Raw genomic sequence first — 72,089 nt, forward strand, 5'->3', positions numbered from 1 at the left:
ACAGATTTATTTTCGCAGGCTCCTGCTGTGTCCTCTGCCCACTTATGATGATTGTACTTAATTCCCATGGCTTCCTTCAAGAGACCACGGAGGATGTGTTTGTTGGGAATTGCAAAGCCACTGGAAGAAGTTGTAGGTCCGAAATCTATTTTCAAGTCTAAACACCTGGAACCTTGAGTTTCCCTCTGGCTCCATGTCATTTGATCCCTTGACAAGGGGCCAGGGCTAACAGGGGTTTTAAAAACCAGCTCCAAAGCTACCAGAGGAGCTTGCAAACAGGAGCAGCAAACAGAAGGTTTGCAAGGGAGTTCTTCGGGTAAGGAAGAAGAGACTTATGTGACCCTTGGGGGTGAGTTTGTCTCTTTGTTTGTTGTGGTCTTCCTGTGGGCTTGCTTGATGGAAGATTATAGTGTGATCAGTTTGGGGGGCTGTGTGCTGAACCAAGCAGCTTGCTAGGCCAGGCTGAGAGCTTACTAATGAAGCTCTAGCCTTCTATTTGATATTTGGGGTCTGGAAGATATTTTCCCCAAGTCACATTGTCAGAGACTGTTTGCTTGTTTTGCTTTCCTCTGCAGCATGGGGCATGGGTCACGTGCAGGTTTAAACTAGTGTAAATGGTGGATTCTCTGTAACTTGCAGTCTTTAATTGATCTGAAGACTTCAGTAACTCAGCCAGAGGTTAGGGGGCTATTACAGGAGTGGGTGGGTGGGTTCTGTGGCCTGCAATGTGCAGACTAAATTATCTGATGGTCCCTTTTGACTTTAAAGTCTATGAGTCTATTTTTGATCCTTAACCCCTTAAGGTTCACTTGACGAGGAGGTGGGGCTAATTCAGGGAGATCAGGTGGTTAAAAAGGCAGCTCCTAAGCAAGCAGAGGAGCTAGCAAACAAGGTAGTTTTTGCAGAGGAAGTTAGAGAGGGGGTGTGAGAAGCAGATTCACCTAACAAACACACTCTAAACTTAGGCCAATAACTCCCACTCCCAAACAAAAACAAAACAAATAATCATACAAACAAACCCCCTTCAAGAGTAAAAACAATGCAGGCAGAAGTCCAGCAGCAGAGTGGGGGTTATCCCACTGAATGCAGCATGTATCCTGGGCAGGTGGTGTATGTGTGCATATGGTGCAAGCAGGTCATGGCCCTCAGAGACCCAGTACTGGCTCTTGAGGCCAGAATGGCTAAGCTGGAGGAGCTAAGGGAGATGGAGGAGTACATAAATGTGACTTTCAGGGACACATTATAGAGGTCCCATGCCCAATCTGACAGCCTCTGTGCTGTTGAGGGGGATGAAAGTCTTGGGGAAAGAGAACATCAAGCTGGAGCAGAAGAAAATGATCTCATAGTTGTGACCCTCCTTCCAGATGATGTCATGGTATTCTCTCACACTGAGGATATCTCTCCTGGAGAGGGAACACTAATTACTAGGAAGAACAAGAGTATAACATTAGGAATATACTACTGACCACCTGACCAAGATGGTGATGGTGATTGTGAAATGCTCAGGGACATCAGAGGGGCTATAAAAGCAGAAAAAGAAATAATGAGGATTTCAACAATCCTCATATGAATTGGGTATATGTAACCTCAGCAAGGGATGCAGAGATAAAATTTCTAGACACCATTAACAACTGCTTCTTGGGGCAGCTAGTCCTGGAAACCACAAGGAGAGAAGCAATTTGTAAGGTGATGAGTCACTCTTGTGTTGGGAGCCAGTCAATCCACAAGCCAGGAACTGGTCTGGAGACTCCAGGGCAGGTATATAAGCTCTATAGGAGGAACAGTAGCTCAGGGCATGTCTACACTTACCTCCGGAGTGATCCATCCAGCGGGGGTCGATTTATCGCGTCTAGTGAAGACGCAATAAATGGACCACCGAGTGCTCTCCCGTCAGCTCCGGTACTCCACTGGAGTGAGAAGCGTAGGCGGAGTCGACGGGGGAGCGTCAGCAGTTGACCTACCGCAGTGAAGACACCGCAGCAAGTAGATCTAAATATGTCGACTTCAGCTATGCTATTTTGTAGCTGAAGCTGCATAACTTAGACCAACTTAGCTCACCCCCCCCCCCAAGTGTAGATCAGGCCTTAGTCTGCTCAGCATCACGCCAGGGCTTGGAACTCTCTCCTGCCTGACAGTGACAACAGACTCCCCAAGCCTTAATCTTCCCCAGCCTTGCTCTCACTCCAGCCCTGTTCCTAGTCCTGTTCCAGCCTTGCTCTCACTGCAGCCTTGTTCCAACCTTGGTCTGGACTCCTGATTCTGGCTCTGACCCCCTGCTTCCCATCATTAGACATGACTGCCATGTCTCCAACCACTAGGCCTGACCATCCCCATCATGGTTTCTGACACAATTGTCAATTTATTCCCAAGTGGATCTGGTCCAAGAGGTGAATATAGCTGAATCAGTCGGTAATATTGAACCACTTAACAGCCTTGTAGGAGGAAACATGCCAATCAAATCCACCACCATAGCATTTAACTTCAAAAAGGGGAATTACACAAAACGAAGAAGATAGTTAAATGAATGTTAAGAGGAACAGTCACAAGGGTAAAATGCCTGTAAACTGCATGGGGACTATTTGAAAATACCACAATACAGGCTTGACCTAAATGTGTATCCCACATCAAAAAAAAAAACCAAAACAAAACAAAAACAGTAAGAGAACCAGAAAAATGCCACCATGGCTAAACAGCAAGGTGGAAGAGGTGGGTAGAGGCAAAAAGGCATCCTTTAAAATTGGAAGTTAAATTCTAGTGAGAAAAACAGAATGGAGCATAAACTTTGGCAAGTCAAGTGTAGAAGTAGAATAAGGAAGGGCAAGAAAGAACTAGAAAACCTGCTAGCTAAGAACACAAAAACCAACAGCAAATAAATAAATACATCAGAAGCAGGAAGCCTATCAAACAGTCAGCAGGCCACTGGATGATTGAGGTACTAAAGGAGCACTCAAGGTAGACAAGTCTATTGTGGAGAAGCTAAATAAAGTCTTTCCATTGGTCTTCACTGCAGAGGATATGTGGTAAATCTCCACACCTAAGCGATTCTTTTTAGGTGACAAATCTGAGGAACTGTCCCAGATTGAGATGTGAGTAGAGGAGATTTTGGAACAAATTGGTATATTAAACTGTGATAAGTCACCAGGACCAGATGGTATTCACCCAGGAGTTCAGATATGAAATTGCAGAACTACTAACTGAGGTATGTAACCTATTGCTTAAATCAGCCTCTATACCAGATGACTGGAGGGTAGCTAATGTGATGCCTATTTTTTTAAAAAGGCTCCAAAGGTGATCCTGGCTATTGCAGACCAGTAAACCTAATTTCAGTACCAAGAAAATTAATGGAAACTATAATAAAGAACAAAATTATCAGACATATAAAAGAAACACAATGTGTTGGGGAAAAGTTAACATGACTATTGTAAAGGGAAATCATGCCTCACTAATCTATTAGAATTCTTTGAGCATGTCAACAAACATGTAGACAAGGGTAATCCAGTGGATATAGTGTTCTTGGACTTTCAGAAAGCCTTTGACAAGGTCCCTCACGAAAGGCTCTTAAGCAAAGTGAGCAGTCATGGGATAAGAGGGAAGAACCTCTCATTGATCAGTAACTGGGTAAAAGGCAGGAAACAAAGGGTAGGAATAAATGGTCAGTTTTCAGAATGGAGACAGATAAATATCAGTGTCCTCCAGGGATCTGTACTGAGACCAGTGCTGTTCAACATATTCATAAATGAGCTGGAAAAAAGGGGTAAACAATGGGGTGGCAACATTTGCAGATGATACGTATTTATACATGCTCCTGTATTTTCCACTCCATGCGTCTGATGAAGTGGGTTCTAGCCCATGAAAGCTTATGCACAAATAAATTTGTTAGTCTCTAAGTTGCCACGAGGACTCCTTGTTGAAATTACTCTTGATAGTTAATTCCAACACTGATTGCAAAGAGTCATGAAGGGATCTCACAAAACTGGGTAACAAAATGGCAGATGACATTTAATGTTGATAAATGCAAAGTAATGCACATCTCAGAAAAGATATATTATAATTGGAAAAGGTACAAAGAAGGGCAACAAAAATTATAAAGGGATTGGAACAGCTTCCATATGAGGAGAGATTAAAAAGACTGGGATGGTTCAGTTTAGGAAAAAAGATGAGTAAGGGGGAATATGATAGAGGTCTATAAAATCATGAATGGTGTGGAGAAAGTGTTGAACTTGTTGCCAGGGGATGTTGTGAAGGCCAAAAGTATTACTGGGTTCAAGAAGTTCATGAAGGAGAGGTCCATTGATGACTATAGCTATTAGCCAAGTGATCAGGGATGTGTAACCCCATGCTCTGCGTTACTCTAAACCTCCAACTGCCAAAAGCTAGGACTGGACAACAAGGGATGGATCACTTGAAATTGCCCTGTTCTGTTCATTCCCTCTGAAACCTCTGGCATTGGCCACTGTCTGACATAGGATACTGGGCTAGATGGACCATTGATATGAACCAGTATAACCATTTTTATGTATTTATTATCCTTCAGATTCGTTGACAGGCTGGGGCTGGAGGTAGGGTGACCAGACAGCAAACGTGAAAAACCGGGACAGGTGGTGGGGGGGTAATAGGAGCCTATATAAGAAAAAGACCCAAACATTGGGACTATCCCTATAAAATCGGGACATCTGGTCACCCTAGCTGGAAGGGAAGAAGTTGCAGCATCAACAGTTACATCCCTTTTCTTTGCTGGCCAGTCATATGACCAGGGAGGGCCATGCTGGGCCAGAAGAAGATAGAGTTCCAAGCTGTGTAAGCATTAGAAGCACAGATAGGAAATATCAGAACTAGTTGGTGTCAGCTGCATGGCACTGCATAGGTAGTGCAAAGGGTGACAGGAGTAGCAGAAAGGAGGCTTGAGGTAGTTCTAAGTCAAAGAAATTAATTTCAAGGTCTTCAATCAATCATTTTATAGTAGACTTTGGCTCAGAACATAATCAAACTTCATTTTCTTCCTATTTCTTCAGAAAAGCTTTGGGGCCAAGATATAGCAATGAGCCAAACTTTGTAGCTGGTGTGGCATATTACACTATCTTTTCTGGGCTGTGAATCAAGGAAGAAATCTACTAACACCCAGGGGCATAAGGTGGCATTGTTCTCCTATCATTTGTATGATTTAGTCTTGCTGCTGTGATTCCCACTGAAGTCAAAAGAAGAATAACAGGTAAAAAGACTTCAGGATTGAGCATGTAACAAGCTTTTGATCCCTTTCTCCCCCCTTGTTAAAACACTCGAATGCACCATCCAATCTACATGACACCCAAACTTTGGCTAATGGATTAACAGAATGAAATGTGTGTTGGCCTGTGTTGTAGATAACATATTATACCCTATTTTTCACTCATTTGCTTTTCTGGGCATCACTTGAATTTCTGATGGACAGTATAAGAACACTTTAGTCTTCTATTCATACTCTGTCCATGCATGAGTTAGAACAAATGATTCACATCACCCAAGGCTTTTGCTGATTCTGTATATCTGGAGAGCAAGCATTAGCACAGTAAGGAAGAGTAATAGCTTGCTTAGGTGTTTGACGATCTCAGGCAAGAAGTGGGCTGATTAGGCAATGAGTTGAAAATGTTTGGAATGATAATGATAATGAGAATTCAATCTTTAATTGTTCTTCTCATTTTGACTGCATTACAGAGGGGAAAATACATTAAATTCTTATAATTGTAGGCATTAGAGATGGAAAAAACATCCCTCTGCCAATGTAAGTGCAGTCCCTACAGTTGGTCATATTCTGATCTCAAGGACATTGGGTGAATACAAAGTTACTCCACTGAGCTCAATGGAGTCATTCGGCATTTGCACAGGTATAACTAAGACCATGAAGTGGGTATTCACCCATGAAAGCTCATGCTCCAATACGTCTGTTAGTCTATAAGGTGCCACAGGACTCTTTGCTGCTTTTACAGATCCAGACTAACACAGCTACCCCTCTGATACTAAGACCACAATCTGATTCTTAGGGATAATTTTTACCCCGCTCATTCCCGATGTAACCCTATTGTCTACAGTTGGCCTGCATAGGATCTAAGTTTAGTTTGGTCTCTTTATGTTGTTTTTATCTTTCTGTGGAAATGTGACAGACAGCACTGAGTATTTATACCCACTGAAAGGCAATCCAGGAATAAGAAAACACTCCAACTCCCACCTGGAGGCATTCCAAGTTCCTATATTGGACTTCACTGGCACCCAGCCCTCCTGTGGGTCCTGCACTTCCTCTATTTTTGTTCATTTGGTCCCCTGGGGCTTCTACATCCTCCACAATGTTGGAACTAGGAGTCAACAAATGAAATTAATAGACAGCAGGTTTAAAACACACAACGCACAGTCAACCTGTGGAACTCCTTGCCTGAGGATGTTGTGAAGCCCAAGACTATAAAAGGATTAAAAAAGAACTAGATAAGTTCATGGAGGATAGGTCCATCAGTGGCTATTAGCCAGAATGGGAAGGGATGCTGTCCCTAGCTTCTGTTTGCCAGAAGCTGGGAATGGGCGACAGGGGATGGATCACTTGATGATTACCTATTCTATTCATTCCCTATGGGGCACTTGGCATTGGCCACTGTCAGAAGACAGGATACTGGGCTAGATGGACCTTTGCTCTAACTCAGTATGGCCATTCTTATGTTCTTAATATGACCTGCATTTTACTCCTATCAACGGGTTCTCTCCATTCCTTCCTGAAGCTTCCTCAACAACTGTTTGTGCCTCCCTAATGAGATAGTGTCGGGCTCATTTCCCACTACTTCCAGGTGTATAACAGAGATCTGTTTCCTAAAAGAACAATACATTTATTTAGGGAGCAGAATAGTCACTGTCAAATACCCTCCACTACCATCATCTGGGGTTCCAATAAGCCACTACCCTTATGGTATGTTACCTCAAAGGAAGCTTTTCTATGCAGAGAACAGAGATGGATATATGGGTCCCTTAAATGATTATTGAGGAGTTTAAGGTTTGCGTTTTCAAAAGGGCTCAGCATTGGCCTAACTTTACTCCCGTTGAATTGGTTATGATCAACTTCACTGGAGCAGAATTAGGCAACTCTGAATTATTTTGAAAATCCCACACTAAGAGTTCATTTGGGGTGGGATTTTCATAAGGGCCTACGGTCCTGATCGTCAAACGTATTTAGGGGCCTAACGCTTATTGAAATCAGTGGGAATTAGAAACCTAAATACCTTTGAAGATCTGGGCCTAAGTGACTTAGGAGCAAAAGTCCCAGTGAAAATCCATTGGACTTGTGCACCAAGTCCTGAGTCACTAGGGCTATGTCTACACAGCAAGCTAGGGGTGTGATTGCCCCTTCTTGTTTACACATGCTTATGCTAGTTCTCATTGGGCAAGCACAAGTATAAATAACAATGTAGCCACAGTAGCAGGCCAGAGGCCCAGCTGAGCCATGCCAAGTACATACCCACCTGAAACTGGTCAGCGGTGCTTCCACTGCCATTACCAGTGCTAACATGGCAACTGTGCTATTTCTACTCACGCAGCTTGATGAGAGCTAGAGTGAGTATTTGTACGTGACCAGGGGAATCACACCCCTCACTTGCAGTGTAGACGCAGAGGTATGTCTACCCTAGAAACCCTCCAGTGGCAAAGTGTCCCGCTGTAAAGTAGACACTACAGCAATGACAGGGATTCTTCTGTCACTGTAACAAATCCACCTCTCAGAGAGGCCAAAGCCAGGCTGATGGAAGAATTCTTCTGTCAACCTATCAATATCTACACTGGGGCTTAGATTGGCTTTATTACATCACACAGGGAGTGACATTTTTCACAGCCATGATAAATGTAATTAAGCCTTCCTAACTCTGTAGTGAAGACCTCGAGGTATATCTACACCGAAGGTAAAAGGTGAGTTCTTAACTCCGGTTAGCTAACCTGCATTAGCTAACTTGGGTTAAAATAGCAGTGAAGACATGATAACTTGGTTTTTAGCTTGGGTTAGCAGCTCGAGTTAAAATCTATAGGGCAACTGGGGGGTTGAATATGAGCTACTAATCTAATTTGCAGCCAGGTTAGCTAATGCAGATTAGGTAGCCTGAGTTAAGAACACACCTTTTACTTGCACTGTAGACATAATGTTCAATGGTTTTGAAAACCTTACCCCCAGTTACCCAAGTGTATAATTACCATGCTCTCTTTTTTATTATTTTAATTATTTTTCATATAGCAAAAAATGAGAACCATAATTCTTTCATTTACATAGAACATTTTATGTATCTTGTAATACCATATCAAATATCCCATCAGCTCCACAGGTAGAGGGTATACATTGCCGATATGTCAAACCAGTCATAACACATTAGCATTTACAGTCACACTAATTTAGTTCCCCTTTGCTTTTACTTTATATTATTTAAATCACATTGTCTGTTCAATTCCAGTTCTCCAGTTTTGTTAATAAAACAAGTGCCCTCTTTCACCTTAGGAAAAAAATAACAAAAAGGGGAGGGAATGATCACACGGTAATATAATTTTGGGGGTCTGGCTGTTCAAAGGGTGATCCTAATCCTCCAATTGTACTTGTGAAGTGAATTCTTGTGCCCTTGAAGTGAATAGGGATTCCATGCACACTTAAGTGTCTAGCTTCATGAAGCCAAGCGCAGTTATCAGGGACTTATATGTGTGTGCAGTGTATCAATGGTCTTAGGTGGGAGCTTGTTTTAGACTATTTTAAAATTTTGAATAAATACATACATAAATGCTGGGAGTTCAAGGTCGTATCATATGTAACTTGAAAAGTAGATATTCCCTTGAGCTGCAATAAGATCTCCTATACTATGGTCTCTTTAATATGATGTCCAATTTACCCAATTTGACTTAAAAAGTTGTCATTTGGGGGGCATTCTGACTGGTAATGTACCTGATATGTGAATCAGTGTTTCTGCCAGCACAAAATGCTTCTAGTTATGTTTGACTGGGATGCCATCAATGACAATGGAACTATTATAAACACATCTCTTACTGTGCAATCTCTCGCTGAAAGATATGGCATAATGCATGCTTTCTAAGCAGGGCATATACTATGGTGCATAGAGCTTGTACTTTAAGGACTCAATCCTGCAAGCCCTTGTCACTTTAACAGACCTTTTGACTGCACATAAAACATGTAACCGCTTTAGAAGAGTAAATATTTGTAGGGTCAGGCCTTTAGTTTGCAAGTTCTTCAAGGCAGGGTCTTCCCTTTATCTCTGGATCTGGACAATTCCATGGAAGTTAGGCACCTAAATACCTTTGACAATTTGGGCCCTAGTGTTCTCTCCATCCTAAATGTTCAGTGAATCCTCTACCCAAGGTATGTACCATGTAAGATGTGGCTTTTAGTCTACATTGATGAAAAAATACATATTACCAGAAGATTTTGTGGCAAGAAACTCATCAATTTTGTATATTTCCTAATTTATTTGGGCCCTTACAAAGTTTCATCTGATAGACATAAAACTGTAAGATGATAACATTGAAATGCAAGTCACAAGCTTCAATTAGGTACAATCAGAAATCATGCGGTGACTTCATTAAGTATCATTAAGAATGATCAAAATATTGCTCTTAGGAAAAAATACATCAAAAGCATGCATTTACACATTGATTAAACAGGATCTGCAATTTCTAAAATCTGGTACGAGAAAAAAGAATGTAGTAAATTAAGTGCTCATACCCTACTTAGCAACAAGGGACTGCTTAGCAACCGACAAAGTGAAAAATAATGGAGATGGCAGAGCACAAACTCTCACCCCTTTTAGAAATGGAGAAATTAGGAAGCAGTAGCCAGAAAGAAGAAAGAAAGAAAGAAAGAAAGAAAGAAAGAAAGAAAGAAAGAAAGAAAGAAAGAAAGAAAGAAAAAGTTTCTTCTCTTCAGTAAGAGTTATTCATATTTCAAAGATGGCTGAGCAGATCCAGTAGAGAAGGCATCTGGGTATCTTGCTGCCAGAAGACACTGGGAGTTTACTAGAAGATACAGCTGTGAACATACATTACTAAGGTTTACGTCCACACTCGGGATGGGGGAAGAAATTGCTTCCTCACCCATAACCCAGCTCTAAAACTGAAATCAACCCAAGGCTTGTTAATGCTTCATGCTTGTAAAGAATTAACATCTTCAGAACAGGCTTAAAACATTATGGGCTCACTTGCATCACTAAGCCCTGCTCTGCAGAAAGTGGCAATGCACCTAACAGAAGCTTCCATTGGCACTGTGCTTCAAGCACTACACCTGGCCCACTTTGTCGTCTGATTGGGATCAAGAAGCAGGACCATGTCCCGGCTTCCTGCCAGGAACTCATGCAAGGAGCAGGGCCTGCATTCCCCAATCTGCACTGTTTACAAGGGCTCCTTGCTCTTGCTATAGGGATGTAAGTGAGCACAGAATATGACCAAATTTAACTCAGACTCTCTCTGGTTTTTCTGTAAGGTTTCCGCTAGAATATCTAAGGCCTGGTCTACACTGGGGTGGGGGGGAATCGATCTAAGTTACACAACTTCAGCTACAAAAATAGCGTAGCTGAAGTCGACGTACTTAGATCTACTTACTACTGCAGTAAGTCGACAGCTGATGCTCCCCCATCGACTCCACCTGTGCCTCTCACGCCGGTGGAGTACCGGAGTTGACAGGAGAGCGTTCGGTGATTGATTTATCGTGTCTAGACTAGATGCGATAAATCGACCCCCGCTGGATCAATTGTTACCTGTCGATCCAGCGGGTAACGTAGACAAGCCCAAAGTGAATATTCACCCTCACCCGTGCTTCCTGTGAACATCACTGACTTATTGACATGGAAGCTGGGGATGGTGAGCTGCTGTTTGTTAGTTGTTTTTTGGGGTTTGGCTCAGTGCTTCTTCATGGAAGTCCCGACACTTGTTCCATGGGATTTGTGTCATTGGGCTTCAATGGAGCTTGGATTTTGATCCATCCTGAGGCCTTGTCTACATGATGGGGGTAAGTCGACCTAAGTTATGCAACTCCAGTAATGTGAATAACTTAGTTTAGGTAAACTTACTGTGGGGTCTGCACTGCACTGGGTTGACAGGAGACACTCTCCCATCGACTTACCTTATGCTTCTCGTTCCGGTGGAGTACCACAGTTGACAGGAAACCGATCTGCGGTCGATTTAGCAAATCTTCCCTAGACCCACTAAATCGACCCTTGGTGCATCGATCGCTGCGGCATCGATCCCCGCTAAGTGTAGACATGCCCTGAATCATCTCAAGTTCAGTCTTGTTCTTTTGTACAAGGGTAAATGGCATAAATGCACTTGGATTCCAATTACAGAAGTACAGTTACTTAGATACCAATAATTTCACATGATGTCGATGTGATGGTCCTCAGGGTATCCAGTACTGTTAGTCACCTTGTTACCCCTTGTCTCCAGAATGTGCCTATGCCTGGCTGGGTGTCAGCTCCTTACACCACCAGCTTTTCAGCACTCAAGCACTTTCCTCTTGGCTATACCAGCCCTGTCTTTGCCTTGCAGGTTAACAGGAGATGCATCCCAGTCCTTAAGTCCCACTGAAGCATCCCCTGACCTGCGATATCCAGACCCTGACACTAGCTAGTCACAGAAATTCCAGATCTGCTGCACCCAAAGGTGAAGTATACCCCAGTTTGGCAGTTTTACCTTCAACCAACGCTCTGGTGACTAGCACACAGTACTTGTGAGCACTTGCGATCAAACAAAAGTAGTGTTTTTTTGTAAAGGATAAAGATTTAACTAGAAAGGAAAGGGATGGAAACAAATGGTTACAACACAAAACAAAATCATAAAATATAAACCTGGAGCTACACATTAATAGTTACCTTTCCTATGTAATAAAGTAGGTTTCTGCACAAAGTTAAATCTGTTACAGAGCTGGATGGTTTCCCAAGAATCAAGATCCAAATGTTCATGAAAACACTTGCGCTCCACAAGGGGTTTCTTTCTTCCGAAAATGGATCCAGAGTGCTTCTCCTTCCTCTGTGTTATACTGAAAACAGCCTTTGGTTTCTATTCACGGACAGGATGAACCCCTATCTTGTTGGAAACTTCCTGTTTTACCTTCAAGTGGTTCTGATTGTTTGCAGTTGCTTCTGGTGGTTTTCTGTTGAAAGTCTTAGTATTGTACAGGGCTAAACAGTTGAGCGTGGCATTGCATCACTACCTAAACTGGGCGGTGACAACTCCACCTTGTCCATATAGGCCAATGCCAACACACAATATTCCCTGCTTACTAATTTTCACTCGAAGTGAAGCATGAAGCATACTTTAAAAATAAATACATTATTCCTTCAATATTACCCATCCATACCTCTTAATATGATTATGAAACTTGACTAGTCACAAGCTTTCTGAAGTACCTTATATTCTACTCTTTGTGGATAAATATCCTGTAAGAAATATGTTTGGTGTGCTGAGTTTGTCAGGTCTCAGGTAAAGGTTGTGTACAAAGAACAAGGGACCCTTTGCCAAGGTAGTCTGTGTGTCACACCTCCTCCCTGAAAATAATGCAGTAAGGCTTGCCTCTGGCTATTCCTTAGGTGTCAGTTCTGGGTTCTCTTTTGTGGACAGGGCATTTGCTGCCACATTTCCTTTCCCTTTTATGTGCACAATCTCCATCTCGTATTCCTGCAGCACTATGCTCCAGCACAACAGCTTTGAGGTGGTACCTTTGGTCCTGTGCAACCATGTCAGTGGAGAGTGATCTGTTAACACCTGTAATGTTCTGTTGAACAGGTAATGAAAGTGTTTGACCATCCACCCAATCACATAGTTCTGTCTCTCTCTCTGTGACTGATTAGTTTTGTTCAATTGGGGGGGGGGGTCAGTTTTTTACTTAAGAATGCAATGCAATGGTGCTCTCCCCTGTTTGCATTCAAATGACCCCTGCACACAGCTTGAACACTTTATTAAAATAGGACTTCCTACAACTGGCTTTTCGGACACAATCTTTTTTTACTTTATCAACGCCCTTTTGACAAGTATCAGTCCAGATCACTTTTGTCTGGTTTGTTCTTTTTTGGAGAGGTCTGATAGCTGACACAATATCACTAAAACCCTCTATAAATCTGTTATAATAATTTCCTACGCCTATGAAGCATTGTGCTTGTATTTTAGTTTGGGTATGGGCCAATTGAAATAGTTTCCACCTTTAGGGAATGAATTTTATCTCGACCCATGCAATGACTGCTCCTGTTTGACACCGTACTCATCAAACCTGCATCTTGAGTCTTTGCAACACAATCCCTACATGATTTTTTTGTGATCTTGCCAAGCGCTGCTAAAAATGGCAATATCATCTATATAAGCAAGAGCAAAGTCTTGTAGTCCATGTAACACTTGGTTAACAAGCCTCTGAAATGTGGTTCCTGCATTGATTAGTCCATAAAGGCCTGAAACAGTTATGAAGGTAGATTTTTTCTATGCCTCATTATCTAAAGGGATTTGCTAGTATCGCTTGGTAAGATCTAAAGTGCTCATGAATTATGCACTGCCTAGCACGTCCATTATGTCATCAGTCTTGGGCATAGGGTAGGGATCGGGTACTATGACAGCATTAAGTTTTCTATAGTCAACGCAGAATCTTATAGAGCTATCCTTTTGGGGTACAACTGGGGGTGCACAGGGGCTATGGGACTCTGTAATATCCTCTCAAGCATTGTTCTATAGGCTCCACTGGATGGTTGTGCTGGACCTGCATGTGTTGATTTTATGGATCGTTTTGTTAATCCAACCTGGTGTATTAAAAATCACCTACTGATAGCCTTCCAACAGAGCCACAATTTCTAATCTTTCCTCTGGGGTTAACCTTTTACATATAGCAAGGCTTTCCAGTGACGTTTCCCCATGGCTCTCAGGCACCAAATTTATTAGGGAGGCTGTGATGCAGTCCTCACCTGTACACCATATATTTACAACAGCCTCACTGTTGTGAGAAGCATTTAGTCTCTTTATATATCCAGTCGGTGGGTCGCCCGCAGTGAGGGGTTTCTGTACATTGCAAGTAACTTCTTTAACCCTTTTCCCAAACCTAAGAATTTTGCATTTTGTGCTTCTTTCCTGGGAATAGCATTAATACCAAGTCTTCCACATGAAATGATCTTTCACAGGTATTTCTCTTGTACCACTCTTCCTGGCTCTTCTGAAGATTTTGCTACACAAAATCCATCATGGATTTTAAATCCTCTCTAAATTTGGTTACATATTCAGTTACGGGCTCCTCACTGGGTTCAGAGCTCTCCACCCAGGTGTCCCTAATAAGATCTAGAGGGCCTCTGACCTTTCTTCCATAAAGGAGGGTTCTTGCCTCTAAGCAAAATCTCCAGCTTTTCTGTGCACATACATCATTAGCATTGAACCGTCCTACTAGACTCTTTGTCTCTGGGTGGTAAGTGGCAGACTTTAACTGTTTTACCCCACACTTTTCCCACAGTTCAGGGACATACAATATGACGCTCTTGCTGAATATAGCGAACTGTGCAGCTGCAACTGTCTCAGCTTCCACATTTGACAGCGTGAAATGCATTTTCCCATTTTCTGGATGGCCTGGGAAATGGTTCCATGATATCCATGGTAACCCTGTGGAACGCTTCTTTAATTACAAGTAAAGGCTGAAAAATGGAGCCTTGCAGAGAATGGTAGGTTTCCTCCATGTCCGACATAAGTCACATGTCCTACAATGCTCCTTTACCTCATCTTGAATATTGGGCAAATAGAATTTTTTTCAAGCCTCTTGAAAGTGGTTTCCCTCCCCAAGTAACTGGCAAAAGAGCAGTTGTGTGATAACCTTAATAGTGCTGAATGGTGCCTTTGGGGTATGTGATGGGGTATACAAATCCCACACTGGACCACAAGAGTTAAGGAGAAGCTCTGGGCCCAGCTGACCCCACCCTGCCAGCCCTTCAAAGCCTGCACAAGCTGGAGGTGGTGTTTTAAAAAGGGAAGCAGAGCAGCTCAGAGGGGGCAGGCACTGGACAGGAGCTGACCTCTGCTCTAAGGTTTGGGGAGGGGCTGCCCAGGAACTCTCATTGCTGGCAACACGGGCCTGATACAGCCTGCAAAGGAGAGACTGGTGACTGATTGTGAAGGTCAGAAACTTTATTTGCAGTTCTTTCATTTACCATGGGATAAAAGGGGACTTAGGTAGGAAGTGATCCAGGGAGGCAGCTGCTTAGTTCCCCAAGTTGTAGAGCCCAGTGGTGAGGGTGGGCCTGGGCTCCCCAAAAGACATGATAACAATAGAAGCCTTTACCCCAATGGAGAAACCTGCTGGGGAAGACCCTGAATATTCAAGGGCTCAGACCCCAAGTCCCCAAACCAAGCTGAAAGCCCTGAAATCTGTGCAGCCACTGAAAGACTTCTCTGTGGTTGCATTTCCTTCTGATATACCCCAAAAGGGGTGGACTGGAAAGTGTGACCTGGCTGGAGGGCTGAGCCACAGAAGAAGAGAAAGACTCCACAAGACAGGACTATAACTGAGAAGGGGAGGGATGTCACAGAGGAGGGCAACCTGCTGCACCCTTGCCTAACCACTAGGCAGCACTGGTGGTGAGTGTCCCTCTTTACAGGGTACCACAAGCTGTCTATAGGGCTCTCCAGGGTACCTCAGCTTCCACAACCATGTCTTTCCTGACTGGTGAAATCTGGGTTGCCAGTCTTCTTGGTATCTTTAATAAACTCTTTATAAACCTCCAATAAATCAGACTTTACAAAATTCACTAGAGCCCTCTCAGGAACATCTGAGGGTCCCGAGTCTAAGGTAGCCGCATTACCTTGGGATGACTGGAGTTTGTATTTGGATTCCCCTTGCTTAGAGCAGTCTCTTTTCATGTGCTCAGTGGAGCTGCCTGAGACGCACTTTCATGGGCCATCCTCCTGTGCTAGAGACCTGTAATTATGATTACCAGGAAGGGATCAGGGCATGTTGGGAATCACTGCCACCCTCCCTTTTCCTGGTAATAAAACCTTAAACGATACAGCTTGGGGGGTGATCTGAAAACTTTCCCACAAGCATGTTTTAAACTCCTCATAATGCAATGCCATCCCCATGTCCATCTCATTAAACACCTGCAGTGGATTTACCAGATAGCTTGGAGATCAGCAATGATTATGAATCTTGACAAGTTGTGAGTTTTCTATACTCATCTTACATATTACACTTTATCGATAAATATCCAGTAAGCAGTGTGTTTGTCATAGTGTGTTTGTCAGATCTGAGGTGAGAGATGTTTACATGAAACGGGGGGGGGGGGGTCTTTTTTACAGTAGATTACACATTCAATCCATAGTTATTTCTGGTCACACAGACAGGGTCAAACTCATCATCAGGTTTGGTGTCTAGGAGAATTTTTTACCCACTAAATAATGGCAGGGATGGTTTCTTTTCTCTGGAGAATGATGCAGGAATCTATCCTCACACTCAGCTGGGCATATCCCACATAATCAATTACCTGGAATTTCAGAGGGTGCAAGTGTCACCCATGCCTGCTTGGTGTGGCGCTCTGTCCCCGTCTAGTGGCAGCTAGGCCAGCTAGAGATTGATAAACTTGCTACAGCCTTGGCTAAAACATGGGTGTCTTTTAGCTTATGCAGTAGAGGTTCATGTATGAAGCTCCAGAGGTCCCAGGTTAGATCGCCACTGACCGGGGTCTGTCGGCATTACACGAGGGGCATTTATGGACTTCAATCTTTCCAGTCATCAATTTCTAGAAAGTTGCCTGGGGAAGAGGGGGATCCAAAACCAACGGCTGCTGGATATCAATAATAGGAACATAGCAATTGCCGGACTGATTCAGATCCAAGGTCAAACTAATCCAGTATCCTGACTCTGACAGAGGCCAGTATCAGATGCTTCAGAGGAAGGTGCAGGAACCCCTCAGAAGGCAGATGTGGGATAATCTGCCCTTATATAGGTCTTATCCTGATCTCTACGAGTTACAGATCAGTTGAAACCCTGAAGCACAAAGTTTAATATCCTTTCCACAATTTTTTGTTATAATTAATTATAATTTCAGATATTCTTGATATCCATATAAATATCAAATCCCTTTTTGAATTTTGTTAAGTTCTTGGCCTTGACCACTGCTGGTGGCAACCAGTTCCTCAATTTAATAACACACTGTGTGGACAAGTATTTTGTTTTATTAGTGTTTAATGTCCCATCTTTTAATTTCATAGAATCATAGAATCATAGAATATCAGGGTTGGAAGGGACCTCAGGAGGTCATCTAGTCCAATCCCCTGCTCAAAGCAGGACCAATTCCCAACTAAATCATACTAGCCAGGGCTTTGTCAAGCCTGACCTTAAAAACCTCTATGCCTCATCAAATGCCCCCTTGTTCTTGCACTATGAGATGGGGAGAACTGAAATCCCTGATCTAACTTTTCAGTTCCAAATGTAACTTTGCATAAAATCTCAACGCACTTTACAGACGTTAAAGACAACATTTTCTGAAGTGGCCTCAGATTTTTGCATGTCTCTAAGTGTACCCCCAAAAATGGATAACTTAGGCCTAATCACCTAAAGCTCATCAGACCTCTGGGAGGTCCCCCACTTATATCTGGGTAAACTCAGGCACAGAGAGGTTAAGTGACTTTCTCAAGGTCATACACCAAGACAATGACAAAGCCATGAATAGACCCCCCAGAGTCCTAACTCTCAATCCCCTGCTGTAACCACTGCACAGATTCCCCCTATACACCCACACCAATGTGTTAATAGGCTGTGAAGCTCATTGAACTTGAAAGCTTAAGATGTTTATTTATGGGGACTGGCTGACCACTGAATTCTACTGGGGAAAGAAAGAAAGAAAGAAAGAAAGAAAGAAAGAAAGAAAGAAAGAAAGAAAGAAAAGTCAGCACTGATTGATTAAGGGTATAGGTAGGTACCTGAGATATGACTGGTCTGGTGCCAGTACTGGTTCAGGTCAGCCAGGGCTATTTTTAAATTATTTGCTATGTTCAGAAATTGATTACTTGGCTAACACATTAAGAAGTAGCTTTACACATTCATTTAATGGGCCAATGCCTCTTGTACAGGTCTGGAATAGTCACATTCAATCTCATCTACTCCTCGTTAAGTAGTGGTTTCTTCTTGAGCGTGTTTATTTACTGCCAGTGCTGTAAGCATAAAATATATAACAAAATAATAAATAATGCCTTAAATAGTCTTTCAGCCATATGGGTCTGCCGAACAAGTGACTTCACTTCAGGGCATGTGAGTTTCATTAGGCCTCAGACTTTCATTCTCATTCTTGGCTATACCTGCAATTGGAGCGCTCCTTTCTTTTCATTCTGTTTGCTTTTTTAATATACAGCCACCTCAGCCTAAAGCCTTCAAAAATTCAACAAGGTTCTTACACCCAAAGAAGTAAAGTAAATAAGTGATTTTCACGTTGATGACACTTGTCCTTTATGTGCTGATAAAGGCATAGAAATTGAATATTTTAGGTGAGACCGCTAAGTAATCTAGCATAATGAAGAGTCCTCTGGTGTCAAAATTGTCTAATGGTCTTCAGACAGGATCGGGACCTTGAAATTCTATACTTTAATCACAGCTTTGTCAGTGATTGTCTCTGAAAGCTGAAGGCAAGTGAGATAGGCTGACATTTTCAAGCATGGAATAATATGGGGGGGGGGTTCCATTTTGGATGCCAAGGTGGCTTTAAACTGTGTGCCCAAAAGCCCTGGCAACCAATATTAATGGGCACTTTTGAAAGACGGGCCACAAGTGGCTAACTTTGGGCTCCTACCATTGGAAATTTTTACTCACATTTTCAATGTGCTGAGCGTAGTATGAAATGGCACCGGAGAAAGAGGGCCAGGATTCAGGACATCTAGTCTGGGCTGATACCAGGGGCTCAAGAATGTAAACTGGAGTCAGGCTGGTAGCAGACAAATAGGTATTGAGCCAAAGAGCAGGTGTGAGAGATTCTATAGACCAGTTGCTAGGGCATGCCCCTGTCAGAGGGAAGACCCAGGTTCAAATCCCTTCTCCACGTCAGGCAGAGAGGGATATTGAACATGGGTGTCACACATCCTAAGTGAGGGCTTAACCACTGGATTAAAAGTTATAAGGGAGCACCACCACCACCACTATCTCCTCCTCTGGTGGTTTTGTTTGGGTCTAGGCATACCCTGAGAACACCTACCAGATTGGGTACCGTAGGTGGAATGGAATGGGCAGGGGAACATCTAGTTTAAGGATCCCACTGTGGCTGAAGGGTGAAATAGGCATCCAGGTGTCTAGATTGAGGCAGCTGTGTGTATACTCACTGGCAGAAGCTTAAGAGCCTAGGGGACTTCAATGATGGAAAGGTATAGGTACCTACATTCCCCAGGCACCTAGAGTTAGGCAGCAGGTGAACAGGGGTTTTGAGGATCTCACAGGTGCCTAAATGTTGGTCGTAGGCACCTAAAGTGATAGCTGGGCACCAGGGCCGGCTTTAGGAACTGCGGGGCCCGATTCGAATACCTGGCGGCGGTCCGGGTCTTCGGTGGCACTTCGGCGGCAGGGGGTCCTTCACTCGGCTCCTGGTCTTCCGCGGCACTGAAGGACCCCCCGCCGCTGAAATGCAGCCGAAGACCCGGAGCGGACCCCCCGCCGCCGAAGTGCCGCCGAAGATCTGGAGCGGGGCCCTCTTAGGCGTGGGGCCCAATTCTGGGGAATCGGGGGAATCGGTCTAAAGCCAGCCATGCTGGGCACCTAAGTCCTTTTGTGGATCTAGCCCATAGAAAGGGGCAACACGGTCCTGTGTCACTTCACAGTATACCAGGTAGCCGTGCTTCCCTCCCGGCTAAACCCTTGCCCCCGTGGGTAGTAACTTGCTGCTGGTCTCTACCATTTATGACAGCTGCCCCACCAAGAGACTGCCAACACCTTGCCCACCTGCACAGAAGAGAATGGAGCATTCCTGTTTCCTGCCCAGATCCAAAGCCCAGCTTCAGATGGTGTTATAGGGGCCTGTGTGAGAATGCCATCATGCTCTTTCCCTGGTCCAGTGATTATTCATTATCATAAATGACCATGACTTGCCACTCTGAATGACAATGAAAGGTGGCCTTCTCTGCTTCCTACATTTTTGAGGCAAAAAGCATTGTGTTGAAGTCACAAATAATTTGAGGTCAACGGAAACAACATCTTTCAGCGGATAAATTATTCATTAAAAATTAAAAGATTTGTATTTAAATGGTAGGGGTTGTTTGTTTGTTTGTTCTTAATTTTTCCAGTAGCTCCGTAAGTTCTCCTGAAGCTCACAGATATTTTAAGTAAAGTAAGAGCTGACTTGATAAACTCCCCCTGTTCCAGTCATTTCCTATCTGTGTGATGTGTCCTTAATACATTCATACCTCAATCCAAAGGGCAGAGATTTGTACCTTTCACTCAGCGTATCGCAAGTCGGGTCACTGAGAGAAGAGTCTGACCTCATCTATTCCCTTAGAGTGAACTCTTGCCAGGTGCCTGAATGATAATTTCTCCAGAACTAGTGTTGCTCCCATAACTGAGAGTCACAAGACCAAAACCGTACGCCTTGTGCCAAACTGGAGTCAATGGGCCATGTGTCTGGAATGATGCAAGGGCCAGGGTGATCAAAGCCCTCCCTCAACCCAGAAGAAGGGGACAAAGCACTGGTGTAGCCTTGCAGAGTTCATCACCCAGCTTGTGGTTACTCCCTAAGTGGCTGTATTGTAGCCCACTCCTCCCTCGATACGGGGTTATGTCCCAGTGGATCTGCTTAGTTTGCACACCCATTGGCCAGGCCTCTGTTACTTCCCTAAGCCTCTCGCAATGCTCCCAATGTTTTCATGCAGGCTGCTGCCACCGAGCTTGGCTCTGCAATGTGCACAGGGGGCAGGATACCGTAATGTGGCCTCCTCGCTTTCCAACAGCAGAAACACAACATTTTTGGTCTCCCATCAGCACAGAGACAGTGGAGATGAAGAGGTGGAAAATCCCTACTAGGTCGTATTGTCCATTTCCCATGCTCCCATCCCAGCAGAGGTCAGATTCTTTCCTGCATTATGGTCCTGAGGGCTTTGTCCACTCCAGTATTAAAAATTTACAGGCTACTAGGCCTCATGTTTTTTTTTTTTTATATATATTTTTGTTTCCTCAATTCATTCCCTTACTTCTTCTAATTACAACCCCATGAGTCTCTCACTAAGTAATTCCTCTTAATTGGCACAATTGTATATTTTCTTTCAAGTCAGACAAATGATACATGCACCACTCAGCTCATCAGGCTTTTCATTTTCTCCTATATGCAAGTATTAAAGAACTAGGGTTGCTTCCTACCCTGTAGGATGTTCCCTGAGGACAGGAGTTTACTGTAAATAATTGGCATTTCCCTAGAGGAAGCTTGAGGATTGAGGCAACTAGCTAACACGCAGTGTAATACAACTTACCCTGTCTACACTAGGATTCTAAATAAGGTTAAATATATTAGTTAGCATCTTAAACAACAAGCCACATTTTCCCCCAGTCTAGAAATATCTCTTATTTATGCTATGTGTTTGTTCACATTATAATAATACCTAGCTCTTGTCTAGCTCTTTGGATCAGTAGATCTCATAGCCTTTTACAAAGGAAGTTAATATCATTAGCTCCATTTTACAGCTGAGGAAACGGAGGCACAGAACAGTGAAGTGACTTGCTCAGGGTCACCCAGCAAATCAGTAGCAGAGCTGGGACTAGAGCCCAAGTTCCCATCCAGGGCTCTGTCCACCAGGTCACAACTAAATCACATGGTACTGTTTGTGTTCCTTGATTGGATAACTAAATTGTTTTTTAAAGGAGAATAAAATGAAAAAAAGGTGTCATGTGTAAGACATTTTCTGATATAAATTGTCTAATGCAGACCCATCTATGCTTAATTCATGATTCCTTGAGAGACCCCAGTCTTTTTTATGGATACCTAATGGTTGTCCAAGGGCTCTGGAATAACAAACAATATAACCACAAAGGAACCCGATTTAGCCCTCTGATTTATGAAATATTCCTGAATTGAAGTTTTATTTTACTATTCAACCAGTTTTAATTATAAGCATAAGCAAAGAACAAAGGAAGGTTTAAAACCATCGTCAAACAAACATGCCTTTGGTAATATGAAAACGCAGAAAAAAGTTATGGAAAGAAAAATTTAAATAGTTTTTAAATTTTAGGTTTTTTTTAACTTTAACGTTTCAAACTTCATGTTAACGGGGCACTGTTGGGTGAAATAATACATTTAAAATGAATTTTCTTATCTTTGTTATTCAAAACACTTTGAGATTATTAGCAGTAGAACTTTTTAATACAAATGTCAGGGCTTGTCTAGCCGAACACTTAGTTCACAGGAAGCTGGGGTGTAAATCTACCCCCCTATCCTCTCGCACTGTAACTGTATGATGTGGATTCTGCTTCTGTGAACTAACAGTTCCCTAGTGCACCTTGATTTGAAACTAGAGTTGATTAAAGCACACTGTGGAATATCTAGTCTGAGGCAGCAAGGTCCATATGGACACTTAATGCACAGCAAGCTTATGTGGGGTAGATTGCCACAAACGGTTTCTTCTCAACACACCCTAAGCTTACTATTTCTGTCTTCTATTTCACACAGCTTAAACCAGGAAAACAGAGGGATTCATTATTATTTATGGTTTGTTTATGACTAGCATGTACCAGCTCGGCTGGGTTTGGGGCCCCATTGTACACAACATATAGGGTGAAATCCTGGCTCCACTGAAATCAATGGCAAAAATCCCATTGGCTTCAGTTGGGCCAGCATTGTATCTATAGTGAGAGATAGTCCCTGCCCTGAACAGTTAACAGTTTTAGCTCCCAATCCTGAAAAAAATGCAATGTGCATAACTGTACTCAAATGAATAACAATGTTCTTTTCTGTTGGCCACCTCAGCACCTGAACAAGTTACAGAGATAAAAAGATGTGTAGGGGTTGGAGTGAAATTGGATTAGTCACCCTGAAATGCCTTTATTACCTGTGATAACTTCACTCAAAGTTACACATGTGCTTAACAGCAGGATCGGGGGCTAAGTTAAGACAAAGTGTAACAGGTGGGTGTAAGAACAGGTGAGGGAAGAAGTTGGTAACTGTAATATGTTGACATAGGTCAGCTGAGAATACTGCTAGATGCTTGCTTGGGTTTAGTTTTTCTTTCTTTCTTTCTCTTTCTTTCTTTTGCTAAATTTTGAGATATAAATAAAACAATGAATAGAACTCTCAATGGCCCTATACATAGAGCCTTGTCAATTGCCAGTTATGCCTTTTTTTTCAGTCTGTTTCTAGTCAGTTTCATTTTCTGTCTCTCCCAGTGCTAAAAGAATATGGGGATGTTTGTGTTGTGCAGTGCTGGGGAATGTTGAAATCCAAATGCTCTGTTGAATGGCATTTATTGTTCTTTTCATTCATGGAAACATTTCTAGTGATCTGAATTCTATGCAAAATTTCTCCCTCTCTCTCTTTTAAAAATGCTGGGCCTGAATCAATGCAATGGTTTGTCCATAAGTCAGGCGTTCCCCCATATGAAAGTGTCCTTCTTAAAACAAATATCATTGCTAGGTGGTTACTAGGCTTTCCAAAGTGTCAGGCTGAATCCAGGTGCTTGCACTGTCTGCCAGCACTGGCAGACAGGTTCATTTGGTCTGTCTGGAAAGCTTTTGTCTCTGCAATTTGTTCAGGTGCTGAGATGGCCAAGAAAAAAAACCACAGTATTTTCCAGTACTCTGCATTTGTTTAGCCCTACAGAAAGCCCAATGTCATTCTCTGCTTCAGTCTGCCGCTGAACTGAATGTACAGAATATCCAATGTGTCTTTTAGGCCCTGATTCAGCGAGGCACTTTTAGCACGTGCTTAACTTTAAGCATCCGAGTAGTCCCATAGAAATCAATGGAATTATCTGCATACTCAGAATTATGTGCTTAAGTAATTTGATGAATAGGAGTCTTGAGGAGCAGCTTTATAAAAACTCGCTCCTGTGCAAAGGGGCAGCTCAAGAGCTAGACACCACTTTAATATGATATAGATCCTCAAAATATATTTAAGTGGGACTGAAGTGGTGCCTAGGACTTGTGACCCACTGCATGGGGGTCTCGCTGCATGGGACCCATTTCATGATCATGATCTTAAATAGGGGAAGAACATATCACTCATCACCTTTGGGAGATAAAAATACGTCCATCAACCAAAATCCCATTCAGGTTAAATACGGTCTCGCTACAATTATTCTTAGTTATTTTTCTTTTCTTTTTTTTTTCTTCTGTTTTTCACTGCAAAAACAAACAACTCAAAAACCCAAAGATGGCATCTAATTTCTCCAAGTACTTGTAATTGATTTATTCTCTGTATGCACTTTTTAATGCGCTACAGCAGTGCCTGTGATTTCTACTTTTCATCTGACTATTAAAATAAATCTTCAGTGCAACATGAGGAAGGGGGGAACAGAATGAGAAGCACAATTGTTCAAAGTTAGTCTTTTCCATTCCACTTAGTTCTGCTTTGTATCATTCATCTAGGCTTTGGAAATTGAAACGATGGAAAGCTTGTATGGGAGGGAGAAAAGAAAAACCGACCAATGACAAGTGCATCTCAAATCTCCATTCTTAAGCGCTAGGGAAAAAAACAAACAAGCAAACAAACTAAAAACATATTTTTTCATCCAGTTCCCTTTTTGGTTACAACAATAGGGCAGAGAAGTGGCACATAAAGCTGGATTGATCGCCGGGTAGATGATATATTGTCGCTATGAATGGGGAAAAGAAACTGATAAATGTTTTCTTTTTTTCCCCCCTTCACAACCTTTTTCTAAAGCTGCGGAAAATGTGTCATGCATAAAAAGTATGCAATTTTCATGTAATTAGAGGAACAGGAGATGAAAATGAGTTCTATCAGAGCAATCAAGGATGGTAATGTGGCATGGATTTGTCAGAGCCACTTTGTCATGAAAGCAAAACCCAACAAGTGTTCTATATTTTATTTTATTATTTTTTTTAACTTGAGGAAAAACAAAATGTCATTTTCCCACCAGTGGAAAAAAAATCTATACATTTTAAATCTCCTCCTCTGCAAAACTTGTTTTGTTGGTGTTGTTTTTTAATAGTGGAGATTAGATTACTTTGTCCTGTGAAATAATGGGCTTGATTCAGTCCTGTGTTACTGCAGTTTTACACTAGTGTGAATCCACGAGACCAGATCTTGAAGTGATATTAATTCACATTACACTGTTTGCTCTAATAAAGTCAATTGGACAAGATCCACAGCTGGGGTAAATTGTCATAGATCCATGTTACACAAGTATAACTTAACTGGGCCAGGTCCTTAGATGTTGTATATAGGAATAGCTCCAATGATCGTTTGGTCAGATCCTCAGCTGGTGTTATATCTACCTATGTTCTCTAGATTGATACATAGCTTTTAAGATCTTTGGTCTCTTTGCTATATGTTTGCACAGTGCCTGGCAGCAAGGACAGAGGTGTGCAAGTGCTACTACAAGACAAACATTAAAAAAATTACTATTGTATAAAATTCGTGTTGCTCCATTGCTTTCAGTGGAATTACACCAGCATCAAACTGAAGTAAGTAATGAGTCATGCCATGATACACACAGTTAATATGGGTCAGATTTATTCCTAAGGAAGGTGTGGGGGAAGGGATACAGATTGAAAGCAGTTTGTGATGACTTTAAATGTTGCTGCTCTGGGAATATCCCATCATTTCTTTTCTATCAATATTTTTGTAGCCATCCCCTGAGGTGTGGCTCAAATCTCCTGCCTGGTGCTTGGAGTGACTTCTCTTCTCTCCTCACATGGGTTGGGTCCTGGGTTCTTTTTTGTGATGCTTGGTGTCTCCACCCAAGGTGACTCCTCACTAAGGCAAGCCACAAGGGATTCTATCCCTTGAGAAAATGAATAATGCTTCCACTGGTGGAAAGGAGTAGAAAACCCAGCACACAAAAACAAAGTACATCGACACAACCCCCAGCTACAGAATGTCACATCCCAAAATAACAGTATAACAAAGGAGAACTTTATTGGGAGCAGGAAAATAGGATCCAGGGAAGGAAAGGGTTAAATTTAACTAATAAATACTAAAAAAATCAACACATTTCCCACCTCCCAACACTCAAATCACTTCCCAACCCCCAGCTCCTGGCACCTTCTGAGGCAGGGAGGGAGCAGAGGTTTTGTCCAGAGATGAGTGCTGCAGCATTGTGAACATTTGCTGGCTTCAATGAGGAAAAAAAAAAAAGTTCTTCTTATAGTGTCTTTGCCCCAGGTTGGGCAGGATCCTCTCCTGGCTCCCTGGTCTGGATTGGAGTGGAGGTCTCAGCTGGTTCTCAGTAGCCAGCACCAGGTTGGATCTCTGCCACTCTGGACACTAGTCTCTGCAGGGCTGGGACTACTTGACCCATGCACTAAATCCCACAGCCGTTCAAAGACTCCGTTCGTGGGGAATTAATCAGAGACTCCCGTGAGCTGTTCTGCTTCTCCGGCAGGTCTCAGACTCAAAGCTGAAACTAAAATTAGTTTAGTTGTCTCTGAGTCAGGCTATCCTCTGCCTGCAGTTGTGGCTGGGCACTTGGTGGTGGTGACCTTGGGGCGACGGGTCCTCCACTTGCATGCTGCAATTTGATCCTACACTGGATGGAATTCACTACTGCCCCAGAGGACCAGCACCAGAGCTTTGCATAACTTAGGTCCTGCTTAAGTCTGGTGCTTTTCCTCTGAGGCAGGAGTGAATTTCATCCATCTCAAGCTTTCAGTCAACGTACATGTCACAGAAGTGTGCACAAGTTCTCAGTTGTTCTCCATAAAATAAAATTACTAACATGTATCACTAACTACTAACAATATAATTATCCATTACTGGAGGAAAAAAAAAAAAACATGAGTCTGAAAAATGTCTAGGGAAGAATTACTCAATTTAGTAAACTTTTTTTTTTACTCAAGAAATTATTCTCCTAAAATTTAGGATTTGGTGAAAAACTTAAAAGAATTGTTTCCTCTCTCAGCACTGGATTGCCCGAGTATTAATTAATTCATTAGATGATCAGCTGACCTTTGACTTTATAACAAGAACATCTTTGTTTCCAAGAGATAAAGAGTGAGCTGGCCTGTTTGACCTTTGTAGAGACATGGAGGCCCTACAAAGTTCCCAAACTCCCTGCAAGATTTGACAGAGGCCTATATCTCAGAAGGAGAGGGGAGGTGCTACAAAAGGAATCAAGAAGAGGAATGGACTATTTCACCTGCAGCAGACAGGGCTCCTGAAAGAAGTTCCCCTCCACTTCCCCCAAGGACACAATGGGCTAAACCCTACTAGTTAGAGAGAAGAGTTCAAAAAGAAAATGGGGTCAATGGAACATGGGGGTCACCTAACAAATTGCAGACTAGCTTCAGATGGATAAGAAAGAGGACACTGAGCAGAAAATCTCGGACAAACATTTCTGGTCTGAGAAGATGTCTAGGGACTAAGTAGTTGGTGCCTAGTGGAACAAACAAGGGCAAGGAAAATAGGTCCGCAGTCACAGCCAAGATAGATGCTGACTTAGAGGATAACAGATTGGTGAGCACCAAGGCAAAGGAGGGTCACTCAGGTGAGGGGAGAGGCCACAGAATTCAGAAATCAAGAGATCAAGGGGGACAAAAATCCTGGGGGGGAACAAGGACAGGTTTCCAGGTCACAGGATCACAATGAGGGCTCTAGAGGGGGAGAGGGAGTGGAGGATCCCAGACAACCTCCACTGCTCCATAAAAGAGTCCAGGGAGCCAATGGGCAGTGCCCTGGAGAATGCTGTATGTCTGCACAAACAAAGGCATGAATAAATCCTCACAGCTGCGCACATGAGAGATGCTAGATTGAAAGCTATGGGAAATGAAGACAGAGCAGACTAAGGCCAGCAGCTCATCTCACATAGGTGGCCGCACAACATCAGATCATGACAGGCCATTTATTACCATACAGAGCCAGTGCCCCAGGGTAGATTTTCTTTATAATGAGCAGAACTTTAGAAATTAGAGGTATGGATGTGAACCTTTTCTAAGAACCACCACCTTCTCCCCATCCAGTTAGTGTCCTGGAGGCTTATATGTGAAGGCAAATCAGCCCTGTTGGCATGGAAGAAAGACTGTTCTGGAAGAAGCAGCCATTGCAGTTTATTATGGCATTTATTATTTGTATTATAGTGGCACCTAGAGGCCCTAAACAAGATTCAGATCCCTATTGTGCTAGGTGCTGTACAAATTAATAAATAAAAATGCATTTACCACTCGTGGTTTAGGATGTGGAAGAAGGAGACAGAAGGTCAGGATGGGTGGCAGGGTGGGAAGACACAAACATGGTAAAAAGCATGTATTGCATAATGATTGGTAGTCTCAGATCATCACCTGCTTAGCTATTGACACATTATGACTCACTCTCTCTTGGCACCCGTGGTCTCTAGTAAGGGTCTGATGAAGTGTAAGCAAGCTTCATGCCATCCTATTAGAGCGACTTGTTGAGAACGCCTACCTGCTTGTGCCTGTGGAGCAGGTGCTCAGAATGCAAAACATCTCAGCTCTACAGAGCTCTAAGGGGTAGACCTCTAAGGTGGGACTCAGTAAGTGGCCTAGTGGCTGCACAGTGCACAGGATCCAAGTCCAGGTACCTTCAGTGGTGGTTCTATCAACACAGCCCACCTGAGTCAGAAAAATCAAAGTACGGGAAGCACTCCTTCATTCAGAATATATATAACTGCACCCCCATTAAATGATGCTAACAGTGTAGCATCCAGGGGTGCAGCAGCTCCAGGGTCCCAGAATATGTAAGGCACATCCTACCAAGGGAGTTCCCTATCAGCTGTAGCTCGGCTTCCGGGAATCCATTGGCACTTTAATTAACAGCTAGGGAGGTAACTCCAATAGGGGACCGAGGGTCATTCAGAAGCAGCTGCAGTTGATGAGCACCGCTGCAGAACAAAGAGACTTTTCTGCCCCACTCAGCGTTGGGAACCTGGGGCACGGCTGACCCTTACCCAGGGTATCGAGCATTCGGTCTGCAAGGCTGTGGGTGCAGAGGAGAAAAGAGAGAACTTAGGCTCACTCTTTAACAATCCCCTCCAGCCAAGTGAAGAAGCAGCTGATGGGCCTGGGCAGAGGCTGCATTCAGCCCTGTCTCGGAGAAGGTGTGCTCATGCAGTTTAAGGCTTTTGAGGGAGGAAGGGAAGAGCAGAGTGGAGAGGAAAATCCAAGGGGATTCCTTCTACTAACCCCTGTCCCCAGTCAACAAGAGAAATAGGCCATCAGGAGTGAATTCTAAACTTTAGCAGAGATGTTACCTTCATGACTCTGGTTTGCTATAGTGGACGCCACACAGCTAACTCTCTGATCACCACAGTGTACATTTAGGGGGAAATTATTATCCATGTTAAGGCAGATTTGGCCATCCTGTGTTATGCAGCCCTTACTTACATCCGTGGGGGTCGAGTATGCATGGAAAAAGGCAAAATAGAGTCATGAAATGGCCAGAGTACTCACTTGCTGCCTTAAAATATTATCCGTCCTTATCTTTCTATATGACTGTGGCATCGGTTCCTTTCTTGTTAAGGGAAATAATAGAAAACGGACATAGCACTGGGCAAAAAGATCACACAATCATGTTTTCTGCCCCGGCATGTTTGTGTGTGTGTGTGTGTGTGTGTGTGTGTGTGTCATGCTCATTGTTTGATTTGCCCTCCCACCCCCAACACATACACACTTCCCCTCTTCCCTCCCCTTCCCCAGCCCCCGGCCGCTTCCCAGAGACTAGAAACTTTGCCATCCTTCTTGGTAAATAAATAAAGAATTTTCCCAGAGACAGCTTGGAAGAATGTTTGATAATCTGAACCATTACGGAGGTGAAATTTCATTACACAGATGGTGACATCCCAATGTCTATCATCAAAACACAGCAGGTAGAAACGATCAGCTAGGCCCATTCACCACTATAAAATTACACTTATATTAATGTCACTCTAGATTTCATTATGCGGAAAATGATATTGCACAGGTCTTTGGCACTAGGGAAACTGGGGGTGGGGGGGAGAAAAAAGGGGGAGGTTGAGAGAATGGGTAAAGGGGAAGGAGGTGTGGGCAGGGAAGGGACAGGAGAAATGGAACACAGCACAGGAGCTCTCAGTGCTGCTAAATACATAAATATATAAATAAATCAAAACCTTATAGGCTTTGTTGCAGGTTCATGCTGCTTCCTGATCGCCTCCAATCCAGGCTCCCTCTTCAGGCCCTGATGGAGTGTTTAAAATGCCCTCCTGTGGGAATGAGGGAGATTTACAGTTAATTTTTACTAATGAAGCCTGACAGTCTTCTTCGTTTAGCCAACAAGATGCTACACCATTCCAAGAAGCCTTTTCTGTGCTCTGAATGCACAAAGGGGGAGCACATGCACACACCCAAGGGCACAGTGGGAGTAAGGGGAAGGGGAGAGAGAAAAAGAACATTAAAGCATAAGCAGAAGGAGAGCCGTCTCTGTTCCCTAAATAATTAGAATTTTTGCTTTCACATCCACGTATGCATCTAGCTGGAGGGCATAAACTGCCTGCCTGCAGGGGCCAGAATACATATCTCTTTCTCTCTCCCCCACACTCGCACCCATGTGCTGAATTGAACAGTTAACCCACTGAATTAAGTGGCGGGAAGGAGGAGAGATGGCCTTCCTTTGAACTAATCGGGTATTGGCTGGTGCCAGAGGCAGGATACAAGGTCTTAGTGACCCCAACCATCTTATCCAATATGGCAGACAAATCCAAGGTGTCTCCTATATGGCTGACTTTGCTGCTTGGCTGGGAGGCGTATCTTTCATAACAATAATAATTAGATATCAAACAGCATGGGATCTGTCAATTGAACTATTGGAGGTGTCCTCAAGGTCATATTTCTTTTATAGGGTTGCTCAAGCTTATCACTTAATACCAGAGTGTCTTGTAGATGTGTTTTCACAGCAAAAAATTTTCCAAGATTTTCTTTCCCAAATTCACTTGTTTGGCTAAAGATCCCAGTAAGAATCACATACAATAAAATGAACATCCATCCATCTGTCTATCATCAGAGCTGCTCAGGAACATTCTGCCAACATGTTTTTTTTGTTTTGTTTTTTGTTCCAGTGGAAAATGCAGTTTCCACAAAAATGTTATTTTTCTGCCAAAACTGTTAGATTTTCCCAATGGAAAATCTAAACGAAAACTTTCATTTCTGGTTAGGTTGAACATAATCAAAATATTTCAATTTTGTTAAACTGAATTCAAACATTTCATTTTAGGTCATCTTCACATTGTCTGTGTCTGATTTAGCTGACACAGTGCCACAAGGGAATCATAGAATATCATAGAATCATAGAATATCAGGGTTGGAAGAGACCTCAGGAGGTCATCTAGTCCAATCCCCTGCCCAAAGCAGGACCAACACCAACTAAATCATCCCAGCCAGGGCTTTGTCAAGCCAGGCCTTAAAAACCTCTAAGGATGGAGATTCCACCACCTCCCTAGGTAACCCATTCCAGTGCTTCACCACCCGCCTAGTGAAAAAGGTTTTCCTAATATCCAACCTAAAGCTCCCCCACTGCAACTTGAAACCATTGCTTCTTTTTCTGTCATCTGGTACCACTAAGAACAGTCTAGATCCATCCTCTTTGGAACCTCCTTTCAGGGAGTTGTAGTCCAATGTCACTTGTCCCCATTCTCTTCTCAGGAGCTGGGTTTCCTGGCTGGACTACATCTCCCATGATGCACTATAATTTTACCTCTGGTTGAACTGCCATAATGTATCACGGGAGTCAAATGATCATTGTGTATTATGGGAGATATAATTCAGCAAGGAAGCCTGGCCTATAGAGGAAAATGGGGGCAGAAAGCACTTGAACTACAACCACCATAAAACAACTCTGCAATCCAGGGGAGACACAAATTAATGTTGAACCAAACTGATACAAAACATTTTGATTCGGTGATAAATCAAAACAAAACAATATGATTCAGGAAAGGCAGAAATGTTTCATTTCCATTCAAAATGTTTAAACAAATCCTTTCAACATTTCTGAATTTCAATTTTTAGGACACTTTGTCCTAAGTTGGGGCAAAAAAAAATAAACTAACTAACAAAAGAGTTGGGGACTGGAATGAATCTCTCAGTAATTGCCTTGTTCTGTTCATTCCCTCTGAAGCATCTGGCCCTGGCCACTGTTGGAAGACAGGATCCTGGATTAGATGGACCATTGGTCTGACTCCATATGGCCATTTTTATGAAGAACCAGCAATCCTATCATAAAGTCTATTCTTATGAGATTTCCAGCCCGATTTGCAGGCCAAGAGGTATAGATAGTTTGGACAAAAGTCTGAGTGCTGATCAAAACAGAGACCTGAGGTTTCAACTATCACTATATTACACCCGTTGAGTGCTACTTTATGAAGCAACAGTAGCTAGGATACAAATAATGGATCTTCTTTGCATTTCAGTTAACAAATATAAACGTGCCCTAAATAACTTTAGAGCTGATGTGATGCCTGATCATGCCCTGCCATCTACTTTGTGCAGTCATAGACACCCATACAAAGTGAGTGCAAAGCAGGATGGACGGTGACTGGACAGTTGTGGTTTGGTAACATCATACATCAACCTGGCACAGTTGTCAATGGTGAGGAAAGGTATAGGCATGATTTGTTTTGAAAAATTTCAACTACTGTAGCTGTTTGCAGTCAGGCAACATAGGCTTGCTAGAAATATAGTGCCCACAAAAGGTACTGTTGCCAGATACTGCTACAGTGATATGCCTAAGGGTACGTCTTCACTACAGGGGGCGGTCGATTTAAGATACGCAAATTCAGCTACGTGAATAGCGTAGCTGAATTCGACGTATCGCAGCCGACTTACCCCGCTGTGAGGACGGCGGCAAAAATCGACCTCCGCGGCTTCCCGTCGACGGCTCTTACTCCCACCTTCGCTGGTGGAGTAAGAGCGTCGATTCGGGGATCGATTGTCGCGTCCTGACGGGACGCGATAAATCGATCCCCGAGAGGTCGATTTCTACCCGCCGATTCAGGCGGGTAGTGTAGACCTAGCCTAAGATTAAGTATAGACAGTTTCCTCCTGCAGCAGCCTTAATGCAGCATAGGTGACATTTAAGGGTATCTTTTTAAAGCATTGTGCAGGGTTTTAGCTGCATGACTCCCACTTTCATCAAGGAAGTTGATTGATTAAATCCCCCATACACACTTGCTTTAAAAATTTACCCCAGAGCATCCCATCTGCTGAGGTTTGTGATGTGACTTCACTGTATTTGTTAAGAGAAATGCAGAGAAGATCCACCCTGTGTTAAAAAAAAAAAATCAGCATATCTATTTGTTCTCTGATCCCTTGATTGCTGCTCCGGTACTGTGAATGCATTCCAAGCTTTGCTACATCCATCAGGGATGGTACAGATGGACGTTTTGCCTGTCAGACCTGACTCAAATGCTTGAAGATTCATCAGAGAGAATCTGTTGGCAATTGCAAATGGATCTAATCCAGAGCCAGCAGATTTTGTGTCTCCAGAGGGAAGCAGGACTGCAAAGGGCAGACTAGACTGGCAAAAATATTTACTTTTATATTTCATTACTTCAAATTCATAACAGGCTGAAACCAAGTTAAAACTTCACCTAGTTAATAGGATGCTAACAGATTTTCAGCATGCTTCTTTTGCTGGCAAATCAGACAGCAGCAAACTGGAAGCAGTTTAAGCCAAAAAAAAAAAAAAAAAAAAAAGCAATCAGCAGTATGACACATATTTTATTAGTCCCCTTCAAAATCACTTCATCCTTTCTCCCTTTTTATATTCCTTGTCTTTCTCTGTGTGCTCCTTGTTTCATTTCATCCCTCACTTCAGCCATTTTAATACCTCCAAAGAGCTGCATCCCAGTGGCACAGAGAGTGGTAAGGCATGATTGTCAGCTACACGTTTATATTGCTGCAGTAGCAAAAAGGGGCCAAATTGACAGCGGAACTGGCCCCTGTGTAAAAAGATCCCTCAATAAAGGGGCTTCAGGGACAGAAGAAAGTCAGCAAATTGATTCTATCACACCTCTGCCCCACCTCCTCTCAGCATCGGGGCCACCCAGGGTGACTATGAGGAAGTGGGGAACGGGACTGTGCTACAGCGCTTTTGCCTCTAGGGGGTTGTTGAAGCTCAGGTGTAAGTTAGAGAAGCCCTCAGTCTGCTCTAAAATAAGATGGGGCACCAGCAGGGCTAAAAATAGCAGAATATTGGGTGGCTGGGTTTCCCCCCCCTGCACTGAACAGAATGAAACCAGAATGGAAAAAACAGGCCTTTAACGTCCCATGTGGTAGGGAAGAGACAAGTCATGGCTGTACTGAATTCATAGAGATTTTTTTTGAGACCTGTCACATGCTCACTATACTGGAATTAATTTGCAAACTGGACACCATTAAATTAGGCTTGAATAAAGACTGGGAGTGGATGGGTCATTACACAAAATAAAAACTATTTCCCCATGCTAATTTTTCCCCTACTCTTACTCACAGCTTCTTGTCAACTGTTTGAAATGGGCCATCCTTATTATCACTACAAAAGTTTTTTTTTCCTCCTGCTGATAATACCCCACCTTAATTGATTAGTCTCGTTACAGTTGGTATGGCAACACCCATTTTTTTCATGTTCTCTGTGTATATATATCTTCTTACTGTATTTTCCACTGCATGTGTCTGATGAAATGGGTTTTAGCCCACGAAAGCTTATGCCCAAATACATTTGTTAGTCTCTAAGGTGCCACAAGGACTCCTCATTCTTTTTGCTGATACAGACTAACACGGCTACCGCTCTGAAACCTATACTTTCTCTGTCTGTCTGGATGACTATGCCATGGGGCCAACTCACTAAGGAGGCAGTATTTCAGTTCAACGCAAAGCCCTCCCTACCGGGGTTTCATTTATTATCACCAGACAAAATGGATTCAACCATTCATCCTTGTATCCAGGATCACCAGGACCTCTTGGCCCTTCCCTATGGCTTTGCAGTCCTTTTTCCTTCAACACAGTTTTGCATCTCCCCTTTTACTAGGAGCTAGACCCCAGTCCCTGCTCTGGCCTCCAGAGTTTAAGCCCTTCATAGGCTCGTTGCCTTTCACTTCCATTTCTACTTCCTCCGCCACCTGTGGCACAGCCGCACTCTTCCCTCAATCCTGGTCTCTTGCAGACCAACCATCAATTCATAGACTCCAAGTCCACTATGATCCTCAATCTGACCGCCTGTATAACAAGCTTCCCTAAAATAATTCCGAGAGCAGAGGTCTCCGAGCAAACATGGGAAGGTGTCAGCTCTTTGGGTCAGCATCGGAACCCAGCAGCTCAGCTGAGAGCACTTTCTGACACTGGAATCTGTGGAGTACGTTATTTCTGATGGTTTGAGATTTGGGCAGGGCTAACATTTGGAGCGGGATAAGTGGGGAAAGGGAATAGCCAGGCTTTTTCCATGCAACCTAAACCAGAGGAGACTGTCCACCCCATTGCTAGATCTGATCACATACACCCATCTTTTATGTGAGTCCTGAGATGGTGAGACTGGTTGTAGTGGATCTTCCCTCCAATGCACTGCAAAGTCCCTGCATGAGCTGATTATGTTCATGGCACTGATATCCCCAAGCTCAAGGTACCCCAGTTATTTTTATTCTCACATAGATTATGACTCTGAGTCAGTGCAGGAATTTCTGGCCCTCATTAGTCTGTACAGTGACACTGATGTATGTGAAATAAGAAACAGGCCCAGAGTTCAGGACAGGAACATAGTAAGTCAAGGCACCACAGGTAGGGTTTGGACTTGAGCTTTCACTGCCTTGTATCTCGTATATCTATTGATACCTATGTAAAACCCTCTCAGAACGTGCCACTCAGTTACCCCAGTGGTAGCATCTTACATCTATTTTGCACCAGTGCAAAGGCCTAAGCAATGTGGAACGCAGTGCAGAATCACACCCAGCATTGACCAGTTCTATTCCCACCTCCTCAAAAACATACTGCAAGCATCCCTCAGCTGCACTACTCCATTTGGGCATACTAAATAACCCTAATGTAAATGTTCACAGCCATATAAAGCATGTTGCTGAGTGCTCAATAGCAGTCACAGTTGAGTGCATATTGTCAGTAGACTATGTGTATGTAATTTATTCCTCTGAAAAAACACTTAAAACATAACAAACTACAACACAATTTCTCAGGAATTGCCTTGCAGTGCAGGAGTAGAGTGGACTAGAGCTACATTTTAATGACTGCTTAGAAACCAGGCAGATGTCTGAACCGTGAAATAGAGGGGAATGTCAGGCCCATCCGGCGAGGTGCTGAGTGCTTGCTGCGAGATGCTGAGCATCTGCAAGCCCCATTGGTTTCAATGCAGTTGAAGGCCCCTATTCTTGACTATGCTTGTCCTGTCAGTGAAAAGATTCTCATTAGCTTCAATGGGGTTTGGGTCAGTACACCCCCAGAACACAAATCGAGGTGGGGGGTGGATAAAACTGTCTTTAAGGCACCTTTGTGCCTACTAAATTCTCAGTTTCCCATGTAGAGCTTCTGGGCTGCTCTAACTTATGCTCTGGCTGCAACACCGCCTGCCCCTTTGATTCTGTTCTGCAGCTGTAGTGCATTGTAATCTGTCTAGACCCTCGGCAGGCCCTCTTATGCCAGCCGCTAGGAAGAGCCTGGTAGAGAACCATTCTAGCTATTATACAGAAGCCAAGAACCCCAAACGGTATTCCCTGCAGCGTATATCCAACTGCTTTGTTCCACTGGAGTGGTGCAACTCAGTCACAAACATTTGATGGTTCCATTACGGGTGCATAACATGCTACAGAATTCAGACTCCGGGCTCCTTTGGGGGGGAAAAAAAAGTCTCTGTGCTAATACAGGATTATTTATGCATTATTTTTATTGTTGTTATGTATTATTTTAATTTTGTTATTATCATTTTAAGATTTATCCTTTTTTATTCATCCATTCGTTTGGAAAAATGTGTCTCATAAGGTTAGGAAATTTAACGGCTTTGAAATCTATTTTCTTCTCTTTTTAATCCTACTTTAATCCTTTGGAGCTATAAACCTAGGAAAATGCCTATTTTCTACTGTATATATTTACAGCTTCTATTCTAAATAACTTTAGTGCTTTAGGATTTGCAATCACCATAATTCCTTGTATGGAGAAAAAGAAAAATCAAACTTTTAAGCCCCACAGGGAACAATTCAGCTCAACCTGGTTTTCTAATGCCGAATCCATACAATAGCACTCAGAGCCACTCACTTTCATCACTCCAGCCATTTGGCTCTCTCCCTGTCATTGCTTGGCTCATTTGCACTTTCAGTTCTTGGGACTATGTGCATTATATCACAAATTGCATCAAACATTTTATTAAATTTGCCCTGGTGATCATCGGAAGCCATAGAAGGGACAGACGAAGCTTAGAATCTCCCAAAGTAGATTACTTTATAATGCTTATGCATGCTGGTAATTTGCATTAGGACGCTTGCTAACATGGTATATTGACGATTACTGATAGAATATAATCAAAAGGCAGTAACGGCTAATCCACCACAGATTTATTATATGGGCAATAGAGATGCAACTACAAAGCTACTGGGTTTTTCCTCCCCATAGCAGCACCTGCTTTTATGTGCATTACTAGGTAAAATGTGCATAAGAAACGTAGGAAATAGAGATGAAAAGGCCCATTAAGTCGTGTTATGCCTGTGCCATTGCAGGATTGTTCTCTACAATATTTTATTATTCCCTTTAGAAGAAGAAAGTAGATTGTTGTACAATGTATTCTTTCATAAGGGAGTAAACTGGGTATGAGCTACAAATCCTTTTTACCTCTAGATCACCTGTTCAATTCTAGCCCATGTTTATGGAACGAGATGGGAGGTAGTCTGGTTATACTTCACAGAAAGTAATGACTCACCTGGTGCTATTTAGCTGCTAGCAATCAGAAGGGAGAGGCACTGAGTTGAGACTAAACTAACCACACATACCTAGGGTCCCTGTAGACAATGGGTGAGGTACTTTGGCAAAGCACCTCTGGCAAATCTTGTTCTGTGGATAAACAGATTTCATGCTCCAGGACTGTGGGGGAAACAACCTTTTACAAACACTAAACTCATAGAAGTGAGACTGGACAATTAATATAAGAAATTAATGGCGTTGGTCAAAATTCTTTGAAAACATATTTTTCATCCAAAAATTTCTTTTTGAAAATAAATATTTTTAGGCAAAATGTTGGGTACTGTCAAAATTCTTATTTTTTAACAAAAAAAAGTGGCGTTTTTTTCTATACTTTCCCCACACTTCTCAAAAACTATATTGAATATTTTGAAATGATTATGTTTTCTTCTGTTTGTTTAATGAAAATTGGGGTTTTGGTTAATAAGGAATATCAGTAGCTGTATCAATAACATTTAGAATGCTTTAAATTAAAAAAAATGAAGAAATATCAGAAAAGATGTGTGAAAAAATGTTGTACAAATGCAAAATGGGTTTGCTCTGAGCATATAAAAACACCCACAAATTTTAAATAGTTTTTGAAATAGGTTTTTTGTTTTCAATCAGCTCTAGAAATCACTCTAAATTTGAAAACTACAATTGAACTGGGCAAAATTGAAATGGAACAGACCCTAAGAAAACATTTTGGAGGTTCAAAACACATCATGCTTTCCAGTTTTGTATGGAAGCAGAAACACCAAAGTAACATGAGAATATGCTGTTTATGCAGTCTGTGCAAGCCAGGAAATCCTTGAAATCTCATAAGAAAGCTTGTTCTTGTGGCCAACCTGACATCCAGAACAATCCAGAACATGTGTCTGACGAAGTGGGTATTCACCCACGAAAGCTTATGCTCCAATATGTCTGTTAGTCTATAAGGTGCCACAGGACTCTTTGTTGCTCTATCCAGAACAATGTTGCTCTGATACCGGGGCGGATCCTCAGGTGGTGGAAATTGGCATAGCGTCACAATGGAGCTATGCTAGTTTATGACAGCTGAGGCTCCAGCCTCAGTCTCCTGATGTTGGCCAGTCATTACTGTCTTCTCCATTTGTTTAAAAGAAATTAGAGATGAAAAAAGTCTGTCCCCTGGACTATACAGATCTGTTCTCTTTGGTATCTAAATCCAGTATTAAATTATTAAAATCAGTAACTCTCCTCTTTGTAATCATGACCACCTATGACAACAGAAGAAGGTTTCAGGATTCCTCTCCCATTTAGCCAGAAGGAAAGGGAGGATGGTTATAACTCCACTGAAATTGTTTGACCCTCCCTTTCCAGTAGAGATCATGGCCCCAAGACTGAGGACCCATGATCCAAATTATTAGAGTTCCCGGATATTTCCCTTGTATAACCTTCCCTGTCCAATGTGCGTATGTCTTTCTATATGTCTTCACCATTTCTTCGTTCAAAATGTGCTTATTTCTTGTCTTGCCTTAATAGTAACTTGTATATTACCCTCTGCATATTTTTTTTAAACCATAAATCCTCTTTACTTCTAGGCTTTATTTCTATTCCTTTTTATTTGCCAGTAGGGAGACTTAGAAAGGCTCAGTTTTCTTAATCCTCTTTATAAATTTTAAAAAAACCAATTAAGTCTGCATAAAGTCTTTTTTTTTTTCCTGGAGGAAAATACATCAGACTTTGTGCAACGTAATACGACTTTGCACATCTATAGATCCTTCTATCTGAGGTTCTCAAATAACTGGACAAACATTCATTAAGCCTTACAACAGTCCTGTGAAGTAAGTGTTATGCCTATATTGCAGATGGGCAAACTGAGGAATAGGCAGGTTATAGTTAATGTCAGGGCTGTGAATAAGACTCAAGCCTTGATTCCCAACTGCCAGCTCTCAGCACTCGATTGGTCTATTCCAGCCTATCTGAAAGCTGTGAATTGTACTTGTATGTTTATACTACAATCCAAGTGACTGCCGCTTGGGTAGATGCATCTGCACTAGTATTGCTAAAATTAACAATATGGATGCAGAGCCGTGGGCTTCGGCAATTCAGATAGGTATCCGGGGTTCCAGGCAGGTTTACACAGACCACACTGAAGCTTGCACTGCTGCATTCACTCTGCTATTTTTAACAGTGTAGGTGTGTCTCCCGGAGCTTCAGCCACATCTTGGAGTGCTGTCCTGTATACAAATACCCTGACATCATTCTGGCTGTGGCAGGAAAAGAAATTCAAAAGAGGATTCCGATTCTTCTGTTCACCAAAATGGTTCTGCAGACTCCCCCTGCTCAACCAAAAGCCCACAGAGCAGCTCCTTCGCTGGTATAAGTTGCCATAGATCCACTGTTGTCCGTTGAACTCTGACAATGTGCATGAGCTGAGGATCTGTCCCCAGGAAAATCCATACACACGATGGATAACCATGCAGTTCAAAAAAATGTGACCCTGCCGATCCCACCCCTGAGGACTCCATGGTTCTGCCTCTCACAGCTACCCTGAATACAGAATGCACACAAAAATGCCCCAGTCGCCTAAGAAATAATGGCATGAGAACAAGTGAGTTATATGTTCTAATAATTGGGCATAACACTGCAGTAGTGTCAGGAGAGAAAGGGCGTGAGGAGAATGAAGGCTTAAGAAAGAGGCATAGGAAAAAGAGTTACATGCTGATTTTTCTTGCCAGACCAGCTGCCACTACAAATTTGTGACTGTGCAGTGTGGACAGAAATAGATGCAGATAACATATGCAGATAAGGTTGGACTTTATCACTTGCGTGGCATTTCCTAACCTTGGTTTAGAGGGATTCAGGGAACACACATCCTAGAAAATATTAAGGGGCAAGGCACTTTGTTGCATTTGCTTGTATTCAGTGCTTCATTTGTAATGAAAAAGGTCCAGGGGCTCAAAGTAATTAGGTGACAAGGCTGAAGCAATTTTTTTTTACATTAATAACTGATGCAGGAAGCCCAGATGTGCTGGGGCTATGAACTGCCAAGCCTAGAGGTGTCAGGGCTCAGCCCAGGCAAGTCCTGGCACAAATTAAGCACTGTCTGTGGTCACTTGACAGGCCCCAACTCAGTAAAGATCAGGAGAGCACTTAAGCCCATGCTTAACTTTAAGGATGTGTAGAAACCCCCTGGAAGTCAATGGGATTTAGCACATGCTTAACTGCTCTCCGGAATAGGGATGTGCACGTGTAGGTACTTTCCTAAGTTGGCACCCAAATTTTCAGCTGGGGTAGGTAGACGTAGCTGCATTGACTTTACTGGAGCTGCACCCATTTCCACCAGCTGAGGATATGGTACCTGGGGTCTGTTTTTCATATTATGCACCCATGTAACAACCATTAAGAGCAGGTACAAAGTTCCCTGCCAAGCACCCGATCTGACTAATTCATTTGGGTGGTGGGGAACTCTTACTGTAGTAAAGGAGGCAGACCCTCATCTCCCCAGGCTGAAAAGTGTGAGTTGAGCTCTTCTGTGCCTCGGGAGTCCTAATGTCCCATCTCCTTGTTGGAGGAAGAGCCCGAGGATCTGCACAGCAAGGGAACCTCTAGTCCTGCACCCTTCCTGACCCTTCTTCACATACACATGTGTGAAAGCAATAAGGGATCCCCCCCTTGAAGCTGTGCTCTGTGTCCCTTGTGGTCCCCATATTCCACCCTAGTTGCACACTGGATCTGCACCAATTACTGAGGGCCCTCTCTACTCTGAAGTCAACAGGACACTGTTGAATTATACCAGTTAAGGTTCTGGCCCATTGGCTCATGACACCTCTCATGATGATATCTTAAGGTATGTCTACATTGAGTTGGGGTGTGTGATTGCAGCATGTGTAGACATACCCGAGCTATCTTAAATCTTGCTAGTTTGCATACTGATATCAATGAAGCCGTGACAGCAGGGGCTTCAGTGCAGTGTACAAGCCTGGCCTGGACCATGGGTAATTACTAGGGCAAATGGCTGGGCAAAAACTTCTGTTGCTATGGCTTCACTGGTTTTGGACTAGAGCTAGTTAGATCTACATGTACTGCAATTGTAACCCATGCTTACTTGTTGTAGAACTCTGTCCCCCTCTAGTGGCAGCAAGGCCAGCTAGCGATTGAAGAGCCCGCTACAGCCTTGGATAAAAGAGAAGTGTCTTTTAGCTCATGAAGTAGAGGCTCATGCATTAAGGTCCAGAGATCCCAGGTTTGATCCCAACCAATGACGACTGGGGTCTGTCGGCATTTCACAATCACCTCCTGCTGCCCAGTTGCAATATACACATACCTTTAAGTTCTGGCGTTTAGACTTGATGTTCTAGGTTTCCATGCCTTGGAAGGACAAAGCTGTGTGCATGATACATCTGCATTTAATTAGGCTCAGAGACTGAATTAATTGTACCGATGTGCAGTTCTACATTGAACAGTGTCTATATAAACGATGACATCCCAGAGTTTCTGCTGGGCCACATCAGCCCAAAAGAGAGTTGTGAGCATAATTTAGCCCTACAGTCATAAAGCTTAAAAATCCATCTGTCCTGAAGAAGCGGGGTGTCTCTTTTTCTACAGGAACACAAAGATATTTAACAAAAACCCCAGCAGAAGACTCTACATCTGATGTGTTTCTGCATAAACAACCAGGGAAACCACTCTTGAAACTAGCTAATGCATACACCACTAAAAATATAGCTAACTTCATCACAGCCCTTTATGTATCCATCATGAATCAGTATGATTCACTTTCTGTTAGGTGTCTCCCTCTAGTGGCTAGGTCATATAAAATGATAAGAATCTACTGCTGCTAGCAGTTAAGACCGTTTCTGCTTTCACTTGTGATAGAGACTTGCTTTTAAGGACAAAGGTCAGGAGTTCAGTCCAAGTTAGGTGGTTTGTTGTATTTTCTGTGACTGACAAATAGGTAGGAAAAAAGTCCTCATTATTTATTTGGCTCCTATTTACATCCCCACTCCACATATATATGTATCTATATAGTCTGAATGAATCTTCCCTAAACAAACTTAGGATCCAAATGTTCTGAGATTATTTCATTTATTTGTTTTCTCAATTTTTTCCCAATTAACATTTAAGGGGGAAAAATCATTTTCTTTCAGAGTATTAAGACAAAAAAAATCCCCAACAGAAAATTCACATTGTTCATGGATCAATGACCACCCCGGTTTGCAGTAATTGAAAAGTATTTGGCACATTTCTATTAAAAACGTTCCCCTTCATGAATGTTTAAACAAATTAACTTGAAAAAGAAGTAGTGATATGCATATAAGAAAAACAATTCTGAAACTACAAATTAACTACAGAAAACTAAAATCAATGAGACTTAAGTTGGTTTTTTTTTAAGAAGATTCTTTTTCTACATTTCACACAGACAAAACTATATAAAAGGTAGGTATAAAAATTACTAATCTTTAAAGAAATAAAGTAGGTTATCTCCTGGGTAAAGCAGGATACATGGGTTGTATTCCTAGCTTGGTCTATGACTCATTGTAGGGCCAGTTTTCAAACCTGGATGCCTATCATTAAACAAGTAAATTCACATTGAAATACTTAAAATGTAGATGACAAAATATAGATATAAGCACCTAATTTAAGAGATTCAGGTTTGAAAATTAGAACCTATGTGACCTAGCATAAGTAGGTAAAGCTGGGAATAGGTCCCATATAGACTCAGGTCCCATATAGTCAGCCACACTGCCTTTCCAAAAGAGTTCGCTCAATCTATGTGCTTGGCTACGCTCTGTGTAGCTACTGATCCAGCTACTGCTCCAGCTACAAGACAACGTCTCCTGCCCAGAGCCAGGAACGGAGCCAAGAATTCTCAGTCTCCAACATTCTACCAAATAGTTGTAGTAACCAATTGGGCAAGGGAGTTGCACATTTCCCTCTTGTGGCCAGTCCACATGGAGAATAAGTGTTGCTCTTTGAGCACAAATGGTAGAATCCTATGTTAGGGTATTTGAAGTTCCAGGCTGCAAACCCTGCTGATGACTCACGTGGTGGGATCTTTATGGGTGTGTAACACCGACAGATCCTGGTCATCAGTGGGCAGAATTGAACCTGAGATTTCTGGAGCTAAATGCATGAGACTCTACTGAAGGGGTAGGCAACCTATGGCACGCGTGCCAAAGGCAGCACACGAGCTGATTTTCAATGGCACTCACACTGCCTGGGTCCTGGCCATCGGTCCGGGGACGCTCTGCATTTTAATTAAATTTTAAATGAAGCTTCTTAAATATTTTAAAAACCTTATTTACTTTACATACAACAATAGTTTAGTTATATATTATAGACTTATAGAAAGAGAGCTTCAAAAGACGTTAAAATGTATTACTGGCACGCGGAACCTTACATTAGAGTGAATAAATGAAGACTCGGCACACCACTCCTGAAAGGTTGCCAACCCCTGCTCTACTGCATGAGCTACAAGCCACGTAGCCCTTAGCTAAGGCTGTAGCAGAGTCCTTTAACTAGAAGTGGTCTCGTTGCCACTAGAGCGGTCAGAACACCACACACACGAGATATGTGGGTTACATGCTTCCCCTAGCTGAGGAAGCGTGTCCCAAGCTTCAGAGATTAACCAGTTGATATCCTGGGAAAGCCCCCACTTGTAACAGCAACAGACCCTGGTCATCAGTGGGCAGGATCAAACCTGGGACCTCAGGAGCTAAATGCATGAGCATCTGCTGCATGAGTTAAAAACTACATAGCCCTTAGCTAAGGCTGTAGCAGAGTCATTAATCTCTAAGTGGTCTGGGTGACACTAAAGGGGACAGAACACCACACCCAGGAGGTGTGTGGGTTACAGGTGCACATGATGGAAGTGGTTTATCCAATTTTCTTTTGTAAAAGATGGCTTATTTAATTCACACCATGAAAAAAAGGACCATAGCACATCCTTTAAAAGAGGTTTTAGAGTTTAAAAAATTAATGACAGTCTTGAGCACACCATGTAACAAAACTCAGGTGTTCCACGGTTCATATGCTGGCCATGCATTTTGATCGCTTGGGTTTAATCCTGGATGGTTAAGTGGCATGGTTGGAGGGTTTAAAATAAAGCAGCTCCTTCCATATACTCATACCTTAAATTATGCCTCTCAATCCCCAGAACTCCTGAAAAGTTATCATTATCTTTTATACCACTGGCAGCACTATAAACCCCAAGAGAGTTGGGAGGTCCTTGTGCCAGACAATGTGTAAAAACACAGTAAAAGGCAGTTCGGGCCCCAAAGCTGACAAGAGAGTCAAAGGAAGACTTGTTATTCCATTCTGTACATGGGTAAATCAAGGCTCAGAGAGATGAAGTTCCTCACCAAAGCGTCACAGGAAATCTGGGGCAGAACTGGAAAGTGAAGCCCCTGGCTCAGTGCTATGCTTTAACTAAAAGACTCTTTTTCCTCTCTGCTGTTTGCCCTGATGCACGCAGATAGGTTCCTAGGTTTCTTGCGGCTTACACTGGGATTACATTTGGTCCCCACAGAACAGCAAAATCATTATCTATCCCATTCATTGTGGGCATCTACTCAGTACCCGTTCCTAGTCCGAGGAAGTGACATGCCCTTGCCACTGAAATCTGGATTCTGACCCATTCAGAGCTGATTTGTAACTTAGGGTCTGTCTAGACAATGAGTGCTACAGCTACGACGCTGTAGAAGACGCTTGCTGCAGCAACAGAAGGGATTTTTCTGTCACTATAGTAAATCCACCCCTTGAGAAAGAGTAGCTAGGTTGACGGAAGAATTCTCCACTCGATCTAGCACTGTCTACGTCAGGATTTAGTTTGGCTTAGCTATGTCTCTCGGGAGTGTGTGTGAATTTTTCACACTGCTGAGCGGGGTATCTGTAAGCTGCCAGGGCACGGGAGGCCTACCTAGTTGGTGGAGCAGGACCTCTCCTGGTGGCTGTGGTGGCAGTTCGGGTAATGACAAGCGTTGCTCCACAAATCAGGCACTGGTCCAAGAGTCAAGCCAGAGTCAGGGTTCAGGGGGCCAAGCTGAAGGTCATAACCGGAGTCAGAAGCCAAGCCTAAGTCGAAGGTTGAGCCAGTCATAGTCAGAGACATAGCCAGGGTCAGAGCCTATGCTGAAGGGTAAGATGGAGTCATAGTCAGGGATGTAGCCAGGAGTCAGAAGCCAGAACAAAGCAGGTGCAGGCTGGGTCTGCAGCAGGAACAGGGCTTGGAGCAAGGATTAGAAACTGGCCAGGGCTGGAGCAGGAAGCAAAAGTCAGAGCGGGGTCAGCACAGCTGCAGGCATGGTCCGTATTGCTGTGCTGCTACTGCTGCTGCAAGGCACAAGTAGCAAACCACTGGCTCCCCTGCCCAGTCAGGAAGTGTGACCATTTGAGGGGGCTCATTGGGTCCAGCTGAGCTTTCTGAGTTGCCTAGTGACCAGGCACGGAGCCAGCTGTGCCCCTGACACATAACTAGGTCAACCTAGGTTTTAGGTGTAGGTCAGGCCTTACTCTGTAATTGCCTTATCCTCCCAGCAAACTCGACCTATTATTAGGATGTTTTCCTGTTTATGAAAGGAGGGTCTGTATATTTTCTACACCGTGGGTTAAAATATCCATCCGATCAATAAAAGAGGTGCTGGGTGTACAGGGACTGGTTTCCAGTGCATTGTCTCAGCACTCAGGAAAAAAAACAACAACACATCAGCTAGTAAACTTGGCTGATGGCTTATTTGTTTGTTCTCTTCCCCCCCCCCCTTTTTTTTTTTGGTTGGTAATCTGTTGTTTTCTTTTACTTCTAGAGATAACCGTGGTAAATAAACACAGATTTAATCTTTGAATCCCCCATCAAGGGGGAAATGCACAGTCTGGGTGAATGGAAGGAAATATAGATAGTTGCGGGAGAGCAGGGAGGGGAGGGGGAATATAAAGAAAATAAAAATCGCTCTGCCGATCAAATCTTTCATTTCCAAACAGAAATAATTACCACGATAGTCAGCGGGGAGATTTTGGCAATTTACAGTGGTATAGCAGCAAGTTCCTATCAACAAGATTTGATATTCAGGGCAAGCCATGGAACTACAGGTCCTGAAGCGTTGCCTATAATCTTTATTTCATTTTTAGATGTTATGCTGTAATAAAATGTAAAAAGGGAATACATAAAAAGTTATAGAGGTGGGAAAAAACATGGTTTGAAGTTGTATGGCATTTCTTGACAGGGCATGCTCCTAAGGATATGCAGAGAATAACAAATGCCATTTGAAATAAGTACAATAGAGATCTGAAACTAGATTGAAAACCCAAGTCAATTTTCCTGAGTGTCATTTGATTAGCTTTCTTATATAGAACTGAAGCTTAAGCAACACTGGGATTCAGAGTGTAGAGGTGCTTGGGAACACAGTGAGAAATGGGTTACTCCTACCAATTTCATTTCTGTGGCTTTACAACATTATCATTGCACATTGTTTCAGTGTTTTTGCAATAATCCATAAATGAAGCAATGTCAGAGGGAATTTGATTGATAGCTAGGAAAACACAAAAACTGTGCAAGTTATTTCTCTGCTCGCTCTCGCTCTCTGTCTCTCCCCCTCTGCCTTCTGGGCAAGAGATGTTACCAGTAACTGTATAAAATAGCTGCAGCCTGTTGCCTAGCTGAAGGTAGTGGAAAACATTTGTAGGTTTGGGGATATTACTCTGGACAACACGATGCCCACAAATATTTATGCAACAAACATTAGACCTGCAGGGTTTCCCCCCCCAGATACTCAGTGTTGTTTCCCCCCCCCCAACCCCTCCAGCTTGGCAAATAAAGAAATATCTGACTTGCAACTAAATAAACCCACTGTGAATCCCCATGTTTGGAGAACTCCAAATCAACAGCAAGCGAACAGCGTGTCTGTAGCCCAGACATAAATGCATAGGTCTGTGAGATGCTTCAGGGTGGCATGCCTGAAAATCTATATACGGCTCCCCAGGTACACAACCTGATCCAAGGAGTCATACAGTATACTGTATTATATACTTACCATATGCATGGGGGTGATATCCAGATGCCAAACTGCAGGGCTAGGAACTAAATTGCACCTTTTGCCTCCTCATCTACCGTCTGTCTGCTAGTCCATCTCCTTTGTGCTTATGTTAACATTCAACCCCCTAATTACATCAAACTAAGGTAACTAGAAAACAAATCAGTTTACAAGGAAATATTTTCTCCTTTTCTCCAATTGTAGAACTTCTCCTCCCACATTACACTGCCCTGAGGCATGAAATGTCCATTACCCATCCTGCTCCAGTGTTGGGTTTAAGTTCCAATACCCTGGGTCCCTACAGAGCTAGTAAAAGGCACTGTATATAACTGGACAGAGGTGAGCCCAGTTTTCCTATGGGAAACACAGCACATATTTATAGCCCTGGAAAGTCCGGAGATATCAGACTTCAGAACAATAAAATGTTTATGACTGGAAAACTGACTTGAGGTCATTTTTAGAGGTGTTTCTTATTTATTATTTATCCTTTTTTTCTCTCTCTTTGAGTCCAGTCTACCTGTCTATTTACCTTCCACTTTCATATTTTTGTTAGATGCTAAAAGTCATGGACCCATTCAGAGCTGATTTGCAACTTAGTGTTTGTCTAGACAAGTGCTAAAGTGGCACAGCTACAACGCTGTAGAAGACGCTTGCTGCATTGTTGTAATGAGCCATAAATCCAATCTGTAAAACAGTAGCCCTCCTTTGTCCTATGCATGCAGAGGTGTTACTGCCCACTTTGCTTTGAATGGTCTCTTCCAACCCATGTTAACTCCTTACGCTTAGCAATCGGTTCTACTATGTATTTAGCTGTGATACTCTGGCCATCTACCCACATAGAGCACCGATAGAGCGGTGCCACTGCAGGGTGTCTGGTGAAGACGCTCTATGATGACGGGAGAAAGATCTCCCATTGGCTAAAAAACAACAACACCTCCTTGAGCAGCAGAAGCTCTCCCACCAACCTAGTGCTGTGCACATGAGTGCTTATGTCAGCGTAACTAATGAAAGGTTTCAGAGTAGCAGCCGTGTTAGTCTGTATCCGCTAAAAGAACAGGAGTACTTGTGGTACCTTAGAGACTAACAAATTTATTAGAGCATAAGCTTTCGTGGGCTACAGCCCACTTCTTTGGATGCATAGAATGGAACATATATTGAGGCGATATATACACACATACAGAGAGCATGGAAAGGTGGGACTTGTCTTACCAACTCTGAGAGGCCAATTAAGTAAGAGAAAAAACTTTTGAAGTGATAATCAAGATAGCCCAGTACAGACAGTTTCATAAGAAGTGTGAGAATACTTACATGGGGAGATAGATTTAATGTTTGTAATGGCTCAGCCATTCCCAGTCTCTATTCAAGCCTAAGTTGATTGTATCTAGTTTGCATATCAATTCAAGTTCAGCAGTTTCTCGTTCGAGTCTACCACTGTGATATATGCCATCATGTGCCAGCAATACCCCTCTGTCATGTACATTGGCCAAACCGGACAGTCTCTATGCAAAAGAATAAATGGACACAAATCTGACATCAGGAATCATAACATTCAAAAACTAGTAGGAGAACACTTTAACCTGTCTGGTCACTCAGTAACAGACCTGTGGGTGGCAATTTTGCTACAGAAAAGCTTCAAAAACAGACTCCAATGAGAAACTGCTGAACTTGAATTGATATACAAACTAGATACAATCAACTTAGGCTTGAATAGAGACTGGGAAATGCTCTCTGTATGTGTTGTGACAAAGTTCCTCCTCTATCTTGGTGGGTCCTGCGCTTATTGGCGGATTTTCTTGCCTCAGAGATTCACCATGTGGGTTGGGGAACAGCCCAGAGACCTTCCCTTCTGGGAGAACCCACAGTCCAGGTCAATTGGGAGGTTTGGGGGGAACCCGGGCCCACCCTCTACTCCGGGTTCCAGCCCAGGGCCCTGTGGACTGCAGCTGTCTATAGTGCCTCCTGTAACAGCTGCATGACAGCTACAACTCCCTGGGTTACTTCCCCATGGCCTCCTTCAAACACCTTCCTTATTCTCACCACAGGACCTTCCTCCTGGTGTCTGATAACGCTTGTCAAGCTCCTCAGTCCTCCAGCAGCAGCACCCCCTCTCACTCTCAGCTCCTTGCGCCTCTTGCTCCCAACTCACACTCCGCACCACAAACTGAAGTGAGCTCCTTTTAAAACCCAGGTGCCCTGATTAGCCTGCCTTAATTGATTCTAGCAGCTTCTTCTTAATTGGCTCCAGGTGTCCTAATTAGCCTGCCTGCCTTAACTGGTTCTAGCAGGTTCCTGATTACTCTAGTGCAGCCCCTGCTCTGGTCACTCAGGGAACAGAAAACTACTCATCCAGTGACCGGTATATTTGCCCTCTACCAGACTCCTGTACCCCACTGGTCTGGGTCTGTCACAGTGTATATATATCTCCTCAATATATGTTCCATTCTATGCATCCGAAGAAGTGGGCTGTAGCCCATGAAAGCTTATGCTCAAATAAATTTGTTAATCTCTAAGGTGCCACAAGTACTCCTGTTCTTTTAGTATAACTAATGTTGCTCAAGGGAGTGGAATATTCACCCCCCGAGTGACATAAAGTTTGCCGACATAGCCTCTCTCTGAGTACCTTTCGAAGACCTGAAGAATAGCTCTGTGTACGCTCAAATGTTTCTCTCTTTCACCAACAAGAAATTGGTCCAATATCTCACCTACCTTCTCTCTCTATTTACCTACCTATCTATCCCCATACACACGCCTATCTTGCTATCTATCTAGGCTTAAGAACATAAGAACATAAGAATGGCCGTACTAGGTCAGACCAAAGGTCCATCTAGTCCAGTATCCTGTCTACCAACAGTGACCAATGCCAGGTGCTCCAGAGGGAGTGAACCCAACAGGCAATGATCAAGTGATCTCTCTCCTGCCATCCATCTCCACCCTCTGACAAACAGAGGCTAGGGACACCCTTCTTTACCCATCCTGGCTAATATCCATTAATGGACTTAACCTCCATTAATTTATCCAGTTCTCTTTTAAACACTGTTATAGTCCTAGCCTTCACAAGGAGTTCCACAAGTTGACTGTGTGCTGTGTGAAGAAGAACTTCCTTTTATTTTTTTTAAACCTGCTGCCCATTAATTTCATTTGGTGGCCCCTAGTTCTTATGGTACTAAGGTGCCACACTTTATTAGGTGCCAAAAATAGTCTTTATGAAATATTTTAGATCTCCCCAGATCATTCCTAAAATACATTGCCTGAAACCATATATGCTGGAACTAGGGATGTTGGGGATGCTACCGCACCCCCAGCTTGAAGAGTTATATACAGGGTTTACAGTTTGGGTCAATGATTCTCAATACCCCCACTATACAAACAGTTCCAGTGCCCCGGTCTGACACTGTTGTTGAGATGTGCCTAGCATATGACAATGGGGAGTGGTCCAGTATATTCAAGTTACCGAGACACCCCACTGGGATGTCCCGCACAACCCACAGCCCGCTTCTCCAGTTTTGTGTAACACCACTTGTGTGTGGATGACAACACAACCTTTGTGCCATGTCATAAGCCACATCATGCCATACCATATTATATTTGAGTATGGGCTAGTGCTCACTCGGTTATCATCAGTAATAAATAGTGCTCATGGGGAAAGGGAACTCTGGAGGTTGCGGTGGTAAGATACCTGAAATCACATTTGCTTTAGTATCGTTTTGGATTTTTTTTTTCATCACTTATTTATTTATTTGCTGAAGTCTTTCTAGGGATAAGGACTTTGGTACAGAACAACAGCTCTCTTGAGTGGGAGATTTCAGGGCCACCTGCCAGATCCTCTTGCTGCAGATGTCGGGCCATCTGGCTGGCACCTCTGGGACAGGACACATCAAGGGAGTTGGCTGGCTTACCTCCCCAGTAGGAGTTACTTGGGGGAGAGAAGTGAGACATAGCCAGTTCAAATGGGGGAGGGGAGTTGTGAGTGTGATTCTGTGTGTGTGTATGTTGATAGAGCCAGACCTGAAAAAGAGCTCTGTGTAGCTTGAAAGCCTGGCTCTCCCACCAATAGAAGTTGGCCCAATAAAAGATATTACCTCACCCACCTTGTCTCAATGTAGATGAAGGCAAACAGAGAGACAGACAGACACACACTCACATGCACACTTACAGTAATGACCATTCTGGGCTGGATTTGAGCAGTTACTTAAAGGTGAAGGGGACTCCAGGTGTAGTCTCCAGAGATATCTAGTCCTGCACCACACCATTTTTGAATGGCATATTGTGGTGATTTGGGTAGTCTGTCTATTTACAACTTATGCATTTCTGGTTGGTTTTATTAAATTGCTGTATCATTGAATGCCTCAGTGTATGTGGACAGGTTTCAGAGTGGTAGCCGTGTTAGTCTGTATCAGCAAAATCAAGGAAGAATCCTTGTGGGACCTTAGAGACTAACAAATGTATCTGGGCATAAGATGCATCTGATGAAGTGGGTTATAGCCCACGGAAGCTTATGACCAAATACATTTGTTAGTCTCTAAGGTGCCACAAGGATTCCCCGTTGTTTTTTCAATGTATGTGGAATCAGCCATCTGATACCAGGGATGGTGTCACCTCTTTCCCAGACCAGGAACAATGGAGAGTTGTTAACCTTAATAGTATCCCATTCAAATAGGAACACCTTAGAACAATGGGATAGCTGCAACCAGTACTTAGAATCATAGAATCATAGAAGATTAGGGTTGGAAGAGACCTCGGGAGGTTATCTAGTCCAACCCCCTGCTCAAAGCAGGACCAACCCCAACTAAATCATTACTTCATTGGTAATTAAAGAGATGCCTGGGCTCAAGCCATTGTTTTACAGTCATAACTAATGCAGCAAGCCAGAGCTGTTGGAGCTATGAACTGCCAAGCCTAGAGGTGCTGGGGCTCAGACCTGGCACGTGCTGGCACAAGTTAAGCACTGGCTGCAACCTAGGGGAAGCCAGTTCTCCCCAGCTTGTTTGCAGGGGGGAAGGGCCCACAGCAGAGCGAGAGAACAGAGAGATGTTAGAGCTAGCTGTTAAAATGCAGTGGCTGGAAGGCTTGGGATACACAAAGAGACATATTTTCTGAGGTAGAGTCTAGAGAACCTTTTGACTACTGGACCAGCCCAAGGTGAAAGGAGTTGGCTGCATAAGTCAGAGAAAAGAAGACTGAGAGAAGAGAGATCAGGAAGGACCTGGGATTCCTAAAAAGACAATGACCAAATCTCAAAGGATGCTCAAGAGAGGTGAGGACTCTGAGGGAGATAATGGCTCACAGGAGATTGAATTTATTTTGCCTAAGGCCAGGCCAACAGTATCACTTGTGTCGGCAAAATTTATGTTACTCAGGGGTGTGAAAGACCCTGCTGATACAAATGAACAGGTACTTCCTTCACAGTGATGTAGTTCTTAATTTTCACCACCAGGGTGTGCATGGGGCAGTTAAAGCACAACACGTTACAGCACTGTCATCGTTCTACGCTGACCCTGCATTTCCCCTTGTAGGTGTGTGTGGTGATGCAGGTGAGCCCTTGCTTGGTTTTTCCCTCACCCAGAGTATCAACCAATCCAAACAGGCTGTTAGATGCTAAAGAGCACACATACACCCCGTGGAGGGTCTCATTTATTAACAGAAAAACCAACACAGAACATAAACAAAACTTCCATCCCCAACATCTCAACAGAGTGACTAGGTCAATATTAGTCCATGTCCCCCACCCCAAGTCCTGTATTCACCTCTACGCAGCCTCTTCCCCAAGGGTTCTCTCAGTTCCTGTCTCTGCCACTGGTTTTAGGCCTCTTGCCCCACCAGAGCAAGATCCTTCTCTGGAGTTAGGGACCTGGGGAGGCCCAACCCCTGTGACTCTTCTTCAGGGACAATGATTGGTCCTTGCCAGGCCAGATTTCTAGCCAGTGTCTGGGAACCCCCTGGCTCATAACAGGCCTTCTCGGATGCCCGTTGACTGCAGCCCTCCATCTAGGAGGCTCCCCCCTCTAGGAGCAACTCTTACAGGCACCCCATTCTGGTGGGTTCCCCAGAGAGCTCACTCTCTAGGCTCCCTGCTCAGCCCTCTCCTAAGAGTTCCGCTCCATGGAAACGTTATTTCTCCTTTTGGATTTCCCTTCTAGTAGAGCTTGGGTAACCTTCATTAGGTCCAGGTGCTTGTTTACTACTAGCCACCGGGGGCAGTCAATTAACCCCAGGTGGAGACCTCATATGGCAGTCACAGGCAGACTGGGCACTAACTCCCCATAAAGAGCAGCTGCCCTGTGACAAGCAACCTACAATTCACGCCCCTGCAGAGTGCACTGTGGCATCGTGTAGACAAGCCCTAAGAGTAAAGAGTGATTGCTTTAGAAATCCCTCTGCAAAGTCTGTGTCTTTCTTCCTTCGACTATCTGATGTCCCTGAAGTGTTAAACTATAAACCAGACTACCCAGGGGTGCGGGGCTCTGGAGTTCATGCTTGAATGACTAGGCTGTTGTGTGGGATCAGCACTGGTCCTCGGGCAGCATGGCCTATAGGTACCAGAAAGAGTGTCTGTGCCTGGGAATTGTCCCTGAGAAACCCAAGCTTCAGAGGTTGGCTGGAGCCCACCCTATCTCAGGATTGCTCAGAAGCACATGGACCCAGTGTGTGGATCCAAACACAACTGTCTGGTGATTGTCCAGCAGTGGGAGCCCCACCAGGCATGTGTTAAAGACCAGGTGTTGACAAATTCATTCACCTACCCATGGAGAGAGCTGGGCAAATAATTGATTTTTGGGTTCAGTGGCCTAACTATGATTTTCATTACCCAGAATAAGAGCTATAGTTATATAGGGTTAGATTGTGTCCTTGTCTTACTCAGCAGTGTAGTATGATGAGTGGAACTGCAGAACAAGAATCAGTTTTTAGAAGGGGACCTAGTTTGGTGTTACACAAGGGCTCTGGAATACAAGCAAAGGCCAAACATGGTTCAGACTCTAGAGGAGAGTTTCTTGCACATGCATATGCCTGTTCTCCATTGCAAAAGGGCTGCTCACAATCTGGCCCAGGATGTTTTAGACAAGAGCCTGCTCTCCTTCAATCCACAAACATGTATGCAGACTGTTATGCCATAGAGCAAGTGGCAGGAATTAATGACCTTTTCTAGATCATTCTGGCAAATCTTTTCCTGACTTACACTAGCAAGGTCATTGCTTCCAAAGGATTGCACTGGTGCCCAGGGAGGAGAATTTGGGGCTTCTGCCTTTTTGGAACTGATGTTGATTTTTCTTGTCTTGGTCAATAGTGATGTTCCACCCTAGATCCATTGCCATCAGCATGAAGGTCAGATTACGGTATCCAACAGTGGCTTGGACATATAACTGCTAAGAAGAATGGCCTATAAGGAGCAACAAGTAACTGACACAACAGAGAGATCTGATACTCTTTTAGTTGCCTACTACTTTTATTTTTTTAACTTTAAAATTGTGGCAGGAAGTATAACATGAGAACCTGTATTGCCAGAGGCACCAATCCCTCTGGCTAGCATTGGGCAAAAAATCCCAATGCTCAGGGCCTGATGCTCGGTTGTAAATCAGGTGGAACTCCACTGAAACCTATAGACTTCCAATGCTATTGAACTGGTGGGATAGGTCACTAAACGCTACCCAGCCACGCAACAAACAAAATGAGACCAAAATAATTCAGCCCTCAGGAGACTAAACAGTTGTGTGCAACAGGCAGAGAATGGGAGAGAGCAAGGGACAGCAATGCCTGAGTCCTGTGCAATGGCAGGGAATTGATATACCCAGCCAAAGACCTATCACACGCTGGCCCAATGTTTTGAAGCTGCAGAAGGTAAGGGTTAGGCAAGAATTTCTCTTCCCTGGAAGACCTTACAACATTGAACAGTCAGTCATACAATATGATGGAATGAGGGCATTGTTCATTGGAGTGGAGATAGTAGGAACATGCTACAGGGAAGATGAACTTGGCATCTAAACATCAGGGTCGGAACTTTATACGGGAAGCGATGTAGATCTGTGTCTTCCACTGAAGTAAATGAGAATTACAGGTGTGTGTTGCTTCTCAGGGGTTTGGGGTGGCTAACTTGATGGCTTTATGCAGTTGCCAACTCTGGGATTTGGGGATTCTTTCATGCTCTCATATTTATTTTATACATATATACACAATCTTTTGCCATTTAAGTTGCTTCTTGTTCTTTCTTTTACTTTTCTTTCATTCTTTTTCCATTAAAAACAAAACAAAACTGAATGCCCTTGTTTAAAAAACTGCAAACCACAAATGATAGCTGGGATTAGTCAAGTGTGCTTTTAAGACCATGAGGCACTATCAGTAAATGCAATCTGTCCTCTATAGACCCAATATCCGTGGAGATGAAACAAAATGGTGTTTACTGAATCAACACTAACCACAGCATGGCCTGCATGGGGGAACCAGACACACATTACTGCAGAGGCTAAAGAGCGTAAAACCACTGATCCTGCAGTTACAGGGTCATAAAATCCTGCTTTCCATGTGAAAAGCATTTAATAGTGGACATTTTAATGCCTCCTCTCTGAGACACACAAAATACAAGGGACCTTGGATAATTACTCAATATAAAATAGTTGAAGTAAACTCTTGTAGGTGAAGCAGATGGTCTCCCCCCCCACACAAACCCTAATCCCCCAGCCCCAAACATACACCATGTGTTCTGACAATTTGACAGTTGATAAGGAAAAGACATTTACCATTAACTCTAAATAGAAACAAGGAAGGCAAAATGAGAATAGGGCCCTTTGATAACATAAGTGAGAGTTCCAGTCAGCTGATCCCAGTTGTGCTATGAGAAAAAGGACTGTTTCAGCTGCCCTGTGTGTGCCATTTTTGCTGGTAATAAATAGAGCTTAACTGAATATTTTAAATCAGTTGCAAGCAGCAGCTTTATTTGATGCCGCTGCCGTCTTTCAGCGCTGGTCGAAGAGATGAGCCCTATGCAGTCTGCCCCTCAGTTTGTACATGGCTTTGGGGATCCAGGTGGTATAGAAGAGTATTATGATTCATTCTTAATTATTATGATTGTGATGAAAGGGTTAAGTCTATAGATCATCCACTTATGGGGCCAGAGTCTCTCCTCCAATTTTACACCAGCGTCATGTCACTGTCTGAAGTGGAGCCGCTCCCGATTTACACCACTGAATGTGACAAGAGAGTGAAGCTCATTGTTGTTTAGACAGCCCATGTGCTTTATGTGTGCCCTACGAATTTAGCTGAATAGTTCTACATTGAAAGAGGAAAAAAGAGGCAGTGACCCCCCCCCAACCCTCACCCCCAATGTTAGCCGCTCTGTGGGAGACAGTGTAACCCACTGATGAGTGTGTGGCACATATACCCATGACTGATCCACAGAGACTGTGACTTGATTAAAGCCACTAGCTATAGAGGGTGGCTCTTTAGCTTAAGCTGTTGTGATTTATGCTTTAAGATGTCCCCAGTTCAATGCCTGGTGTGTTAGTTAAGATGTCATCCATCACAAAAATGGGGGCTCCTCCAGGATTAAAACTGCTAGGGGATTCAGACACTCAGGATGAATTTCCTCTGTCCAGAGGAAGTATGTCACCCAGTGGACAGTGTGTGTTGTGTGTCCCCCTTTGTGTCTGACCTAATGGCTGTAGGTTTGTCACAGGTGGGAATTAAAAAGTCCAGCCTTTTAGCTCAAGCTGTAGGGACACTCATGCTTTTAACGCTGAAGAACTCTAGTTCAGTCCCGGGTGTATCAGCCAAGATGACTGCCATCAATTAAAGCTGTCTTTAATTCAGCAAAGCCAGACACCAGAAAATCTTCTCTGCCTATTGGGAGTCTTAAGTGGTAAAGAACCAATGCAGTGTAAGTAGTGAACATAAAAACATAAGAGGGGCCATACTGGGTCAGACTAAAGGTCCATCTAGCCCAGTATCCTGTCTTCCGACAGTGGCCAAGGCCAGGTGCCCCAGAGGGAATGAACAGAACAGGGAATTGTCAAGTGATACATCCCCTGTCGCCCATTCCCAGCTTCTAGCAAACAGAGGCTAGGGACACCATCCTTGTCCATCCTGGCTAATAGCCATTGGTGGACCTACCCTCCATGAATTTATCTAGTTCTTTTTTGAACCCTGTTATAGTTAATTAGTGTAACTATATATAGTGTAAATTCAGAACCCATCCGTAGACTTTAGAGGAATTACGCTGTATTTATACCCATGTAATGGAGATGAGATTCTGGACTTCTTTGTGTAATAATGGAGTAGAAATAGTCTTAGTCTTTAGTTGATGTAAATCATCATAACTCCATTGACTTCAATGGCACAATGCCCATTTACAGTAGCTGAGGGTGTGGCCCACAGACAACAATATTGGAGTATGAGTTGATTTTAAGACTAATCATTTGTAATAACTTACATAAGAGGCAGAAGTACAACCCTGTTTTGGGGATAACGTTTGCTGTGGGGTTCAGCATAATATAGCAGTAGTGTTTGAATAGAATCAGATTGCAAATGGTTTAAATTCTGCATGAAGAGTTTTTTGAGCTCTGAATTATGCCACAGTATTCTGCAGAGATTCTGGAAACAGAGGACACAGCCCATGAATGGAGGTCAGGGGAGTTTCTGTAATTTATTAACAGGTGTAGTTGGCTATTATTATGCCTATTCTTCTGTATATAACAGTTACAAGGCCACACTGTGATGCTGCAGTCTAAAGATAATGCATAAAAACACACTGCTAATAGTGCCACTCTACTTAGCTGTAATGTAGCTGTGGCTATAATAATGGGCCTGATTCCCATTCCTCACCAGTGTAAACCAGGAATAATATTGTGCAAGTCAATGGAATTATAATGCTGTAAGTGAGGAGAGAATTAGGCCCAATATGCATAGTTTTGGTCCCCATTATTTAGGAAGGATATAGAAAAAAATAGAGAAAGGATAAAGAAGGAAACAAAAACATGATTGAAGGGTTTCAAAAGAGAGTCCCAGAGCTAGGCTAAATTTATAGGGTGAAAAATACAGGAGTTTTGCCATTGATTTCTGTTGGGCCTGACTTTCACCCAATACTTTCAGACTCAACAAGGATACAATCATAACCTATGATTACCTTCAAGGTAACAATAAAGTTATAGAAAGGGAATTATACACTGTGATAGATAGATAGATAGATAGATAGATAGATAGATAGATAGATAGATAGATAGATAGATAGATAGATATCTCAGAAGGTGGTAGGATAAAGTACAATGAAGATAAGGAAAGAGATGGTTATTCTTGAAAAAGTTTTTAATGTTGAGCAAATGGGAAGCAGACTAGACCAAGAGAAATGATCACTTCAGACATTCAAAAGGATAGATTAAAACGACCCGCGGGGGAATGATATCATGAGCAGATATGTATGCTTCATCAGGTCAGATGGACTGAGTAACCTGAGTGGTCCATCCTGGGTCTACTATCTTCAGTTCCATCAAAGTGTTGTACATTATTTAACTTGTTTTGAATAACATTGATATACCAAACCATTTGCAATCGTCTTGATCTCAGACTTCAAGGGGCTTGACAGGAGAACCTGGGATGAGAGCTGCATGTGAATTCTGATGCTTTGCAGCACAAGGCGGTCCTGTGATTCATTAACAGTCCAACAAGATGTTCACTTTGTGAGCCTGATCCTCAGCAACCTCTATTCTGACCAGGAGCCATTTTCATCCCTGATTTAACTTAAGGAAACCAAGGGTCCACTCAACTGGCCAAGGATTGCCAGGAGCAAGGTGCTCTTCCACCACCAGATTATGCCTATCTCACCCTGACATGCCTGCAATGCTGAAGGAGGAGAGTGGGTGGCATATTGCCAGCTACATCAGGATTATACCACCTAGGGCAGGGGTAGGCAACCTATGGCAAGCGTGCCCAAGGTGGCATGTGAGCTGATTTTCAGTGGCACTCACACTGCCCAGGTCCTGGCCACCGGTCTGGGGGGCTCTGCATTTTAATTTAATTTTAAATGAAGCTTCTTAAACATTTTTAAAACCTTATTTACTTTACATACAACAATAGTTTAGTTAATTATTATAGACTTATAGAAAGAGACCTTCTAAAAATGTTAAAATGTATTGCTGGCACGCAAAACCTTAAATTAGAGTGAATAAATGAAGACTCGGCACACCACTTCTGAAAGGTTGCCGACCCCTGACTTAGGGTCTTTCTCATAATAGAAGTACCCACATTTCCCCTTTAGGGCAACTTTACAGCTTCTCTGCAGTGCAAAAACAGTGCACAGCAAACAGAACATGAGTGTAGGATTTGGCCCTAAATATAGGTGGGCATATTTCTTCCTGTTGGAGAGATTTGACATAGAATGAGATTCAATTTGGGCACGTAAGGTGATTTGTAAGATGTGGCAGTGTCTAAAATGGTAGCACTCTCCACACTCACATTTAATGCTTCTGTGTCTGCAGACTGATAACAAAAGGACTAGCATTCACAAAGTGCCTCTGTAAATCTCTCATTTCAAACAGCAGTGCAGGAGCCTCCCAGGAACCATAATGCTATCGATGCAATGCTTAATCTCTCCCTGTACCAGCCTGCAGCTAGACCTCCACTGTAGGTGGTGCTATGGGAAGAGACGATTGGCAGCAGGGTATCTACAGGGGAAATGAGTGACAGAAAATTGCTGAGGCTTTTTTAAGTACCTATTCGAGCTGCTGAAATGTGCAAAATAAAAATCTTATTTCCATTCCAGGAAATCTATAATGGGATTATTTTGTTCCCAATACAGATTTTAAGTATTCATTGTGAGAGAGCTAGGGGAAAAATCACAGGCACATTTAGCTAAGAGAAAATAAAATTGCAACTGAAACATTGCAACTTTCAACAAATTAATAACCAGGGCTAGGATGAAGGGGACAGGGACAGATTATTCTAGGTCACTGAAGACAGATTAAAAAAAAGTAATGGATTTAAACTGCAGCAGGGAAAACTGAGGGTTAATATTAGAGGGAAAAATGAAAGCTAGTAGGAAATCTTCTGTCCAATCTTTCTTTTGACAGAAAATGTGGGAGTTGAGTAAACAAAACAAAACAAAATGTACAGAAAGTGTCTGCTTTCCTTGAAATATTTTGATTTTTTTCATTGGAAAACCAACAACTATAACACCATTTTTTTTTTCAGTTTCTGCCCATTTTCAGGCAAACATTCACAGGTTTTTGTTGTTGTTGTTGTTGTTGTTTTTGCTGAAAATTCATGTTTTCCCCACCAGGAGAAAAAAAAAGAACATTCTCTAATCTGCAATAATACGAATTGTTATAGCACAAATCCTGCTCCCGGTTCCATATGTACAAATCCCATTCACTTCCACGGGAGCTGCAGATATGTAACCAAAGACAGAATTTGGCCCGATAGCCCTAAGCACAGTTATGGCAATGGAACTATCAGGCAAAGAAAGCTTTGGATGTATCTGACTAACAAGCCACTCTCTGCCAAAGTGGATTGCCTACAGGCCTGAACCAGCTCTGTCTGTGAGAAGGGATTTCAGCCTGGTCTAAGTTAGAAAAGTAGGCCCGTTTAACTGTATTGGTGAGGATTGTGAAAAATCCACATCCCTGAGAGGCATCGTTAAGATGGCTTAAGTCCATGTGTAGACAGCGCTCGTTTGACGGCTGTCATAGGTGCTGGAACTGAAGGTGTGAGGGGTGCTACAGCACCCCCTGAATTGAAGTGGTTTCCATTATTGACAGGATTTACAATTTGGTTCAATGGCTCACAACACCCCCATGATTCAATTGATTCCAGCAGTCAACCTAGCTACCACCTCTTGGGGAGGTGGAATACCTAAGCTGATGGAAGAAACCCTTCTCTTGGCATACGTAGTGTCTACAGGGAAGCGCTGCAGCAGTACCACTGTAGCGTTTTAAGTGTAAACAGGCCCTTATATTTGAAACATTATCCTTTGTGTAAGCAGGATCTGAATGAGTTCTCCCCTGACAGCTAGCTGGGAGTGGGAGAGACTTCAGGAGCAAACTGTATTTACATGAACACACCTACTCTGTGTAGGTATCCAGCAGACAGGAGCTGTGTTGATCAAAAGTGATCAATTTTGGCTGGTGTTGGGTTGGAAAACACTGTAGTACTGAATGAGAAATGTTGTTACCCATGTTGTTATCTTTATTGCATGAGTAAAGAGGAGCAGAAATGTGCTTAACCTGTCCTGACCGAAGGATCGACTTCAGTTGAAAGGAACTCGCTAAGCCAGGGGCTCGAATGCCAAACCCCTGTTAAAGTAAGAGGGATGGGGGCAGGTGTTCTAGCCAGGAGGAGTGGGCTCTCCCTAAGGGTCTCTGGTCTGATTTAACCTGTTCCTCCCCACTCTTCAAAGATAGAGCTAAATAGGCTTCATTAGGAGCCTTTTGTTATTTTAAGTGCTCAATAAGAGCTGAAATCACTTCTGATGGAGCAGAGTTTCTGCTAAGCCCGCTGAGCGCTAACAATCACTAAGCCCTGGTCTACATTGTGGGGGGTGGGGGGGCGAATAACATAGCTGAATTTGATGTACTTAGATCGACTTACCGTGGTATCTTCACTGCGGTGAGTCGACTGCTGCCACTCCCCCGTCGACTCTGCCTGCACCTCGATCGCTGCCCGCCGATCTGGCAGGTAGTGTAGACATACCCTAAGAGACTGACGTACAGATGTCACAGCAGAGAGGTAAGGTGGAAGCAGAAGGTGACTGACGGGTGGCCGGCGGGAGCAGCCGGTGAAAGTCGCAAGCAGTCTGTTCTCAGGAGCGGCTGGCAGGGTGACCAGGTGGTGAGGAAAAGCAGCTGGCAGGGCGGACAGCAAAGATGAACAGTGGCTGGTGAGGTGGCCAGCCAGAGGAAGTGCTCAGATGGTGGAACAAGCTAGGTGCCTTCTTCTCTGGGTGGGAGGTGAACTCACACAGATGAACCTCTGAACCTTGGGTCCTCACTGACCAAGGACAACCACTGTGAGTGGGGTGTGGTGAGGAAGCAGAGAAGGGCACAGTAAAGGAGCCTTTTGGTTGTAGAACGCAAGAACACGATGTGGAAGGCACTGCCCCACACACTCTGGGGTGGGCGTCCTACTCACAGTTTTATGTTTATGAATCCTGCTTGTGGCATTCTCCCTAATTAATGCCGGGTGACTTCCCTCCTTTCATTAAATGTTTCTTTGCTACACTCAGACTCTGTTCTTGCGAGTGGGCAAGTATTGCCTCTCAGAGGCACCCAGGGGTGGGGTGTAATATTCCCAGGTTACTGGGTGGGGGCTTGAGCCAGTTCTGTGTTGTATTCATGAAAAGGAACCCCTAGATATTGAACCCAGCCCTGGTTGCTGCCAGCTCCACCTGACAGAAGGGTTACATTTTAATGGTGTGATAAAAGCTGATGTAAAAAACTGCACAGAAGAAGCCATTTGCGGCACATAAAAAAACAAATACAACCCCCAGAAGCTATGCTATGTATTCTTGAGTGCCATCTACTGGCACTTAAGTAATTATATATACATTCCCTCTCCCTTTCTCTCACACATACACGGACACAGGCCCAAAACATCCTCATCATGTTATGCAATGGATGCTAAGTGTGGGTGCTCATTGGAACCATGCAGATCTAGGGAGCCCCCACCCCCCGACAGGCCATTCAATTCTCCATCCCCCAATGATATTCCTCCACAACATATAAAGTGACCCTGGTGATGCTCTTAAGCCAACTGTCAGCTCTGGCCTAGGCTGCAGACCTCAGCGAAGAATGGCAAACTCACAGCTGGGAGCCAGATTAGATCACTTGTGTGTTAGTAGAGTTCAAAGTAGATGTTAAAATGTATAAACATGTGTCTAATGTCTAAACTTCATGAAAACTGGTGGGATGTTGTGTGCATTGTTTTCACTTACCTGTACCCTATTGTAATGTAGTAGCAAACATTTGTGTTGTATATACATGTACCCAGTAACTATGTAACCCATCAAACAAGAACGAAGCCTTGTGTAATGCAAATGAAGAACTTTAATTGGAAAGTGCTAATTCCTGCCCATGGAAACAAATGGGAGATCAAAGATCCAAGTCTCTAAGTGCATTCCACTGAAGCCTGAGCCTGTATTTTATAGTAGTTGCTGCTGGGTTGCCCAGATTTAGGGGCAGTTTTGTAATTACTTGAAGTCTATGTTAATTAAAATATTTGATCAAAAGAGCAGAGGTTGAAGTCAGCAGTGTGCCTATGATCTCATCTGCCCAGTGCAGTGCTAGCACATACACTGACCTTTCACAGCTCAGGTTCCCTAGTCAGATCCCAGGGCTGCAGTAAATGCTAAAATGAAGTGCAAGACCACCACTGTGAATTCTGTTGCTGTCCTAGTTTTAAGGTAGCCATTTTTCACAGTGATGGGACATCAGGGAGGACGTGGAGACAGGCTCCTTCCAGCTGGAGTAGACCCTTTACAGCAGGTTCTCTGAACTGAACATATTTACAGTACATGTCAGTCAAAAAGGTGTGCAGCTGGACTGGCTCTGCTGCCCCGGCAGGAGTGAGCAGAACTCAGAATGTGTATATAAAATAGAAAAGACATACATAAAAAAGAAAAGCCAGTAGTATAAGAGAACATGATATATGTGGTTACTGGGAGGGCAGACACAAGCTTAAGGTACAGAGTGCTATTTGCCAAGTGGTATGAGCAAGGGTAAACAAGTAACCAAGTTCCCATGAGTAAGAAAGAGCACTATCTCAGTCTCTCTTGTGATCCCTGTATTAGCTAAGAGCTGATCTCGGGATCTGAAATGTAGGATCTTTATTTCAATCACCACAAAGACACCTTTTCATGGTATTTTTTAAGTTTTGATGATGATCACTTAATGGAGTCAGGAAGAAATTTTCCCCATGATATGATGAGGGTAAGGTGTCAGGGGTTTTTTTTCTCTCTAAAGCATCTAGCATTGCATGCTGTTAGAGTCAGGCTCCAAAAATATATTGGCAATTGGTATGTTCCATCTTCTTACATAGCTGTACCAATGATGTACATGATTTTCTTGGATGGTACAATAAGCTGGTGCCACTGGAGATGTTATGTCCATTGTGCTGTGAAAAGAAACCATAAATATAGTTGTTTCTCACCATTTTGCATAGGACACCATGTTGCATTTACTGATGCTGCAGTAGGGGCTAGTTGGTACACTGTCAAAGCACTGTCAACCTTTCACTTCTGGGGACCTGGGTAAAACTGGATCAAGAACAGTTAGTTTGGTCATTGCATTATGAGCCTTCAATGAACATATCCACATCCCATGTAGTTGGCCCTATTAGAGGGAAAGTGTCAGGTCTAAAATAGCAAAGTGTACTGCTAGTATAAGCAGATTAGTTGCAATGAGTATTGGCCTGTGGTATTCATCCATTACTAGATGAATATTATAGAATTATCAATAATAAAACAGAAAAGGCAGACGTGTTCAATAAATATTTCAGTTCTGTATGGGGGGGGGGTATAGTCCCATCAAATGGCGATGATAGCACACTTTTCATGCCTCTAGTTTCTCTGGAGGATGTTAAACTAACGTCAGACATTTTTAAATCAGCCAGTCAGATAACTTGCATCCAAGAGTTTAAAAAGCGCTGGCTGAGGAGCTGAGGCGCTCGCTGGACCATGCGTATTGACTTTCAATTAATCTTGGAGCACTGGGGAAGTGCCAGAAGACTGGAATAAAGCTAATGGTGTGCCAATTTTTAAAAAGGGTAAATGGGATGACCCAGGTAATTTTAGGCTTGTCAGCATGACATTGCTCCTGGGGAAGACAACGGAGCCACTGATACGGGACTTGATTAATAAGGAATTAAAGAAGAGTAATGCAATTAAAGAAAATCTATGTGGCTCAAAGTAACTTGATATTTTTTGATGAGATTACAAATTTTGTTGATAAAGGTAATAGTGTAGATGTAATATACTGAGACTTGAAGGTGTTTGACAGGGTATTGCTTGGCATTTTGATTAAAGAACTAAAATGATATAAAATTAACACAGCACATATTAAATGACTTAAAAACTGGCTAACTGGTAGTTCTCAAATATAACTGTAAACAGGGAATTACCATCAAGCAGGTGAGTTTCCAGTGGGCTCCAGCAGGGATCAGTACTTGGCCCTATACTATTTAACATTTTTATCAATGACCTAAAAGAAAACATAAAGTCATCACTGACAAAGTTTGCAGATGACACAAAAATTGGAGAGCAATAAATAATGAAGAGGATGTCGTCCCTGATTAGGAACAATATGGATCTTTGGTAAACTGGGCAGGAGCAAACAATATGTGTTTCAATATAGCTAAATGTAACTGTATACATCTAGGAACAAAGAAGGTAGGCCAAACTTACAGAATGGGGTACTCTATCCTGGGAATCAGTGACTCTAAAAAAAAGATTCTGGGGTCATGGTGGGTAATCAGCTGAACATGAGCTCCCAGTATGAGACTGTGCACAAAAGAGCAAATGTGATCCTGGGATACATGAGCAATGGAATCTCGAGTAGGCGTAGAGAAGTTATTTTACCTCTGTATTTGGCACTGGTGCAACTGTGGCTGGAATACTGTGTTGAGTTCCGGTGTCCACAATTCAAGGATGTCGTAAATTTGAAAGGGTTCAGTGAAAAGCCATAAGAATGATTAAAGGAGTAGAAAACATGCCTAATAGTGATAGAGTCAAGGAACTCAATCTATTTAGCTTATCAAAGAGAAGGTTAAGAAATGATTTATCATCTATAAATAAATACATGGGGAACAAATATTTAATAATGGGTTCTTCAGTCTAGCAGAGAGAGGTATAAGATGATCTAATGGCTTGAAGTTGAAGCTAGACAAATTCAGGTTGGAAATAACCATTGGAACAATTTACCAAGGGTCGTGGTGGATTCTCCATCACTGACCATTTCAAATTCAAGATTGAATGTTTTTCTAAAAGATCTGCTCTAGGAATTATTTTGGAAAGTTCTATGGTCTGCGTCATGCAGCAGGTCAAACTTGATGATCACAATGGTCCCTTCTGGCCTTAAAATCTATGAAGTGATGAGTTTCATGCTTCCACATCTGTTTAAGTACCATAGTTATATGGAGGTAAGAGCAGCTGTAAAGGTATATAGGCAGTGGGTGGCCTCTATTCAAGAAAGGAGCACCATTATTTGGGCATGCCCACATTTACTGTCATTTATGACCGAATCTGGATATTTTATTCCTAATCCAAAATTCACTGAAGTGAATGGAAAGACTCCTATTGACTTCAATGGGTTTTTGATCAGGTTCTTAATAATTAAGTGAAAGTCATCACTCTCTAGTGGCTATTTGAAAGATTATGTGAATATGGTTGGATGTCTCAGTCAAATTATAAGTGGACAGGTGCCCATCCTCCTAACCCAAATGGTAATGATTCTTATTTTTGTTGGAACTCTCAGAAGAGAGTCCAACAATTGACGGGACATGGAGAACCAATAACCTTCTTTCTTTGTTACAGGTGCTCACTCCCTGTCAGGCGCAGTGCAAATTGTAATGGTATCCTTGCATCAAGACTGAAGAATGAGATTTAAATCTTCAAATGTCATGCTTTTTAGTAAAAATATACTTTTTCTACGGTTAAAAAAAATACCATTGCTGAGTGACAGGAAGAAATTCATATTGAAATATGTAAAACATGTTTTCTATTGATTGATTTTCAGGACCACTGATGTTAAATAGATTTATTCCATTTCTGTGATTCTGTCCAGACATTTCAAGCCATGTAACATAATGCACAAAAAAGCTGCATGTTAAGTGAAATAACATTAATCATAACACTAATGAAATGAAACAATAAGCATTACTTTAAGGAAATATTAATAAAATAAAAAAGACATAAAATAAAATCCCTATCCACTCTTTCCATCTGTCTGTTCATCCATTCAAACTCCACAATTCTCCATTCACCTAATTTACCTATAAACATTTTTTTCTGTCTAGGTGTTAACAAAAAATGAAAACATTTAAAAGGCAGAAATATACATTAATTAAAATCATGTGTTATGGACAGAAAAATCCACTCTACATCCAACACAAGGGATGTCTCACATCTTACAATGAGCTGAGCAATCTAATCCAATATATCGCCACCCCTCAAGATATCAAATAGCTAAAATTTTCTCGGCACAATTCTTACATCCTTGGATTCCAGGTGCTCTGTAATTCAAAAATCTATATATTGTAAGTTGATTTAAAAATCTATGGCCAAACTATTCCAGCTTGTTTGTCTAAATGCTACGCACATACATTCATGTTTTGGGTAGCCAATTCAGTGGCCTGAGTTTTTATTAATTATTATTATAACTCTAAAGTCTAGGAGCCCTAATCATGGACCAGAATCGCATTGCGCTAAGCACTGTACAAATACACAACAAAAAGACAGCTCTTACCGTAAAGAACATAGAATCTAAGTGCATGCTGGATAGTTGGGTCTCCTGCTGGAGTCAGTTGGAGCTATTGGTGTTCACCACTTCTGAAAATCTGGCCATTTAATTAGGTGACTAACTGCAAAGGGATCCAAGAATGAGACATCCAAGAATTTCTGCCTAATTTTATCATTCCTCTTGGGAAAAAAATATGAACAAGTTAAGACATTCTTTTCCTTCCCACCAACTGGCTGAACTCTACTTCTGTCTCCCTGCAAAATCTGGTGGAGTTTCCTTCAAAGAGAAAGAACATCATTGTGTGACAGGTGGAATTTCAGATTGCAGATGCTGAACCAATTCCTTTCCTTTGCCCAGGAAACCCTGACTTTCCTCTCACTTATTTGATCTTCACTGAAGTCATTTCTGATTTACACCAGGGTGAGTGAGAGGGAAATCAAACCCAAAATGTATCAGCAGTTTGCTTATTATGATTCATTAATAGGGTCCAGAGTAAATCTGTTTACCCATAAATAACGCACTATTTTAATACTTATGCATTGTCTGACTTCTAAATCATTGTTTGATATGAACACATAGAAAGAAAAAAATGTTTTCATAGGTTATTACTGAACTTCGTCTGTATTTGTTTGCACTCCCCGTTGAGTAGTAAGTGCCAGAATGTGGTGGGGGAAAAATATACAAAGAAGAAAATCCACTTGTCCAAGTTAACCCTTGAATCAGAGAAACTCAAAGCATGATTTCACTGCACCCCACAGGATCCCAACCTGTGCAATTTCAATGGCATATTTTGTTCTGCCCTGTTGTAAATAATTTGAAATGAAAGCTCTCAAGCAAGACATGAGGCCCCTAGATATGGAAAGCAGCAGCCAAACAGCAAAGCATTTTGATGCAAATTGACTTTTCTGTGAAAATTAATGAATCTGAGACAGATATACAGTACACAGCAAGATTCCCCCAAAATGAAAATAGAACCACAAAAAGAATGCCAAGAAGTGATAAGGCAGCAATAACACATGAGAGATTTTATGTATTTCTTGGGGGGAGGGAGGGGAGAACAAAAATAAAACAAAAACATAGTTACCGTAAATAAGTGGGTGTTTTTCTTCTGTTCTATTTCCCCTCCTTCTTTCTTTTTTGTTTGTTTCCATCATTTTGCTTGACTGCTCAACAGAAACGCGTGTGCAAAATGATGGATTAATTAGAAAGAACGCACAGCTATATTTCCCCCACCTCTTTAAAAAAGAAATAACTTCATCTCTATAAGATCCCTTCCAAAGTCCTTATTATTACACCGTGGTGGGTTTTGAAAGTCATTTGCATAATAGCTAACAAAAATGTACTCAGCGAAACACCGGGCCCACTAAACAGGAGAGATAATTACATCGGGAGAATGATATTCCACTGCCAGCTCCATTTTCAAGATACATTTATTTGCCCTGTACACAGCCTCGAACAACCAAACAGGCATTAACATATTGCGTAGGTGTGCGCTATTACAATCTACATGAGTGGGGGGGAAGGGAAGAAATACAACATCCTATTCTTGGCATATATGTACTACCTGAATGGTATTTTTCATTATCTCCTACACTGGGAACATTGTATTATTCCACAGGGAAGTCATAGCGGAGAGGATATAATTATCAGTAAAGTAATGGGGATCCTCTTGCTAATGGCCAGCTATTCAAATATCTCAATATAATCATCTGGCCCAATCTCTCCCCATTGCCTACTCTTCTAGAGAAACTCATCATTTTTTCCACTTACTCCAACATAATGAATTCATTTTGCATTTTCTTTGTGAGAAATTAAGAGGAATAGCAATGTAATGTGTTGACATTTGAAATGCAGCATAGAAAAGTTTAGACTGGCAATTTAGTTTAATCGCCCACAAGCAGGGAGAGGCTGCTTATTAAATTAGCTCTCAACATACAGGACATGTCTTTTGCGGTAGAGCCCTCTCCCTCTTTTTTTTTTCCCTTTCCTCCATGACCCACTTCACTTTCAAAAAGAAATTGCTCACACCTCAAGCATTCTATTCTATGAATTTCCTTTTATGATCATTAATGTTGACAGTGGGGATGACTGCTGGGTGAAAGAGCCTAGACAAAAAAAGACATCTTTACAAAAAAAAAAAAAAGTATGCTAAAACTCCTTTCTTCCATCTTTCCCATAAGCCTTAATAACACAGTACTGGTCTCTCATGATTACTAAAGATCTCATGACACTTCTCCCAAGAGTAGAAGTAGGAGTTCAGCTCTGGTCAACTTCGGTATTTCTATTCTGCACCTTCCTAAGATTCTTATAGTTTCAAGGGGATACAGAGTTCTTTACTCCCCACTGTGTCATGTAAGAGTTACTATGGACCGTTGGACAATGGCTGCATTTCATGCATGAGGTGAGTTTGTATGAGTGGCAGTTGAACTGATCATCATGTTTACATGTATATAAAGGAAGATGGCATGGTGAGCAATAAAGGTTTTATCAACATGAGGTTGGGAGGGTGGTATAATCTATAAGTAGTGAAAGTCACTAGTGATTTCATAATATAATACAGTTTAAAGGACAGAAGGGGCCATTCGATCATCTAGTTTGAACTCCCGCATATGACAGGCCATTACATTTTAACCACTCTTACGTTGAGCCCAATGACATCAGTTAACTAAAGTACTTTAGTCCTCAAAAACATAAGAATGGCCATATTGGGTCAGACCAATGGTCCATCTAGCCCAGTATCCTGTCTTCCCACAGTGGCCAGTGCTAGGTGCTTCAGAGGAAATGAACAGAACAGGGCAATTATTGAGTGATCCATCCCCTATCATCCAGTCCCAAGTTCTGGTGGTCAGAGGCTTAGGGACAACCCAGAGCATCGAGTTGCATCCACGACCATCTTAGCTAATAGCCCTTGATAGACCTATGCTCCATGAACTTATTCTTTTTGAACCCAGTTATACTTTTAGCTTTCACAACATCCTCTGGCAATGAGTTCCACAGATTCATTGTGCATTGTGTGAAGAAGTATTTCCTTATTTTTGTTTTAAGCCTGCTGCCTATTAATTTCATTGGGCAACCTCTGATTCTCATGTTATGTGAAGGGGTAAATACGACTTTCTCCTCTTTCTACCTTTTATTATTTTGCCACTTAAAAGTGGAGGGAAATTATATATATACACGTTCACATAAATTTAAATGGTAAAGTAGGCAGGAGGAAAACTGAAAAGCAAAAACCAAACCTTTCTATTATTGAACTTTGCTGAAAACATGAATATTTTGAAAATATGAAAAAAAAATCATTATTTTTAAAAAGGCCATTTTTCAATTACATTTTCTTTACTTATAAAAAATTTCAACCAGCTCTACTCTTAACCAAATGGGATGTCTACAACAAAGGTACAGATGCTCCTTAGTCTAGTGGCCCTTTAGGCACTGACTAATTTTACAGCCAGCAAATACAAAAGTCCACTCAGACAGTATGGTGATTAGAATAAAATGTCCCTCAGAGTCCTTGCTTATCATTGATTTCAAAGGAACATTTGCAGGAATTGATACGAAGGTCTAACGGAGTCTGGGTATCCGTTATAGGAGATCTTACTATTGGGTTCGGGCTTCAATATAATGGACAGTCATTATTTCAATTCCCTCTTTAGTATAGCAACTCTA

The sequence above is a fragment of the Emys orbicularis genome, chromosome 6 (assembly GCF_028017835.1).
Source record: "Emys orbicularis isolate rEmyOrb1 chromosome 6, rEmyOrb1.hap1, whole genome shotgun sequence".
In the NCBI taxonomy this organism is placed as follows: domain Eukaryota; kingdom Metazoa; phylum Chordata; order Testudines; family Emydidae; genus Emys; species Emys orbicularis.